Source organism: Silene latifolia, chromosome 8 (assembly GCF_048544455.1).
Source record: "Silene latifolia isolate original U9 population chromosome 8, ASM4854445v1, whole genome shotgun sequence".
Taxonomy (NCBI): Eukaryota; Viridiplantae; Streptophyta; class Magnoliopsida; order Caryophyllales; family Caryophyllaceae; genus Silene; species Silene latifolia.
This window is the reverse complement of record NC_133533.1, coordinates 56,578,903-56,650,991: the sequence shown is the minus strand read 5'-3', so window position 1 is coordinate 56,650,991 and position 72,089 is coordinate 56,578,903. Positions and strand designations below refer to the sequence as shown.

The 72,089-nt window shown below is 39.5% G+C and overlaps 2 protein-coding genes across 4 annotated transcripts; both read left to right on the top strand.

Moving 5' to 3' along the window:
- Positions 1-36,373: 36,373 nt before the first annotated feature.
- Positions 36,374-41,378, top strand: LOC141596875 (thiamine pyrophosphokinase 2-like). 3 transcript variants are annotated; one of them, XM_074417145.1, is made up of 6 exons: positions 36,374-36,632; positions 36,719-36,815; positions 37,822-37,894; positions 39,264-39,365; positions 39,703-39,952; positions 40,926-41,378. In XM_074417145.1, the coding sequence occupies exons 1-6, from the start codon at positions 36,503-36,505 to the stop codon at positions 41,048-41,050; spliced, it is 777 nt and encodes a 258-aa protein (XP_074273246.1). In that variant the 5' UTR covers positions 36,374-36,502; the 3' UTR covers positions 41,051-41,378. The 3 variants fall into 3 exon arrangements, with proteins under 3 accessions (XP_074273246.1, XP_074273245.1, XP_074273247.1); XM_074417144.1 differs by having other exon boundaries at positions 36,377-36,632; positions 37,822-37,906; XM_074417146.1 differs by having other exon boundaries at positions 36,377-36,632; positions 36,714-36,815.
- Positions 41,379-44,146: 2,768 nt separating this feature from the next.
- LOC141596874 (protein PLASTID TRANSCRIPTIONALLY ACTIVE 12, chloroplastic) lies at positions 44,147-57,285 on the top strand. Its single transcript, XM_074417143.1, has 10 exons — positions 44,147-44,306; positions 44,401-44,447; positions 50,904-51,566; positions 52,217-52,329; positions 52,798-53,057; positions 54,071-54,192; positions 54,838-54,906; positions 55,315-55,368; positions 55,683-55,784; positions 56,817-57,285. Exons 1-10 carry the CDS (start codon positions 44,273-44,275, stop codon positions 56,913-56,915), a joined length of 1,563 nt encoding a protein of 520 aa, XP_074273244.1. The 5' UTR covers positions 44,147-44,272; the 3' UTR covers positions 56,916-57,285.
- The last annotated feature ends 14,804 nt before the right edge of the window (positions 57,286-72,089 follow it).

The following is a 72,089-nucleotide window of genomic DNA, read 5'->3' as shown; positions in this document are numbered from 1 at the left end:
CTTATTTAGTCCTGACGCCTGATCTTCGCTCCATAGCTCCCATGTACCTCCGGAAGCGTTTCGAGAATGAAGTCTCAGGTATGGTCTCTTCTTATGGCTGGCGAGCCTCCTTACGTAGTCTAATGGAATTTAAACGACCCTCCCCGATAGTCGACAGACTCTAAAATGTTTCCGACGACAGGTCCTTGGTTCAGACCCCTTGAACCGCCTCGCGTCGCCATAGTCGTCAGGTTGTAATCTTCGATTGACCTGATGGCTATACTTTGACTTTCGCCTTGTCCAAGCCTGAGTCAAAGTGGGGGCTCTGTAGACACCTCGTTTCTGCACCTCTCGCAAACCACCCGGTGATGATTGGGCCGCATGTTTGGTACGCGGAACGATTTGTGACAATTCGTAAGATTATCGTCAAGTGATTGCTCCAATATTAATGTCTACCTCTTAGTTGTCATCTACGTGCCGATACGGTCGTTTGACAATTAGAGTACATTTGAAGTCCGCCTAAAACCGCCTCTCCATTTTCTCGATAACAGTTAAATCCCGAGTCAGAATGTTCTGGAATGTTCCGGATATCTCTATTCCATAATTCACAATCTTTATCTTTTGGTAAACAATTTCCCGTAATATTCACATAAGATATTAAGGAAAACCGAATTATTCCGTCCTACCATAACTTAAACACCGAAATCTTTCTTCCGCAGGAGGAAACCACTTGGGAATGTACGCAGCAGTCTTTGTGCCTCTTCCAAGAGACGCAGTGGCTGCCGCGCTCTTCCCAGTCCTTTCTCGCGTATTTTTCATATCTTTTTCATATCTTTCCGAGATTCACTTCCAAAGAGTCTCCGAAACCCTAATTCCTTCACGTGATTAGTATAAATAGGAGCCTTCGCTCCTCATATTTCTCACGCGATTGTCCGCCCTTCTCTTCTCCCTTTGCATTCTAGACCTTTGTTCTTACTTTTTGGCGTCTACGTGCTTGAACATTCGACCACGTAAGCTCGGATCCTTCTGAGTACCAGCCTCGTTTGCATGACCGACCAATTTGACCAACTCCACATCAATCAACTTAATTAATCTAATCGTTTTCCTCTTACGAGGGCACTTTCTTTGCATTCGCGTCGAGCATCACTAATCGATATCTTAGTCCATCTCGTTTCGTCAACATGTAAGTCTGAGGGTGTAAATCTCTCTTTTATTTATTGTATTTTAATTATTGTATCATTATTGTAAGGTTTATGTTGAAAATACCTCTCAAAACTGATTTCTAAAACCGTCTTTAAAACCACTTTTTACGGATTTCCAGTAGATAACCGTCGAGAAAGGACGCAGCAACTGTTGCGCCTCTTCGAAGGAGCACAGTGTCTGCTGCGCCTCTTCGTGAGTCTGTCGCAGTTCCTGCTTCCTTTCTTCTTCGCTCATCCTCTGTAATTCGTTCAATTGTTATTCGTTTTCGTTTGTTTGTTAATTCTTCGACACAATAGTTTAATAATTTCACATGTATATTAATCATCATCATTAACATGTTTAATTTGTCATTAAACCCGACTTAAATCCCTTATAACCAATATTTGCGGGTTTTCGTCATTAAACTCAATTCGGGTTTTAGAGGTTCGATTCAATCAATGTTGAGTCTCTGGAATTCGTCGTTGACATATTTGCACCTGTTATTCGTCGTTTGTTCATCACGTTCGTCATTAATTTGTCATTAATTCATCATGTTTAGTCTATTTCATTCACTCATGTCACTAATCAATCATTCTTTCGTATAAATTAATTAGTATATTCCGTCTCATCCATGTTCTATTGTTTTATGACCCATTAATCATATGTAAATAACCTATTAATCACTTTCATCCGAGTAAATAATTTAATCGATCATTAAATTTACCAATTGATATTAACCACACGCAATTCCGCTTCACAAATGCCGAATGTGTCAGAATGACGCACGGTCACGTCGCTGCGCTATTCCAAAGGACGCAACTCTGCTGCGCCTGTTCCGGGCTGAATACTGTCCCTGAACTCCGTAGTTGTTTGACCTAGTTTAATTAGCTTACGTTTAATTAACTATTATCCGTATTATCACCTTCTGTTTTATTCGTTAATTTACTCTTTTATTCGTTTTCTCAAATTATCCGTTTTAAAGGTATTTTCGACATAAATCGCCTATCTCAATGTAATTATTGTAATTTTAATTATTGTAATTTTCTACCATTGTATTATTTATCGCATTTGTATGGTTTATTTGTATGCCTTCACATGTAATTGAACATTAAATCCTACTTCGACCCAATTGTATGTTAATTAATTGTTCACCGACTTAGTTAATTCTTCATATGTTAGGATTAAAACTTGGATGTTGCATTCCATGCATATAACTGACGATATATCAAGTACGAATAACTTCCCTAATCATTAGTAGAGGCCGCTATCGAGGCGGGCGGGATTAGGTGTTCGATCAAAAGAGCTTCCTAATACGTACCCTCACCCCTTACTCCAGATCTCCGTGAGCACCCGTGTTCATTGGCATCCACGAGAGTCATTCTAGACATAGAATGCTAAGGGTAACGATTGCTTAGTGTTCATGTCTCTACTTTGTGTCTTGACATGACACGAGGTATTCGAACGGTTCCAATTTCCCATAAAAATTGGTGGCGACTCCATACAAAAATGCAAACGCTTGTTCCTCTTTCTCTCCCAAGCGCCCCCGTGGGCACCCCCGCTGTCCACAGATGCCTGAAACAAGCGACGTGAATTTCAATCAACTTCAAGATGGTAATGATCGAATCCTAACCGCGCTAGCTAAAATCCAAGTTACCCAAGACCAAGTGTATGATCGCCTTGACACCATCGAGGGCCGAATCTACGCCGTAGAGGCGAGGTTGCCTCCTCGAGAAAGTGAAGTCGTGGATGACTTCGTGAATGACTTCAGGGATGAAAACCCTCCCATGGGAATGACTGCAGCCGAGAAAAGACTCAAGTACTTAGAGGAGCAATTGATGTACCTCAAAGGGGATGATATTTATAGGGAGAACAACCGCATGTATGAGGCCGTAAATTCCAAATTGCCAACCAACTTCAACATGACGGATATCCCTAAATTCAAGGGGCACGAAAATCCTTTGAACCACATCCGTGCCTTTAAGGATTACATGTCTATCAAAGGCATCAAACCCGAGATGTTCGTAAGGATCTTTCCTTCATCTCTTGACACCATCCCAAAGCAATGGTTCTACTCTTTAGAACACAAGAAGATCGCCACTTGGGAAGATGTCGCAATCGAGTTTTCTAAGCAATATGCGGATAATGCTGAGATCCAAGTTAACATGCGCACTTTAGAGGTTCTTACCCAAAATGACAAAGAAGGATTCACCGACTTCCTAAGTAGGTGGAGGAAGACTAGTACCCAACTAGTTGAACGCCCGGATGAGGCTACCCTTGTGGAGAAGTTCGTGGACAATCTAAAACCCATCTATGCCAATCATTTGAGATACCAAAACATCAAAACTTTCAAGGACTTAACCGTACTAGGAACAAGGATTGAAGATGACATCCGTAAAGGGCTCTTGTCCAAAACGGTAGGTCGAGGATATCAAGGCTCAACAAGTCGTTATTACGGCTCCACTAGCAAGACCGATGAAGTTAACCTTCTCGAGCCATCCAAGAAGAGTACCCCACCAAGGAAATTCACAAATCTTGGGGACACTTACTCCAACGCTCTAAAGAGGTTAATGAAGCAAGGCAAACTCCAACCCATAGAACCTACTCCCGTACCCGAAAAGAAATCCAAATTCTGGGACGAGAACTCGTACTGTGAATACCATAGGGGTAAGGGGCATGACACAGAAAAATGCTACAAATTGAAAAATGTGCTTCAAGACATGATTGAGGATGGTCGACTACCAATACCACCGGGAGGCAAACCCAACAACACTCAGAACCCTCTTGGGATTCTAGTGATCACAAGTGAAGAATCTACCTTAGAATGTTCACGCCTCATTTCTCCAATTGAAGATGAGATCTACGCGATCGAGAATGAAGGGTTCTACTCTACCATTTCCCCTACCATCGCCGACTTCATCGCATGGGCAAGGAGTGTGGATAGGCAAGTTTGGGAATTGGAAAACGTGGTGACAACTTTACATAACCCCAATGCGACACCTAAAGAACATGCGCCACTAACTTTCTCTCAAAATGCCACTATGCAAGAAATAGTCGCCGTGGTCGATAAACTAGTCGACCAAATCACACAATTAGAGGACGAGATCATGAGAATGAGAGAACTAGCTACAATAAATGGAGTATGGGCCGATGATGATGAAGACGAGTATCTCATTGAACACTCCCTAGTCAAGGAAATAGTCCAAAATGGTGAAGACCAAGATGTGGACCACCTAACTCGTTCGGGGCGTCCATATCAAAGCACTATTCAAAACGGTCCAACCAACGTTGTCACACTAAATGATAACGAAGATGACTCCCCTGATCATTTGCTCAAGCAATTACAGAAGACAAAGGCTGATCTTTCAGTCTGGCAACTAGTAGCAAGCTCATTTCCACATCGCCAAGCTTTACTGCAAGCTTTGGCCAAACTAAATGTAGCACATAACTCCACGCCCGAAGATGTAGTCAACTTGGTCTTCCGAGAATCACCGAAGCTAAGAAATCCTATTACTTTCTCAGACGAAGATTTGCCACCCTTTGGCGCTAGTCACAACTTGGCTCTTTACATCACCGTCATTTGTCTAAAGAAGAATGTGCCAATGACCTTGGTTGATGATGGCTCCGCGGTCAACGTCATACCCCTCAAAACGGCATACAAATTAGGCATGAAAGAGTCGGATTGGACCCCTACCAATCAAGGTGTTCGCGCATATGATGGTACACGACGAAAGGTAGTAGGACTCGTTAACCTAACCATAGCCACAGGGCCAATTGAACGAAAGGTTAACTTCCAAATAGTGGATATTGAAGCTTCCTTCAACATACTTCTAGGAAGACCTTGGATTCACGCTTCCAAAGCGGTAACATCCACCCTTCATCAAAAGATCAAGATCCCACTAAATGGCAAAGTGGTGACGATAACTTCGTCACCCATCAAGGCAATAACCGAAAAGAAGTCGAATAATCAAGTCCTTGCAGATCCAGTATATGAACTTGGGGGCTTTCAAAGCATAAGTGTCATAGAAAGCGAATTGGCACCCTTATACTACGATCCCTACTCCAACTTGGTGGTCAACCACATAATCAAATCCCAGGGATACTTCCCTGGAAGGCCTTTGAACCCTATCCGAAGAAACACCTTCGCACCCTACAAGGAAGGCAACTCAAAAAGGATACCACTTGGACTAGGGTACAAACCCACTAAAGAGGAAGTTCTCGAGATGCTTGCTCAAGTTCAAAACCGTAAGTACGTAAGAGTCCAAATGCGACCCTATCTCCCTACCCTAAATGGATACTTTGTTAAGGAAGGAAGTCTAGAACTCTTTCACGGATTTCCCGAACCTTGGCACTATCTCGAAAGGAAGCTAGCCGGAATCGAGATCTTTCACGATTGCTACTTCATTCCTCCAGAAACGGTTCTTACCGTCAAAGCTCGTCAAGCACCTTGCTTAGAAGAGCAAGTTGTTAGTCTATTGTTTGGAGAAGATCGATTTGTTAGAGCCGCGCAGGATGATATCATTACCATGACACTTCAAGACGACCACTTCAACCCTACCGCGTTAATCACAGAAACAAACGCGAATCAGCAGAAAGGATGGAGAAAGTCAATCAAGTGGACCAACAATCAAGGAAGACTCTTCAAGCTCACCACTGGAGAAGGAGAGATGTTCAAAGGAGAACCAGAAGACGATGAATTCGAGTCGAGTCGAGTCGAGTCGGAGTCTAGAGAAGTCGCTAAGGAGTCTCCTCCCGTCGTCACCCCCATTCCCTTTGTTTCTCCTAGCTTAGCCTCAAATAGTAATGTAGTTCGGGAAATGTCCCAACAATCGTCCCTTTACCGCCACCGACCACGGATCGGATGGCTTCTTTGTTTCAACTTTTCTCAAACTTTAATATGAATAAATCGGGTTCGCTTACTCTTTGTGTTATCTTGAGTGCAATTACATTTTACGATGATACTGAGGATGACCCAGACCCAGACTCAATTGAGATACCTCCCTACGTAGCCAAAGAAATACTACAGGAAGAGGAAGGGGGACCAGTAATAGAGAACACCGAACCCATCAATGTAGGAACCGAACTAGAACCCCAAGAACTTAGAATAGGGACTACCTTGAGCTCTACCGAAAGAGCCGATTTCATAGACCTCCTACACGAGTTCAAAGACGTCTTCGCTTGGTCCTACAAAGACATGCCAGGGATCGACAGGGATATCGCCGAACATAGAATCCCAATTAAGCCAGGCTTCAAGCCTGTGAAACAGAAGCTTCGTCGAATGAGAACAGAATGGGCTCTCAAGATTAAGGAAGAAGTCGATAAGCAATTCAAAGCCGGGTTCATCAAAGTTTCCGAGTACTCTAACTGGGTAGCCAACATAGTACCTGTACCCAAAAAGGATAGGAGAATCCGTGTTTGTGTTGATTTTAGGGACTTAAACAAAGCAAGTCCTAAAGATGACTTTCCTCTACCACATATCGACATATTGGTGGACAATACCACAGACCACGCGTTACTATCCTTCATGTATGGGTATGCGGGTTATAACCAAATCAAGATGGCCATAGAAGACATGCATAAGACCGCCTTTGTCACTCAATGAGGAACCTATTGCTATACGGTCATGCCGTTTGGGTTAATCAACGCCGGAGCTATATATCAACGCACCGCAACTACACTCTTACACGACATGATGCACAAAGAAGTTGAGGTATACGTAGATGACATGATCGTCAAGTCCAAGGATAGAGAAGGGCACATTGCGAACCTTCGCAAATTCTTCTCAAGGCTACGAAAATACAACATGAGGCTCAATCCTCAGAAGTGCGCATTCGGAGTAACATCTGGCAAACTCCTAGGTTACGTCGTTAGCCAACGAGGTATAGAAATAGACCCTTCCAAAATCAAAGCTCTGATCGAAATGCCGCAACCTCAAACAGAAAAAGAAGTCAGAGGATTCCTGGATAAAGTACAATATATAAGTCGATTCATATCGAAACTCACCATGATTTGTGAACCTATCTTCAAGAAGCTCAAGAAAACGGATCACACCATGTGGGATGATGATTGTCAAAAGGCATTTGACCGAATCAAGGAGATATTGGCTAAACCACCAGTGCTCATGCCACCTTAACGAGATCAACCTCTTGGTTTATATCTCACAGTAACCGAAACAACCATGGGTGTCATGCTAGCTCAAACCGTAGGAAAGGAAGAAAGGGCTATCTACTACCTTAGTAAGAAGTTCTTGGAGTACGAGTGCAAATACTCACAACTCGAAAAGACATGCCTCGCTCTTGTGTGGGCGACGAAGAAGCTACGCCATTACATGCTTAGCTAATCCGTCAAAATATACTCCAAAATGGATCCAGTCAAATACCTCTTCGGAAAACCCGTCCTCAACGGACGCCTAGCAAGATGGACTTTGATGCTCTCAGAGTTCGACCTCAAATACGTGCCTCTGAAAGTTATAAAAGGGTGCGCCGTTGCCGAATTCTTTGCAGAAAATCCCATCAATGATGCACAAACAATAGATACTTGGTCATTTCCAAACGAGGATATACTCCAAACCGATGTAGACTCCTGGGACCTTTACTTTGATGGAGCATCAAACTTAAGAGCATTTGGAATAGGAGTGTTGCTCATTTCTCCTGAAGGTGAGCATACACCAATCTCTGTAAAACTCGACTTCGAGGTGACAAACAATGCTGCAGAATACGAAGCTTGTCTCATTGGACTACAAGCGGCAGTGAGCTTAGGCATTAAAAACCTCCGAGTACATGGGGATTCATCCTTGATCATCAATCAAGTTACGGGATCTTGGAAAATCCGAAGCGAAAGCCTAGCACCCTATTAAGCCAGAATAGACCAAGTTGCCCAATTCTTTGATCACGTGACCTATCTACACCTACCTCGGGAAGAAAATCAATTTGCGGATGCTCTTGCAAAACTCGCATCTTTGATTAATATGCCAGATGACATGGTGGAAATGCCTTTATGCATCGAACGACGGTCAGAGCCAGCCTATGTTCACCAAATCGCTGATGAAATCACACAGGAACCCTGGTTCCAAGCAATCCTAAATTTCAAGCTCAACGGTACCTATCCACCAGATATGGACAAAAGGGGACAACATGCTATACGCCTACTAGCTTCCCAATACGTTCTCATACAAGGAGAGTTATACAAAAGAACACCTCTTGGTGTAATCCTACGTTGCCTTGATCATTCACAGGTGCGGAAAGTGATGGAAGAAGTTCATGATGGAGAATGCGGTCCTCACATGAGTGGGCCCATGATGGCTAAGAAGATCACACGTTTGGGGTATTATTGGACAACGATGGAATCCGATTGCATCAAGTATGTAAGACATTGCCACAACTGCCAAATCTTCGAGAATGTACAACACGTCCCTCCTTCACTACTTTATACGATGACATCTCCTTGGCCATTTTCTGCCTGGGGAATTGATATAATCGGGAAGATAACCCCAGCCAGAACAGGAGGTCATTGTTTCATCTTAGTGGCAATCGACTATTTCACCAAATGGGTAGAAGCGGCTTCCTACACTAGTCTCACGGCTAGAAACGTGGCAAAGTTCATACAAAACAACATCATCTGTCGATACGGTTCCCCACATGAGATCATTAGTGATAATAGATCGCATTTCCAAGCTGAGACTGAGCAATTGCTAGTCAAGTACAAAATTAGGCATCACCACTCTTCGCCATATAGACCACAGACTAATGGCGCGGTAGAGGCAGCAAACAAGAACGTTGTCACAATTCTCAAGAAAATGATTGACAACTATCGAGATTGGCCAAGCAAGATACCCTTTGCTTTGTGGGGATATCGCACATCTGTTAGGACGCCCACTGAGGCCACCCCTTTCTATTTGACCTACGGCATGGAAGTTGTACAGCCAGTCGAGTTAGAAATACCATCATTGCGTATCTTACTCGAAAGTCAAATACCAGAAGCTGATTGGAAGAGGGATAGATATGAAGAACTCATCCTCCTGGATGAACGTAGGCTACGCGCCTTGCATAACGTCCAAACATATCAAGCACGTATCAAACGAGCTTTCAACAAAAGGGTTAAGCCAAGAAACATCAAGGAAGGAGACTTAGTACTCAAGTCGGTTAGAGCTCTTTTACCTGTCGATCCAGAGGAAAATTCAAACCTAATTGGGCCGGACCATTTCTAGTCAAGTCCATACTTCCAGGGGGTGCAGTTAGAATCACAGACCTAGATGGGAATGAATTTTCTAACCCGACAAACCTCGACCAACTAAAACGGTATTATGCCTAGAATAGGAACAAAAACGTGCCTCGCGTAACCTCACGTGTCGCTCTTGTGGCACTAAATAAACGGCCCCTGGCCAAGCTGAAATAAGCTAATGTCACTCTGCTCTTGCATTTTGACAAATTTGTCATCCTCATATCATCAAATAAACTAAACTGCACCTTCAGAGTAAGTAAAAAGCTCATGCTTATTTTCTAAAGTTCATTACAAGCTCTTGCTTAGAACAATTATTCTTTTACATTTACTCGAACTGCGCGCAAGGGTTTGATTTCATTTTCTTAATGAATACGTAGGCAATCCTTCACAGGATACAACCCACTAATTTCAAAATGTAAATAGAAGGACATTTGCATTGCATTTGGAATTTGACAAGAATAATAAATGGAAAATCACAACGGTTTCATAACCAATTAACCTTTTTTTAATTCATTCATTTTCTAATAATAATAATAATACATTACATAATAATAATGCCAAGTAAAAATAAAAATAGGCTAGGATTCTAAAAACCCCACCTTCTTATTACAATAATAATAATAATAATAATAAATAATAAAGACTTGGGCTATTCCTCTATCTTCCCTTTGCCCTTGTCATTCTTGTCATATTTCTCGTTACGACCTCGAGCCGGACGCTCTTGCGCCACTTCAGACCTAATCACCAACGGTCTTTCTCGAGGCCTAGCCTTCCCATTCTTGTCAATCACTTTGTCCACGACATGAGAGGTCTTCGGTTTCTTCGAAGGATGAACAACTCGAAACCCGGCTTCTTCCTCTCCCTCAGTCAGATGCTTCTCCTTCTCCTTTTCCACCTCGCGCACCTTGTAGTCAACAGGTTCGCGCTTCCTCAATCTCTCGCGCTCCTCCGAAGTAGTAGCCTTCCTCCATCGCAGATAGGAATCCGACACCCATAAGGCACTAACAGAAGAGTTCAAGAACCATACATTTCTTTGAGCCCATTTAATGGCCCACTCCCTACGACTCTCAGTAGTAAGCGCCACGGCAGTCTGTGGGACGGTGTCAAGCTTCGGGATTGTCTGCTTTAGTCCAACCTGTCTCATCAACCTTTCCGGGAAGATGCATACCATGAATTCCAAGCCAGGAATGCGCACAGATCGAGTAGGATCCAAGGAAGACACTCCAGGGACGGATTTGAGGTGCCACCATGGGGCCATCATCACTCTTCAATTTGTTCTCCCAATAATTGCAAACTCGAGTGAAGTACACCATGTAAAGTCTGGTCCTCATTGCGATCGAACGAGCATGATAAGAAGGAACATGAACTGGGGGCTCGATCAATCGAAGACGCTCCATAAGCCAAACCTACCAATAGCGGGTATTAGAAAAAAAATAATAAAAAAATAATAAAAAAAACGAAAAAAAAGAAAAAAAAACGAACGAAAAAAAAAAGAAGAAGAAGAAAAATAAGCGTTCTTTTACCTGCAAGATAACGGGACTTCCCAAGTACGGTAGGTCGCGATTGGCTTTCCTATTATCCAAACCCAGTAGGATCTCTCCTAAGCATAAACATGGTGGGCTCCTGCGCAGCTCCATTTGCTCAACTAGGCCCAGGAGACGGGGATCACCTCTCAAGTCTTCATCAACATGCCCTTGAAGGACATATACATGCAACAAACAAAATCCGAATGCCCTTCGCCTAGCAACATAAGAAACGGTGGGGTCGGCCCTGTTAATGAATCTGTCAATGAAGTCCAACATTCGCACTCCTTTCGAGGTCACTAAACGGTCCACCTCAATCCTAGTCAATTCAATCAAGTCTCTAAATTTGCTCTTATACCCTTGTGAAGTAGAAGGAATGGCAGGCAAGTGTTCTGGGTTCCACCCACCGATCGCAGCAATTTCTTCAGAAAATGGACAAATGTCGCCTCCGGGGAACGCAAAAACACGATAGTTCGGGTCCCAGTAATCAAGACATGCATCTAGGAATGGTTTGACAACCTTGATAAGCTTCAAACTCAACAAAGATCCAAGATTATAAGCGCCCATGTCGTGCTTCTCCATGTTGGAAAACTCATTGGTCCACTCTTTTAGGCGAATCTCCAAAGTATTCATGATGAGTGATTATATTGAGAGTTTTATGTAATAAGACAAAGAAGAGACGGAAGAATTGTGTGAATAAAACCTCTATCGACGTCTCTATTTATACTAAACTCTGTTTCCTAAAATCTGACATAACAGACACGCCTGGGAACAGGCGCAGCACCTGCTGCGCCTCTTCCTCAGCAAGGTTTCTGTGATTTTCCGCGTTGGATCTTTCCTAAATTCCTTGGCGAATAATTTCCTATTCCTACGGGTTATTATTTTGGTAAATACGTGAAAATTGCCATATTTCGTGTTTCCTAAATCCGCGGGCACGCATTTCGAGGCAATATCAGCATTTTCGTCATTTTAACACACTTGTATATTTTCATTTTAGGGAATAATTTTCATTTTAATGTAATTTATTTCAAAATTTATATATACTTCTTTTATTTTTATCTCTATTGTAATCATTTCATTTCTAACTTATAAGTTTATATTTTTTCATTTTTTAAGGGGTAACCCTCCCTACCGTCCGGTCATTTTCGGCAAATTTTTTGCATTTTGACACTTTCTTTTGCATTTTTTTGCACTTTTGAGTCATTCGTTTTGCGCTAATTTAGGCCATATATATATACAAATATATGATCTGTGTAATTTCTATGCAAATTTCGGCAGCATGACGGCATAAACCGTCATCTACCAAACCTGTCCAAAGCTAACCTGCAGATACAAGCAACGCAACCCAACAGCAAAGGCACTCAAGCCATCATATATACAGCCAAAAAAGGGAAATGTACAACAAGCTGGGGGCTCGAGCCCCAAGCAAAGTCCAAAATGTCCAAAATGTAGGTCCTAGTATGTACAAATGTGCAAAACAAACAACAACAAAACAAAACTACTGTCGGTCGCCCTCTAGCTCCGCAACTCTTGCCGCGAGAGCAGCAACCTCAGCGTCGCGAACCTCAAGCTCCCTCAACAAGCGAGATGTATCCTCCCGAGACTGGGCCAACTCTCGCTCCAGCTCGCGATCCCCCTGCAAACAACAAAATTGGCTCATGTCAATCATTTCAAGCAATTACAAGAAAGGTCGGAAAACCAAAATTCAAAAATGAAATAGACACAAGGTTCATACCTGACGACCTCGACCGCCGACAAGTGCCTCGACGGCAGTAGCTCGTAGCCGGTTGGCCACCCTCCATAACGCCACAAACCGAGACGGCGCAACCTGCATTTTCAAAAAGAAGTTCTCAATAATTGAATAAATTCAATCAAATGTGTTCTTACACAAAACATCATGTAAACTAGAGGCTCACCCTCCGAATCAGATGCTGCCAATCGTCCAGGCCAGCATCCGTCACAGCCACGTCAAAGTCACGCAGCTCGGAGATCGTCGTCCTCCCTGTAGACACCTCGTTTCTGCACCCCTCGCAAACCACCCGGTGATGATTGGGCCGCATGTTTGATACGCGGAACGATTTGTGACAGTTTGTAAGATTATCGTCAAGTGATTGCTCAAATATTAATGTCTACCTCTTAGTTGTCATCTACGTGCCGATACGGTCGTTTTGGCAGTAATTAGAGTACATTTGGAGTCCGGGTCAAAAACCGTCTTCATTTCCTAAAACCGTCAAATCCCGAGTCGAAGCAATGTGCTTGTCTACCTAAGGTTAGGATGTCATAAAATGTTGAGATTATATCTCATTTTGAGTCCCATGTCACTTCTTTAGGCTAAACTAAAAGTTTACATTACAAAATGTGCATTTCATTTAGTTAAATTGACAACCCGAACTTTAGGCCCATTTTACGAGGTTATAACGACTTTTTTGGGTCAGGCCTATTTCACAGAAAGTTCTAGATCTTTCTTTTAGCTTTCCAACGCCACCGAAATCACCTTAATCCGAGTCTTGTAGAGAAAGTTATGCCTAAAATACGACAGGCTGTCAAACGCGTTTTCTACGCGCAGAGGATCCTACCCGGAAAGGACGCGACAAGTCTTTGCGCCTCTTCCAAGGGACGCAGCACCTACCGCGCCTTTTCCCAGGTTTTCTTTTTGTCCAAGTTTCCGTGTTTAACCTAAGTCGGTTATTTCCAGATCTTTCCTTCCGTGTCCAACTCTTACCATAATTCCGTCGCGTGATTAGTATAAATAGGAGCCTTCGCTCCTCATATTTCTCACGCGAGTGTCCGCCCTTCTCTTCTCCCTTTGCATTCTAGACTTCGTTCTTACTAATTGGCGCCTACGTGCTTGGACTTCCGACCACGTAAGCTCGGATCTTTCCGGGTACCAGCCTCTCCGTTGCATGACCGACCAATTTGACCACTACACTCAATCAATCTAATTAATCAATCTGTTTTAATCGTTTTCCTCTTACGAGGGCACTCTTTCCTTGCATTCGCGTCGAGCATTCACTAATCGATCTTCTTAGTTCTTCTCGTTAAAATCAACATGTAAGTCTGAGGGTGTATAATTCCTTTTATTTATTGTATTTTATTATTGTATAACAATTGTAAGGTTTATGTCGAGAACACCATTAAAATCGATTTCTAAAACCGTCTTTAAAACCTGTTTTTGCGGATTTCCAGTGGACAGACATCGAGAAAAGACGCAGCAACTGCTGCGCCTCTTCTAAGGAGCGCAGCGCCTGCTGCGCCTCTTCGTGAGGCTGCCGCAGTTCCTGCTTCTTTTCTTCTTCCTCCGTCCTCTGTAATTCGTATCAAATTTATTTCTTTTGTTTGTTCGTCTGTTAATTCTTCATCATGATAGTTTGATAATTCACATGTATGTCAACCATCACCATTAGCACGTTTAATTTGTCATTAAATCCCGACTTAAATCCCAAGTAACTCATATTTGCGGGTTTTCGTCATTAAAATCAAATTCGGGTTTTAGAGGTTCGATTTACCCATATTGAATCTCTGGAATTCGTCGTTGATATATTTGTATCTGTTTATCCATCATATATTCGTCATTAGTAACCTGTTTAGCTTAATTAGTTTAATTCGTCAATTTGTAATTAATATCATTAATCATGTAATTAATTCGCTTACATCGTCTCATCCATGTTTTATTGCTTTTATGACCTTAATCATATGTAAATAACCTGCTAATCACTTCCATCCGAGTCAAATAATCTAATCAATCCTTAAAATTAACAATTAACATTAACGATTTGCAGTTCCGGCTTCACAGCCAGAACTCACCCTTGGAATGTAGACGCAAGAATCGCCGCGCCTCTTCCAAAGGGCGCAGATCTCACTGCTTGCGCTGTTCCAGTGATTTACGTCCCCGAACTCCTGTTCGCCTTGACCTAGTTTAACTAGCTACTTATTAATCAACTAATATCCGTATTATCACTTTACGATTTGTTCGTATTTCTTTTAATTTTCTATTTTTTTTTATTCTTTTATTCCTTTTTCTCAAATCATCCGTTTTAAAGGTATTTTCGACATAAATCAACCTAATCAAATGTAATTATCGTATTTCTTTTATTGCTTGTATGCTCTCACATGCAATTAATCTTAACTCCCAATTCGACCCAATTGTTTGTTAAATTGCTTGTTCACCGACTTAGTCTAATTCTCACATGCTAGGATTAAAACTTGGATGTTGCATTGCATGCATATAGCCGACGATATATCAAGTATAAATGATATCCCTAATCATTAGTAGAGGCCGCTATCGAGGCGGGCGGGATTAGGTGTTCGATCAAAAGAGCTTCCTAATACGTACCCTCACCCCTTACTCCAGATCTCCGTGAGCACCCGTGTTCATTGGCATCCACGAGAGTCATTCTAGACATAGAATGCTAAGGGTAACGATTGCTTAGTGTTCATGTCACTACTTTATGTCTTGACATGACATGAGGTATTCGAACGGTTCCAATTTCCCATAAAAATTGGTGGCGACTCCATACAAAATGCAAACGCTTGTTTCTCGCCCCTCACCAAGCGCCCCCGTGGGCGGCCATTGTCACGCTTTGGCGACTCCGGCTGGGGATATACACTTACGTGTAGCTAGGGTGAAACTTGAACAAGGTTAGGGAATAGTTTGTACAAGACAATTGTCGGTTTTCATAACTCGGTCTTCCTAGATCGTTTATTCGGCCTTCCTAGGCCCAACCCAACCCATTCGACCAATCGTCCCGTCTAAACGGTCCTAATTCTTATTTGGGCCTAAAGATGGATAGCGATTGACGTCATCCATACCATGATGCTTACTCATGTTTGTATCAAGGGCCTTCACTACTTGAGGAAATGGACTAGGAATCGGCCTTACTCTTGTTTGGCACGAGCCTCTCCACAGACTTCGGGTTTGATGGTTCGGTATGGCAACCCACCCTTTAAACCAAAACCCTTTTAAATGCACTCAGCATCCCATTATAATGCTTGTATAAATGTGTATACCTTACGGGATCACCATTTCTAAACGAAACCATGACGATTTTTCAAAAAAAAAAAAACCTTTTCTTAATCAAAAATTTCGAAATAGGCTTTTAATTAGCGCAAAATCCGGTCAAAACTCTGTCCAAACGTTGAGTCAAACTTCGGGCCTAAAACCCATTTCAAATCTAAATAAAAAAAAACAACAAAAAAAAAACGAAAAAAAAAAAAATCCAAAAAAAAAACCGAAAAAAAAAAGTCCAAAGAACAATCAAAGACATTTTAAACCAAAATATTTTCAAACCATGTAAATATGTAAATTCAATTGGGCTAGGTTAGAGTCGGAGTTCAAACTGACTATGTCCTAGTCGGAACTCTCTCGAGTCATAAACCCGTCTTCCTTTATATTTTGGGTCTTTTCAAAATTCAAGTCGAGTCCTAAGGCGTCACGCCGTCATTTTGTACCCCCTACCCCAATTCAGTTAGGATCTAAACACTCGAGTCACACGTTCCGAGGCTCAACACACGAGTCTCAATGGGCCTCATATTTGAGTCTAAACTACAACAGTCTTCTTAACGCCTATAAGCAAACCTCGAGTCAAATCTGTCTTAAACACACAAATTAGAATCAACACGTGTCATCAATCCTGTCAATAAGGTCAATCATATAAGGGTCACTCCGTCAAAGTCAACACTCGAGTCTAAATTAAAGTCAAGCACCGTGAATCCAAACACGAGAAGTCGCTCACGACATTTCACGAGTTCACAAGTCAAGTCTAGATGTGTCATCTTATCCCTTCCTTTGTTGGTTGCCTTAGTATGCGTGATCCCGCGTCGAATCGAGTTGTAATGCGCGTCATTTCTGTCGAGTAGGAATCCAGCAAGTTCCGTCAATCAGCAAGGTCACGAAGAAGTTCAAGCCACAATCACTGTGTCTCTCCAAGATGTTTATGCCATGGTCCTACGAGTGCAAGATACAGTGGAAAATTTGAGCATTCGCGTCTTCACCCTCGAGAATGGAATGGTGGAAAAGAACACACCAACTAGAGAAACCTCTAGTCTAGGTCGTCCAAAGCTTACCTCTTGCAATAACCATCGTCTTAGAAAGCCAAAAATAGCTGAAAGAAAACCTGGGAGGCATCAAAGGGTGCTTACTGATTTAGGCATGTCTTATGCCGATGCTTTGAAGAGACTCTCTACCCAAGGCAAGCTGCATCCAATAGGTCCGACTCCGGATCCACCTTTAGAGAAGCAAGTAAACCTCTGGAAGGGCAACAAATACTGCTTATATCACCAAGGTAGAGGCCATGATATTGAAGAGTGTTTTCTCTTGAAACACACCATTCAAGATATGATCGAAGAGGGCAAGCTTCCTAAGCCACCTTCTGTCGGAAAATCCAAGAAAATCGATCCTCTTGGGTCTAATATCATTAAGCATGATGAAGAACCATCTCTAGATTTTTATCATCTTCTCAATCATCATGATGATAAAGAGATCAATGTCCTCGAAGACGATGACATCCAAAATGGAATGCTCATGCTTTCCATTGCCTTCAACAACAAATTTTCCAAGATAGAAGGAGCTATTGATAGTCTAAACTCTCGGCTTTCCAACATAGAGAACCAGTTTGCTGAAATGGGTAAGAAGCTTGATGCCCAACCTCTTAAGATGAAAAGTGTCCCGACGAACCCTCAACTTGACAGTTTTAAGGAGAAGATAGCTAGTGAACGATCTATTCTTAACAACCCTGTGAGGTCACCCACAAAGGCTTCCGAAAGTAAGGGCACACCTCCTAGGAATTTTACCAACATTGGTATTACATACACCGATGCCCTTCAGAAACTCATGGAACAACGAATGTTGAAGCCCATTGGACCTACTCTTGAACCCGAAAGGAAATCCAAGTTTTGGGATGAGAATGTATACTGCAAATACCATAGAGGCAAAGGGCATGATACAGAGAAATGTTACAAATTAAAACATGTCATTCAGGATATGATTGAAAGCGGGAGGTTGTCCCTCTCAACTTTTAACCCACAGGGTAGCTTAGGCAATCCTCATGGATATACCACTTATCAAGAAACTCTTCTTGACTATTGTCCTTCCAATGTTCCCAATGATGAGGACGGGGTGCTCAAATGGGTGAATGCTCAAAGTCAGATGCCGAAGCCAGTTGCTGGAAGAGAAAATGTTCAAGCGTGGGCCGATGATTACGAGTCTAGTTCTAGGATTGAGTCAAAGTCCGAGTCCGAGTTCGAGTTTTAGACTTTATATCTCATATTTGTTCTAGTAACTTTCTTCGTGTCCATTTTCATTCCTAGTGACAACCTGGGGGCTGTCCCACGAGTCACGTGTCTTCTCAAGTCTATGCTAAATACATTTATCATTCATTTCAATAAAAGTACAATTTTCCATCCACATATTCTATCCTATCTCCTCCTTTACCATTTCCTGTGACAACAAGAATTGATTTGAGACATTTTAAAATGAACAACAACGCATGACAGTCGATGTGAGTGCACTTAAATAATGTTCCGTTCTATGTTGTAGAGGACCTGAAACTCCGTGTTCTTTCTTTACCTATTCCATGTTTGGCAATAGAAACCACAATATAACCCTAGTTTAGGACGAGCATATCTCAGGAGATTCTAGGACGAATCCAGACCATCTCCCTTGTTAACGATCCATGACGGAAGGCAAGCCCATTCCCCACAATAAACAACCCAGTTTACTAAAAGACCAACCCGTTTCACACCAAAGGTGCTAGTCTGACCCAAATACATGGTAGCAATCAAATCCAAGACGATACGAGCCATGATCAAAGCAAAGGCTCAATCAAGAGAAATGACCAAGATCAATATCCAAGACAAAAGAGTCAAAATAAGAACAAGGCTCAATCAAATCAGCCTATGTCAATACCCAAGGTCAAAATCATCCTAAAAAAAAAAAACCTGAATCAAAAATCTGAGCAAAAGCCGAAATATATCCTAGACCGAGAATCTGAGTTTGAATCAAGACCGAATATGAAATCAAATATAGAATACTGCCGAAGTCAGTATAGAATCAAGACATCAACGAAGATGGTTAGCTAGCACCCTCACTTAGCCTTTCACACATCACACACCCTAAGTCCTTCTCAAGACCGTTACAGGGAGATAGTTAGGAATTTTGAGAATCCTCCAAAGCTTGTCAAATATACCCAACCTTTAGGGCCAAGACATGGAAACTTGAACCCACGTCATTTTAACCTACCCTTTGTGTGCTCAGGCTACATCAAGCCAAGAGACTCCATTTCCAAGCCACATTACAAGCCATAATCCCATCAAGCCTTAACTCCACAAAATCAAGCTCCAGAGATTTGTTTCATCAAAGCCTCTTATTACCGAGCTCCACATTTCAAATATCCAATCCAGTTTCACCTTGACCCAGACACGGAGTCTTCAAATACTTTGCTACCCAGGACGGGACAAACCCATATCATCCTTAGGGTCCACTTTTAGGTGTGCTCACATGACAAGGAAATTTTTTACAAACTTAATTATACCTCTTTGATCTATGATCAGAGGGGGTTATCTCAAATCAGTTCTCCGAGTCACCAAAGGAATACACCCTTGTGACCCATACACTTTAAGGTCCTAACAACATAGCTTAGGCACACACATGAACTACGAGCATGGTTTGATTTCACCTCTTCAGGTGGATACGTAGGCAATCCTTTCTTTACACAAGAAGGATACAACCACAACACCCAAACATAATTAACCAAACCTCAGAACTACGACCTGGTTTGATTTCACTTCATGTGAATACGTATGCAGTCCCCAAGGACACAACCATCTCAACCATCAACTTTCAACCTCTATTTCAACCTTCCAGCTTCAATTAACATCCCTTCCACAACCAACACCTCTATACTGGGGGCTCCTTATTGTCGCCCAGCCTCTTTTTTTATCAAAGTCCAGAGTCATCTTCTCATCCTGGGGGCTTCTCTTCCAAGATGCCACCCTTCTTTTATTCCTTCTAAGTCTAGCTAGTACTCGGTCCGGACAATGACAAGGTCTTAGATCGATTCTCCAAGTTATCGTTCCTCAAGAGGAGTCTCTTTTTTAGCAAACGGTGGTGAAAGAAGTCCTAGTAGACAGATGATCCATGGCTCATGCCTTGCCTTTAATATGCCTTCATCTTTCTTGCGATTCTTCTACCTTTGGAACTGATACGCATTGTCACCCACACTTGGCTAGGGGTTGCGCATGCTTAAGCAAAGTCTGTCAAAGTCATCCCTGTGTTGCGTCAAATCTAAGTTAGTATCGCGTCAGTCAAACCTAAGTCTACATTTCGCGTCACGTCCATATAAGGTCTACGTCATGTCAGTCCTATGTCTAAAGCCCATTTGAATATGCATAACGCATTACAGACGACAAGCTTCTTTGAACAAGTTTTAAACAACTTTTATAAAGAAACAACTTTTGCTAAACCTATGTGTTTCCTCATTCGAGGTCCATGTGATAATTGCTTACGTGCATATATTAGATTGCATTCTTGTGTGGCTACTAACCATGCAGGTGAGCTCCCAACGCAGCAGTATTTTGCAGTATTGCTCGAATCCTTATATCCAGCGCAGCAGTATTTTGCAGTATTGCTCGAATCCTTATATCCAGCGCAGCAGTATTTTGCAGTATTGCTCAAATCCTTACATCCAGCGCAGTAGTATTTTGCAGTATTGCTCACTCAAGATTTCTCCCATGATGACCAAGATGTTCCTAGTCGTCAATATAATCACCCAACGAGAGTTTGCTTGAGGACAGAGACAGGCAGATTCCCCAAAGTCATCGCTTTATTCCCCAGCGAGAGTTTGTTTGAGACCGACGCAAGCAGATTCAACCTCAAGTTTCGCCAGAGTTTGTTTGAGACCGACGCAAGCAGATTCAACCTCAAGTTTTTGCCAGAGTTCGCTTGAGACCGACGCAAGCGGATTCCCCAGCAGTTTCTACCGACGTCCTGCTGCTTTCAATATTTCTTGTTTCCCCGCGGAGTGCGACAAAGATGTCGTTCTCCAGAAGTTCCCAAGCCTTCATTCCTTAGGTTCGTAAACCCAAAGTTAGGATTCTTACCCCTAGATTCTTAGATCCCAAAATGGCTTCCTTTAGGTTCATAAGCCTTTAAGCTCCCACACCAATATCCTTAGGTTCATAAACCCATAAATCCTTTAGGAGTTCTCATACCTCACACGTTTAAAACAAGAATTAGTAACCCAGTAGTTCCTAAACTTAACCCTAGGATCCCAAATTCTCTTAGGTTCACAAGCCTTTAAGTTCCCATACCGACCGTCCTTTTAGTTTCATATACCCAGGTTCACACATCTAGCTCTTTAGGTTCCCAAACTCCCTAGAGTTCATACACTTTTCCCTTTAGGATCATAATCCTTTAGGATCACCTTATACCCTTTAGGATCACATTCCTTTAGGATCACCTTTTTAGGATCACCCTTCCTTAGAGTTCCTACACCCAAACCTTGGTTACCCCTTAAATTGAACTTATAATTGGCCTCCTTCCCGCCGATGCTTTCCTTTAGGGTCCCCACGCCCTAGCACAAATCCTTACTTAACTTTTAGGTCTTACCCTTAGCTCCTACGCTTAACCTTAGCTCCTATGCACCTCCAGAAGCATCTCGAGAAAGAAGTCTCAGGTATGGTTTCTTCTTATGGTCAAGAGCTTCCTTACGTAGTCTAATGGACTTTAAACGACCCTCCCCGATAGTCGACGGACTCTAAAATGTTCCCGACGACACAGTCCTTGGTTCGGACCCCTTGAGTCGCCTCGCGTCGCCATAGTCGTCAAGTTGTAATCTTCGATTGACCTGATGACTATACTTTGACTTTCGCCTTGTCCAAGCCTCGGTCAAAGTGGGGGCTCAGAGACACCTCGTTTCGCACCCCTCGCAAACCACCCTAAGTGATGATTGGGCCGCATGTTTGATACGCGGAACGATTTGTGACAGTTTGTAAGATTATCGTCAAGTGATTGCTCAAATATTAATGTCTACCTCTTAGTTGTCATCTACGTGCCGATACGGTCGTTTTGGCAGTAATTAGAGTACATTTGGAGTCCGGGTCAAAAACCGTCTTCATTTCCTAAAACCGTCAAATCCCGAGTCGAAGCAATGTGCTTGTCTACCTAAGGTTAGGATGTCATAAAATGTTGAGATTATATCTCATTTTGAGTCCCATGTCACTTCTTTAGGCTAAACTAAAAGTTTACATTACAAAATGTGCATTTCATTTAGTTAAATTGACAACCCGAACTTTAGGCCCATTTTACGAGGTTATAACGACTTTTTTGGGTCAGGCCTATTTCACAGAAAGTTCTAGATCTTTCTTTTAGCTTTCCAACGCCACCGAAATCACCTTAATCCGAGTCTTGTAGAGAAAGTTATGCCTAAAATACGACAGGCTGTCAAACGCGTTTTCTACGCGCAGAGGATCCTACCCGGGAAAGGACGCAGCAAGTGCTGCGCCTCTTCCAAGGGACGCAGCACCTGCTGCGCCTTTTCCCAGGGTTTTCTTTTTGTCCAAGTTTCCGTGTTTAACCTAAGTCGGTTATTTCCAGATCTTTCCTTCCGTGTCCAACTCTTACCATAATTCCGTCGCGTGATTAGTATAAATAGGAGCCTTCGCTCCTCATATTTCTCACGCGAGTGTCCGCCCTTCTCTTCTCCCTTTGCATTCTAGACTTCGTTCTTACTAATTGGCGCCTACGTGCTTGGACTTCCGACCACGTAAGCTCGGATCTTTCCGGTACCTACCGGCCTCTCCGTTGCATGACCGACCAATTTGACCACTACACTCAATCAATCTAATTAATCAATCTGTTTTAATCGTTTTCCTCTTACGAGGGCACTCTTTCCTTGCATTCGCGTCGAGCATTCACTAATCGATCTTCTTAGTTCTTCTCGTTCCGTCAACATGTAAGTCTGAGGGTGTATAATTCCTTTTATTTATTGTATTTTATTATTGTATAACAATTGTAAGGTTTATGTCGAGAACACCATTAAAATCGATTTCTAAAACCGTCTTTAAAACCTGTTTTTGCGGATTTCCAGTGGACAGACATCGAGAAAAGACGCAGCAACTGCTGCGCCTCTTCTAAGGAGCGCAGCGCTCTTCGCCTCTCTTCGTGAGGCCGCCAGCAGTTCTCGCTTCTTTTCTTCTTCCTCCGTCCTCTGTAATTCGTATCAAATTTATTTCTTTTGTTTGTTCGTCTGTTAATTCTTCATCATGATAGTTTGATAATTCACATGTATGTCAACCATCACCATTAGCACGTTTAATTTGTCATTAAATCCCGACTTAAATCCCAAGTAACTCATATTTGCGGGTTTTCGTCATTAAAATCAAATTCGGGTTTTAGAGGTTCGATTTACCCATATTGAATCTCTGAATTAAATCGTTGATATATTTGTATCTGTTTATCCATCATATATTCGTCATTAGTAACCTGTTTAGCTTAATTAGTTTAATTCGTCAATTTGTAATTAATATCATTAATCATGTAATTAATTCGCTTACATCGTCTCATCCATGTTTTATTGCTTTTATGACCTTAATCATATGTAAATAACCTGCTAATCACTTCCATCCGAGTCAAATAATCTAATCAATCCTTAAAATTAACAATTAACATTAACGATTTGCGATTCGGCTTCAACCCTGAGAACTCACCCTTGGAACAGACGCAGCAACTGCTGCGCCTCTTCCAAAGGGCGCAGTGCCTGCTGCGCCTGTTCCAGAGTGATTTCTGTCCCTGAACTCCTGTTCTGCCTTGACCTAGTTTAACTAGCTACTTATTAATCAACTAATATCTGTATTATCACTTTCTGATTTGTTCGTATTTCTTTTAATTTTCTATTTTTTTTTATTCTTTTATTCCTTTTTCTCAAATCATCCGTTTTAAAGGTATTTTCGACATAAATCAACCTAATCAAATGTAATTATCGTATTTCTTTTATTGCTTGTATGCTCTCACATGCAATTAATCTTAACTCCCAATTCGACCCAATTGTTTGTTAAATTGCTTGTTCACCGACTTAGTCTAATTCTCACATGCTAGGATTAAAACTTGGATGTTGCATTGCATGCATATAGCCGACGATATATCAAGTATAAATGATATCCCTAATCATTAGTAGAGGCCGCTATCGAGGCGGGCGGGATTAGGTGTTCGATCAAAAGAGCTTCCTAATACGTACCCTCACCCCTTACTCCAGATCTCCGTGAGCACCCGTGTTCATTGGCATCCACGAGAGTCATTCTAGACATAGAATGCTAAGGGTAACGATTGCTTAGTGTTCATGTCACTACTTTATGTCTTGACATGACATGAGGTATTCGAACGGTTCCAATTTCCCATAAAAATTGGTGGCGACTCCATACAAAATGCAAACGCTTGTTTCTCGCCCCTCACCAAGCGCCCCCGTGGGCGGCCCGCTGTCCACACTCCCGGTCGCGTCAGTGTACTCGAGGGTCTCGGGGTACTCTGGGGGCTCGATGCCCGCCGCCTCAACCTCCTGCAAAGTCAAATGTTTCTCATTAATCGATGATCTTTCATCGTATTCTCAAAATCAAGAATAAAGGAGAGTAAGATGCTTACCACAACCGGCCAGTACACCAACCTCCCGTAGAGGAACGCTGAGTAGTCCTCACCAGGAAGAAGGAGGGCGTCGCCACCAACGCCAGCCAAGTCACCCTCCCTCTCAGCCTCAGAAGGCTCCCTGAACATCGTCCTAGGAGGATCGATGGGAACCGTCAATACATCCCGAGAGCACTGACGAGCCAAGCGCTCGCCCAAGTACTACACAGGACCCATCGACGTCCTCAACAACAGCCGGCTCGAGCTCCTAGGTCGGAGGACCTCAGCCACAAAAGGAGGCACTCCAGCGTACTCCGCCCAAGGCCTGGGCACCCACTGGGGACAAGACAAACAAGGAATCATTCTTATGATCGGTTAAAAAGTAATAAAGAAGCAAAACAAATATAAGTGAGATGCTCACGCTGTCCAGCTGAAGAGCATTCACGTCCCGCCGGTAGACATCGTGAGAGGAGCGCTTGCTCCTCGTGCGACACATCACCCAATCCCTTACAACGGGATAGGCCTTCTCCAGCGGCTCCGTCCTCTTGGGCGAGAGGCTCGGAAAGTAGGAGTACACCCACGCCTGTAAAAGCAAGATAGTCAATAACGATCTTTCGTAATTTGACAAGGAAAAGAATTTATTTTAGTCTAAATGAAGGTTCATACCTCCAACAGTAGTCCAGGTCCGACAGCACCAGGAGAAGTCCCCTTCTCCATCAACTCCGGACGAACCATGGCCCTCATGAAGCGGATGAGGACCGCAAAACCAGCAGTGACCCAGTCCCAATGCCCTAGGGAGCTCAGGTCAGAAAGGAAGGGAAGAAGCTTCGTCGACAGCCTCTCTCCCTTGTCTCCAAGGTAGATTGAAGACAGAAACCACCAAAGCCACAAACGGGCCCTCTGCTCAGCTGTACAGGGAGGAGGAGCCGTCTCTCTCCCGTCGATCACCACCAGCGCCGGGGTCTTCCCCGCATAGTCTCGGACATAGGAACTGGGCACCAAACCAGGCACTGTAACAGCCTTCGGCGACAAGTTCCAGCCGATCAACCTCCTAGCCTCGGCCGAGTCCACCCTCATGGCAGTCTCCGGCCACTCCACCACCTCAGTCCCACACGGCAGACCAGAGATCATGCCGTAATCCTCCAACGTGACTCCCACCTCACCAAAAGGCATGTGAAAAGTGGAAGTCGCGTCCCAGAATCGGTCCAAGAAAGCGCGGACCAGGCTAAGGTTAGCCCGCAGCTTCCTCTTCGCGATATCCCTCCAAGCCTGCACCAAGGAGCCAAACGCTCCCCGCTCAATCATGGCGCGCTCCTCCGCCGACAGCCTCTCATAGCACTCCATCGCCGTCGTGTAACCCGAGAACGACCTGATGTTACCGGCCTCCTATTGTGATTTGAAACAAAAGCTATCTTTAGTTTTGAATGAAAATTGGAAAAGATATGAGCAAGTGAAATAAAAGAAGATGAGTGATGAGTAATGAATTCAAGATTACCAAGCTCTTCACCGTCCTGTAGGACAGGTGACCCTCCGCAGCCTAAAGCAAGTGCCTGCTGTCCCAGGTCTCAGCCCACGCGGGTTCTCCCCTCAGCTGACGACCGCCTCGCCCAACGTTGGCCCGCCTCGGGGCCTCCTCCTCCTCAACAGCCTCCTCCTCGTGGACCTCGTCCCCAGCAGCCATCACCGCGGCGGTGAAAGCCTCCTCCAAAGCCTCCTCGATAGCACGAGAAGGGTCAACAGCAGTGTCTATCTCCATGGGAGCTCTCCCAGAAGTAGAAACCTCGTCACCTGCAACGTTAAAGTAATTTTAGGCCGCGTCACGTGACGACAAGCCTGGATTAGGGGATTTTCGAGCTTTCGGAAGCCCTGAAATTGCTCTTTTCTCGCCATCTTTGGCCATATTCCCACAAACCCGATCGCTCATGTGGTAATTAGGGTCAAGTCAAGTCTAAGTTGAAGCCTAGTCATGGGTTCGAGTCGAAATTTCGACAGCATTTCATTATAACGGCGATTATGCCCTAGAAAAGTGTCCTGAAAAAGCCGTCACAAACCAAAATTCTGAGATGGTAGGAAGTTTACCCATCATCCAAGGATCCCAAATATCAAGTTTCATCGCAAATGGGCAATCCTAACGCCATTTTTGAAGCAATTTATGGTTTAGCTGTGAAACCGTCTCAATTTCACTCAAATGCTCAAAACTCAACGAAAATTCGAAACAAATACATGGTTATGATCCTTATACTACCAATTAGCCATTTACACAATCAATTTTGCAAGGCAAAATCATTTGGAGGAAAAGCCCCAAATTTTCGACATTTTAGGGTTGAAAACCCTAAATTTTGTCGATCAAATTCATCCATTATTGAAGATTAATGCAAGAATGATATACATACCTCGATTAGTCATGATAAATGCAAGCTTTTGGATCAAATTTTGGCGGAAATGGTTGAGATTTGAGAGAGAAATTGATGATTTGTGTTTCGAGTAAATGAATTAAGTCCCTCTGTTTATCGCGTTTTTACGTAGAAAAGACACCTCCAGGAATAGACGCAGCAGGTGCTGCGCCTCTTCCAAGAAACGCAGCTCTTGCTGCGCGTCTTCCTGATGTTCCCTTCATACGAGTTTTCAAAAATTCGTTATAAGTTCGTTATTTGTGGGGCCATCTTTGGTGCGCCTCTTCCTTGGTGCTATTATATCTTTTTGGTCCGTTTGACGATTATTCTTCATTCAGATCCGCATTTCTAAGCCAACTGCAGACTATTATACGTTATTTATCGCTTCCAAGACCTTGCTTGTCACAACGAGCAAGTATTCCTTCGCAGGTGTTTCGACAAGCTTTCATTATATAATCCCCAGCGAGAGTAAGTGGGTCGACAATCCCTCTCGAGACATGGAGATGCATTCCTGATAAGGTTTCCCAACCCAAGAGTTCACGACATACAATCGTCCCTCTCAAGTTCTTCCGAAGTTTGTTTGAAGACGACCCAAGCAGATTTCTCCCAGCAGTTCCCGGGAGTGCGATAAAGGTGTCGTTCTCCATAAGTTCCCAAACCAGTAGAGTTCCTACACTCGAGCCTTGGTTACCCCTTAGTTTGAACTTATACTCGGGCCTCCTTCCCATTGATGCTTTCCTCTAGGGCCCCACACCCTAGCACCAATCCTTACTTATCTTTTAGGTCTTACCCTTAGCTCCCACGCTTACCCTTAGCTCCTATGCACCTCCGGAAGCATCTCGAGAAGAAGTCTCAGGTATGATCTCTTCTTATGGCTGGCAAGCTTCTTTACGTAGTCTAATGGACTTTAAACGACCCTCCCCGATAGTCGACAGACTCTAAAATGTTCCCGACGACAAGTCCTTGGTTCACACCCCTTGAACCGCCTCGCGTCGCCATAGTCATCAGGTTGTAATCTTCGATTGACCTGATGGCTATACTTTGACTTTCGCCTTGTCCAAGCCTCAGTCAAAGTGGGAGCTCTGTAGATACCTCATTTCTACACCTCTCGCAAACCACCCGGTGATGATTGGGCCGCATGTTTGGTACGCGAAACGATTTGTGACAGTTCGTAAGTTTATCGTCAAGTGATTGCTCAAACACTGATGTCTACCTCTTAGTTGTCATCTACGCGCCGATACGGTCGTTTTGACAGTAATTAGAGTACATTTGGAGTCCGGGCCTAAAACCGTCTTCATTTTCTGATAACCGTTGAATCCCGAGTCAGAATGTTCTGGAATGTTCCGGATATTTCTATTCCATATTTTATAAATATTTCACAATCTTTTAATCTTTGGTAAACAATTTCCCGTAATATTCATACAAAATATTAAGGAAAATAAGATTATCCCGTTATTCCATAATTTAAACACGGAAATCTTTCTTCCGCAGGAGGAAACCACCTGGGAACAGACGCAGCAGGTGCTGCGCCTCTTCCAAGAGACGCAGTGACTGCTGCGCCTTTTCCCAGGCCCTTTTCTGCGTATTTTTTCGTATCTTTTTCATATCTTTTCGAGATTCACTTTGTGGACAAGGCCCTCGGGAACTGCGTCCGCGGGATCCACACCAGGCATAATCGACTCGAGGTTCTTTCGAATCGAATTAAGACAAATTAGAGTCGCCACCAAGTTTTTTGGGAACTTGGAACCGTTCAAGTCAACTTTACACCTTTCATCGAAAAGCATAAAGCCAATCGACTACGAGTGATTAAAGATAAAGACTTGTACCCTATATCACTCGATTTGAATGACTCTCGTAATCCAATGGTATTTAGACGGATCCACAAACCATAGATCTTGAGTAAGGGGTGAGGGTACGTGTTAGGAAGCCCATAAGGACACCTAACCCCGCCCGTCAATAACGGCCTCTACTAAGTCAAGTGTCAGATTTCAAACAAGGTCATAGCTACTACGATATATGATATGCAAACATCGTTTTAAAACCCTAACATGTGACAATAATTTCTATGTCGTTTAATGCATGAATACTAACTTTGTCAAAATTGTTTTAGCATGTTGGTTGATTTGAAATAAAAGATGCGCAAACACGGCTTAGGAGGAATGGGGGAGCCATTAGGATCTATCCTATTACAACCCAGGCATTTCATGCCGACACAACAATAAATTAAAGATACAACTCGATCTAAATACAATCGCTACATACAACACTATACACGACAACACACATGGCCAATCGGCCTAGAAAAGCGTGCACAAGAGGGGTGGCCCACGGCTCACATGACTCACGGCCTTGGGTCACTCCTCGTGATGTGTGCTTTCGCTCAATCTCATCGAGTTAGACATAAGGCCGCACACCAAAGCATGCATTAGCATAAATCGGGCCATGTTGCTTTAAACAACATGCGATTTACTACGCTCTTACAAGCATTGGGGCACAACCATCTAACCAAACAAGACTAAGGTTTTTTGAAAGAGGTTTTGACTCGACAAAAGAAAACTAATCTTGAAAATTACAACCAAACTAACAAACACGACTCGATAACAAAGTAATTACAAGATACGAAATAACGAGATAAAGATGAGAAAAAAACGAGAAAAGGGACTACAAGGACACGGCCAAACACGGCCCACACGATCTAGCATACCCTAATTCTTAGGTTAGATTCATTAGGTTAGATCGATGATTGCGAAACGGGTTAGGAACGAATTAGAAAACAAGTTAGAAACGACGTTGATCGATTGAAAAGAGGTCTTGCAATTGTGTATTCTACACGGCTCAAAAGGGGTCAAATTAGGTCAAGTTCGCTAATTAATTTAACTCATCGAGTGTTAATAAGAAGGTGCTAATCACGCACTCTTATACTAGCGAGAAATTAGGTGAAAGAGAGAGATGCGTTCATTAAGTTACAGAATTGTTAGTTGATTTTTAAAGCTATGTCGATGTACCCTAAAGTGTCTAATTAGGTTATTAAATTGATCTAATGTCCTCTAAATAAGTCATATGTTAACAATCAGAGGTCATACTAACATGCAACGGGTCCTAAGGTGGGTCGAATTGCACGAGAGAAGAGGAGATGTCAAAAGCGAAGAACGAAGTTAAAATCGTTTTATTAATGCCCTACCTTGAACACGAGGATATGTAAATGAGACGGGGGTGTACGACCGATTGATGTAGCGGTTTCTTTTCCCATCTCAAGTCAACGTGGGTGTTCATGGTGGTACTTTAACTCATACTCGGACTAGACTAGTTTCATAGTTAATTAAACAATCGATAAACAAAAACGATAAACGAATAAAACAAACTATAAAAGAACAAGCATAAAAAAACGAAATAAAAAAGGAGAAAGAGGAGGATTTGATGCACCCTCAACCTACATGTATCGTTGACACCGTCTTGGGTCGTAATCGATGGTAGATTTTATCTCGAGAGGCCGTCGTCGACGAAGAAACAAAGCAAACACGCGTTTTTTGACAAATCTGGACAGCAACTTTCAAACGATGATTTCTCCCTCGTTTCACGACGAAAATTCGATTTAAAAGATGTTTTGAAAACTAGAAAGAGAGGAGAACAGAGATCTTAAAGCAACCCCTGCTCGTTTTGAGTTATTGGGCACGAAAAATGAGCACAAACAGAACTGGACAGACAAGAACAAACCGCGAAAACAGAGTGTATAACACTCTGTTTTTCGAGGGATTTCGTGTACTCTCAAGGGCAATTTGGCTCGTAAATATTTGTCTAATGTGTAGATGGATGTTATGTGGTTAATTAGGAACAAGAAAATCGAGTTTTGATGGAGGTTTGAGGGAGGAACGAATTGTTTTTCGAGGAAGACACACAAACAGTTTCAGTTTGTATGTCGGTTTTGTGGAGGGTTTTTGAGAGGCAATTAGGGTTTGTTTCTGAGGTTTAAAGCTTGTGAGTGAAGGTATGATGTGGGGAGAACTTAGAGGAATGAATGTATGGTGAAGGGGTGGTATTTATAAGGAGTTAAAGTAGGGTAAAAGAGAGGGAGAAGCAGTCGGGCCTGCTCACGCATAGCTGCTGTCCAGCAGCTTTTGTGAGGGTTTGAGAGGGGTTTTCTTGGTGATTAAGCTAGGATAATATGGGTAGGATACTAGGGTATGGGTTAGGGTTAATGGGTACGGGTCTTGGTAGTGTTTGGAGCGGGTTTTGGGCTTGGGAATTGGCACGCAAAACAGGGGGGGGGGGGGGCTGTTTGTTGCGGGCTGTTTGTGAGGGATTTGGGACGAGAATTTGGGCCATGGATAGGGGGTTCGAACAAGGGTGGATGGGTATTGGTCTAGGTTGGTTAGTGTACTCGAGATTCGTGCCAATTCGTAAAGAAAACGGGCTCAAAAACCGAGCTAAAATCGAGCTCAAAAACATGCTTTTAAAACGAGTTTTCTTCGCTTTTTAAAATCGATTTTTCAAATCAATTAATAAATTAAAATAAATGATTTTTCAAATCAAATATATTCATAAAATGATTTTCCCAATCAAATATTTATTTTATTTTCAATAAAATAAACTCAAGAAAATAAATTCAAAATAAAATAAAATAAATTGAATTCACTTAAAAAACTTTAATTTAAATATCATTTAAATTAAAATACTCCGTCGACAATGCTCATTCTGCATCGTAAAACGAACCCAAATAAATGACAGTGACAACTAAATAAATACATGTGTCCTATCATCATCGGGTGTTTGTCGGGTTCTCTATAAATTCCAATATCGACGGATACGGGTATCTACACACTTCTAAAGTCTCTCCGAAAACCCTAATTCCCTCCGCGTGATTAGTATAAATAGGAGCCTTCGCTCCTCATATTTCTCACGCGAGTGTCCGCCCTTCTCTGCTCCCTTTGCATTCTAGACCACGTTCTTACTTTTTGGCGTCTACGTGCTTGAACATTCGACCACGTAAGCTCGGATCCTTCTAAGTACCAGCCTCGTTTGCATGACCGACCAATTTGACCAACTCCACAACTAATCGACTTAATTAATCTAATCGTTTTCCTCTTACGAGGGCACTTTCGTTACATTCGAGTCGAGCATCACTAATCGTTAACTTAGTTCATCTCGTTTCGTCAAACATGTAAGTTTGAGGGTGTAAATCCTTCTTTATTTATTGTTCTTTACCTTTTGTATCACTAATGTAAGGTTTATGTCGAAAATACTTATTAAAACCGATTTATAAAACTACGTTTTAAACCCTTTTTTACGGATTACCAGAAGATAACCGTCGAGAAAGGACGCAAAGAATCGCCGCGCCTCTTGAAGGAGCGCGATGCTGCTGCGCCTCTTCGTGAGGCTGCCGCAGTTCCTGCTTCCTTTCTTCTTCCTTCGTCCTCTGTAATTCGTCTTCTTTATTTGTTTTTTTTCATTTGTTTTCTTTAATTCTTTGGCATAATAGCATAATAATTTCACATGAGCATTATTTATCATTCATTAGTATATAATTAATCATTAAATCCGACTTGGATCCCTTATAATCTCATATTTGCGGGTTTTCGTCATTAAAATCAATCCGGGTTGTAGAAATTCGATTCGTTCATATCGAGTTTCTGGAATTCGATCTTTGATATATTTCCATCTGTCTATCGTCATATTCGTCATTAATTCTTCATTAATTCGTCATGTCTAACCTATTTAGTTCACCTATGTCACTAATCAATCTTTCATTCATGTAAATAATTCATCTTAATTCGTTTCATTCACGTTTTATTGCTTTTATGACTCATTCATATGTAATTAATGAATTAAATCACTTCTATCTGAGTAAATATATTAATCGATCATTAAAATCACCAACTAATATTAACGATTTGCAGTTCCGGCTTCACAGCCAGAACTCACCCTTGGAACAGACGCAGCGTCTGCTGCGCCTCTTCCAAAGGGCGCAGTCCTGCTGCGCCTGTTCCAGGTTGATTTCTGCCTCTGAACTTCCGTTCTGCCTTGGCCTAGTTTATTAGGTTGCGTATGATTAACTATTAACCGTATTATCGCCTAATAATCTATTCGTTAATTCATTTCTTTATTCTTCCTTTTCTTAAATTATCCGTTTTAGAGGTATTTTCGACATAAATCGCTCAACCCAATGTAATTATTGTAATTTCCTTTTGTAACACCCCCTCATACCAAGGTACCTTACCAAGGACTACCCTAGCATGAAAGACTGTTACCATCTCAGTTTCCCGAGGTTAGTATATCAAAGTTACCAATTCCAAACAACCTTTATTAAAGTATAAAGAGTTAGTGATTACATGATTCCAAAACCAAACCAAGGTATAACTGTGAAAGGTCTAATAACTACAAAGAATGCAAGCTAAGTCTCTTGACGGCGGAAGCTAGACTCGAGTGATGACTCCCCATGACTGTCCCATAGCTAAACATCTGCATTACCTGTCATAATCTGCTCACCATCCCCGAATGGATCACCGCAGGTTTTACAAAACAACAACACGGGGTCAGTTACTGCATAATCAAAGTAAGACAAGTACAATATGCAACCAACTGATCATCCTCCATCTCCGGCCTCCCAATCTCACACAGTAACCGACTACACACCGAAGTGTGTAGCCCTGCTAGATTACCCATCGCAACAGGTAATCCTCGCGCCGATGGATGACAAAGAAGACATCCCCACCTAGTCCAACTCATCAACGAGCGACTAACAATCCCTGTCCCTTAATGTGCACATCCCCTCCCGTGGCGGGTTCCACGGAGGGCGAACTAGGTGTGAAGCCACTCCCGCAAGTGACTCCACCACAATCACACACACAAGATCACAAATTGTCACAACACCACAACCGTCACAACACAACCACACCAACATCGTCACCACAACACCCAACCTCCGATGATCAGCAGATAACAACAATTATAAAACATATGCAATCTCAATCAATTAACAGTACTGAGTAGGAGAAACCCTACCTTTTTGTAATCCAAGCACACTCAAGCAATCAATTATGATCCTTCACATATCCATCACCTACATAACATAATTATGTATAGTTACCACCTACTAAATCAATTAATCATGCACATAACCTAGACTCATCATAACTTAATAGGAATATCAACTTAAAAAACAAACACGACTTTCCTGATTTTCCAGCACATGACAGACTCGGAATAAAATACATAACTAATTCCAGAAAAATCAAATTGATACAAGGCTAATTGGATTGGAACCCCATGAGTCTTAGCTACAAATTATATCTAACGAAGTTTTCTCAAACTCCAAATTTATTAAGGGTTTTCAGACTCATTTCCAAAAGCTGACAGAATCCGTCGCATAAAAAGTATTGATTCATAAAACGAGTTTAACACATTATTTTTCAGAAATTCCAAATTCTATTGTCATATAGACTCTATAAAGATGATGTATGAAAAAGCCCCAAAACTGAATCGAAATACAAATTAGGGTTTCAAATCATTTTCCACAACCAAATCAGATTCGCGGACTTTTCAGCGACATGTTCATAAATAAATCACCTAGGACAAACCATAAGGAATTTGACCACAGATTTGATATGCATAAACTAGACTTCAAATAAACAGGACTCTCTTTTCAAACTTTTCGAATAAAACGAATTTAAAATAGTGTAAACAATTGAATGAAATCGACTTACCAACAGGGAAATCGAATTAGGTTGAAAAAGATGAGAAATCTTCAATCCAATGAAAGGCTCGACACTCTTCTTCCTCTCCCTCTCTCTAGGTTTAGAAAATGGTTTATAGAGATGTTAAAATGAACTAGAAATGATATAAGCATTATAATGATATCCTTGGGCAAAACATAAAAGAAACCGTCAACTTGCTGAACCGCTTTACTCGGTCAAGTGCACTCGGCCGAGTAACACACATTCGACCGAGTACCAACCAAGTACTCGACCGAGTACTCCAACTAAAATACGGAGTATTACAGTCTTCCCTCCTTAAAAATAACTTCGTCCTCGATGTTCCAACCCAACCTATAAAACATGGACACCTAACACTAACTCCACCAACCACGCTTACTTCCACACTATGGCTCACAATATCGTCTCAACTACAGCATAAAATTTCAATGCTAACTCCACAGTACTATCGGATACCCACAACATAAGTGTTGCTAACTCTGTCTTACTTCCATAACGCTCACTAGCACCCTCAATACCAAGACAATCCACCAAACAAGATCAACCGTCAAAACGGAATGTTACACCTTTATTGTATTTTATCATATTTCTTTGTATCATTTGTATGTCTTCACATGTAATTGAACCTTAAATTCCTACTTCGACCCAATTGTTTCTTAAATTAATTGTTCACCGACTTAGTCTAATCTTCACATGCTAGGATTAAAACTTGGATGTTGCATTGCATGCATATAATCGACGATATATCGAGTATAGATAATTTCCCTAATCATTAGTAAAGGCCGCTATCGAGGCGGGCGGGATTAGATGTTCGATCAAAAGAGCTTCCTAATACGTACCCTCACCCCTTACTACAGATCTCTGTGAACATCCGTGTTCATTGGCATCCACGAGAGTCATTCTAGACATAGAATGCTAAGGGTAACGAGTTCTTGGTGTTCATGTCACTACTTTGAGTCTTGACATGACACGAGGTATTCGAACGGTTCCAATTTCCCATAAAAATTGGTGGCGACTCCACAAATGCAAACGCTTGTTTCCCAAGCGCCCCCGTGGCCCCATGTCCACAAAATGTTACAATTTACATAAAATATTGCAATGTACATACATTTAACGGGTCTAAAATGTCAAATACCTTTAATATAATTCTAATAAAATACGGTTCTATATTATTTGATATTCAAATCTAATATTTATCAAATATTCGAATCTCCAAATATGACTATTTATATTGTCACGATATTGAACCGTTTATCACGCTCAATTATGCTCATGTATCTAATAATAGCGTCTGCTATTACGATCCGCATATTTTTTGTACGGGTATAAAACTAGTTTTAATATTCAAAACAAAACCTAAATTGGAGAGCTTTTAATGAGCAGTTAGTCTTGGTGAAGACGGGTCGGAGCAAGTGACGGGTAATGCCACTCACAAAACGGATAGAGGGGACAAGGTGGGGCACCCCCATATGCTTCCCTCTCTCCTCTATTTGGATCATTTGTGAGAGGAAATGATATCTGTCACTCCAAAGTGACGGATACGTGCCGTCTTCAATGAGATTTTGTGTTTAATGAATTAGCCTACCCCCATACTTGAGATAACAAAATTACAAAATCATTAACATCCTCTCACCAAACCCATAACAAATAATTCAATTTAAGAAATAAATACACAAATCGTACCATACCAAACCCGGTCATTGGACCGGTTGACGAACCTACTATTTCCGGCAATAAAGACCCACATGGCCACAAGTCCACAACGTATACGACTTATAATTCAATTCAATCATCCTTGTTCCTCTAAAATTTCAGCGCATAATTTTCTTCTGAACAAGAGACAGGCAGCTCAAGTTATCATCATACAAATAAAATATTAATTTAAAAAAAATGGAATTAGCTATAATGCACCACACCGCAGGTTTCCTTCTACCTACACTCCCCTCCGATTCGCTAAATTACGCCTTGATTATCCTTAACCAACGCCTTCCGCGTTTCGCTCCTCTTCTCTGGAACCACGGTACTTTCTTTCTTCTGTTTTCCCCCAATTTCTAGGGTTTTATTGATTTGTATTGTTAATTGATTGAAGTTTTGTTTGTAGAGCAGCTAAGATACGATTGTGTGCTGATGGAGGAGCTAATCGTTTGTTTGATGAGATGCCTCTGTTTTTCCCTGACCTAAGTCCGCTGGATGTTCGTCAAAGGTTGTTCTTGCTTCATTTTTAGTTGTTTAATCGTAATTTTGTCGATTGCGTTACGGTCGAGAATTTGATATGTTTCGTAATGTTGTCGTTGATTGATTTGTTTTTGTTTTTATCGTAATGTTTCAAAAATTTATGATTTTTTTGTTATGTTTGGTAGTTTTGCAACAAATTATGTTTATGTTGATTTTTTTTTTTGGTTTATCGTATTTTTTTCTTGATGTAGTTGAGCTACAGAATCATGAATTTATGATTGATTTGTTATATTTCCTTGTTTGATTAACGAATTATGTTGTGTTAGCTGTTGTGAGTACAGTTTCATTATTGATGTGATTATTCTCGATTTGTTCATCTAAACAAACATGATTGATTTTAAGATTGTTTTGTTATGTATCGTAGTTTGATTATACGTATTATGGTATTTTTTTTGTTGCGTTACTGTTATGATCGGGCGTTCATGGATATTACTATATTAGTGATTGTAAATTGAGCTCAGAATGTTTGATTTCAGTGAAGAATTTGTTGAGGTCTTTTATTGGTAATTTGCAGAACTGTGATAATCTTGAGGTGATTTAGTTTGTTCAAACAAATGAGTCCTGAAGATGAGTGTGAGTGGATTTGAGGTTTAAAAATTAGGGTTGGCTTTCTAGAATCTTGGTCTCATTTCGCGGTTGGAACATATATTCGCTTATTGTTTGTCAAAAGTAATTTCAGTTGAATTTAGAGAATGTTGGTACTTGGAAGGAACAAGATTTCCTTCGATATTAAAGCAAGAATATAAAGTCAATGGTCATTCTAATTGCATTATTTGTAGAATCCTTTAAAGCCTAAATCCACTTTGATGAAATCTACTACTCTGACGGAACACTTTCGTTTTTGTTTGTGTATGCGTGGTCGCGAGTTACAAACTTATTGTTACCAATTACCTGGAATCTTCAGCTTGTCTTCTTTATTATCTTAATCTGTTCGGTCCATACTAATGATGATCTAACATCTGGATATTTTCCAGGTATAAGCCTGATGTAATTAAAGGTGACATGGACTCCATCAGAGAAGATGTGCTGGATTATTATACAAAGCAGGTAACTAGTTGTGTAAGTCAAACAATCGAAATCGTGTTTGTTTTTCTTTTATCACTAATTTACTCAAGTTTGGATTTCAATGCGGTGTATTATCTTGCTCCGTAAGATTTTTAGTTTTATGTATGGAATGTTTTCAATCAAAAATTTGTAAGCTCTTTGGGATGACGGAGCACTTATATTGTAATTAGGTACATTCATCCTGGCCTAAGATTTGAGACAATTTTGACGTTGATTTACCTGTGCTTGTGTTGCCTTTTATGCATTTTGCAGAGCTTGTGACGGTAAGAAGGGTGATAACTTGAGATTTTATCACGTGAGCTGTCTGATGTATAATTCAAAGAAAAAAACTTTGTTTTCCATTTTTTCCCCCAATAAAGCCAAATCTGAAGGTCTCATTGCAATTGATCCCTGCTTGCTAAATTCCCGTCTTTAGGCAAATGCAAAATCTCCTCTTCTATTTAATGGGAAAAAGGATCTCTTGTGCTATTGAGAAAGCAAAAGGTCCTATGTGGCATTTTTTCTCTTGAGATACAGAGATTGTGTTGCGTTGTTTATTTGTAAAAATTATAATTTTACAAGAAACCCATTTACATACGTTGAGGACCGCGATTACCTTAGTTGCTTTAGCCAAACATAATTGATCCGGCATGCAATACAAACACCAAAAAGATATGGTATGTCTGGCTTAAATAACGTGATAATGATAGCAATGTGCTATCTTCATAGCCATAATCAATGCATATATGGGGTATAGCAGTATAGGTTATAGCCTCATAGGTTAATCGTGGTATTTCAGTTTATTAATTGGATAAATCCTTTATAGTGCTGAGGTGTTACTGATTGATTTTTTCTTAATTTTTTTCCCCATATCACCACCTTCTCCTCTCTCCCCGCCCTCTAATTTCCATATACGAAAAATAGTCTTGTTGTTAGCCTCTCCTCTGTTTGGTATAGTCCATAAAATAGTACCAGTAAAAAGATTATAATTTCTTTTACATAGGGCATAAGTCTTTGAAGGGATGGGGTAATGTTGTAGAACTACATATCTCTACTTCTGTGATGCAGCTTGTGCTCGAATTTAAATGTTCAATATTAAAGTTGAAAGGTATTGGTAAGCCGAGGGCTACTTGTTGGCAACTACAAATGTGACAAGTGTTAAATCTGGTGGATGTCGAATTTCCATGTAGCCTGTTTGACAGGGTATCCACAATAGTGACTTCCTGTTATTAGAATGAGTTCCTTCAATTTTTGGTGTTTATGTGGACCCTCATGTTGTCCACTTATTCATCATCTGAATAATAGCTGTCCAGAGAGCTGAAAGACCGACTATTCTCTTGTTTTATTTTGATTGGTGATTGTTTGATGGCAGGGATGTGATACAATAGATGAATCTCATGATCAAGATACCACAGACCTGCACAAGTGTATTGCACACATCACTAACTCAACGCCAGACTCCGAAAAATCCAATGTGAGTTACTTCATTTGCACTTTCACTGTTTCAGTATCTCACTTTTTTGCCGTTCTTGGAATAGTGATGGCCACGGCCACCATGATGAGCTTAACTGTAATCCATAAGTTTAGTGAGTCAGGGACGCCTGAAAAATGGTCTCATGAAATACTGTCTCGTGCTAATATAATGTGAGACCACCCATTTCATTATTAACTTTACCCATCTACCCACTAACTTAAAAGAATAACTAACCCAATCATTTCTCACGTGTTTAGTCTCATAATAATAATTACAAGATTGTCTCATATGAATTTTTGTGTTTCATGCATTTTATTATTTAATATGTACCATGCAGCTATGCATACTTGTTACTGGAGCACTTGGTGGACGCTTTGATCATGAAGCTGGGAACATCAATGTTCTTTACCGGTTCTCTGGCATGCGGATAATCCTTCTTTCAGATGATTGCCTGATTCAAGTTCTCCCGAAAACTCATCATCATAAAATTCATATTCAGTCTTCTGCTGTTGGTCCTCATTGTGGACTAATACCAATTGGAATGCCCTCCACTTGCACCACAACCTCTGGGCTGAAATGGAACCTCAGTAAGCAAACTTTTCGTGCTTTATCACTTCAGACATCGATCAAAGTAAATAAATTGCTGGTTTTTTTTTTTGTTTCATAATTTACATTGATTGTCAACTTAATCATACTGTCACGTGACGGCCAATATTGTGCACAAAAGGGCGTAGCAACAGTATTGATGGATGGCTCAATCACGTCTTAGAAGTTTATATGTGACAAAAGCTACGATTATATGCATATTCCAATTGTTCCTAAAATCTAAAATTGTAATATCTTTGTTTTGAGATGTTCATTGTTCAAACTTCAGAGACTTGAGAGCCATGTTACACTGACTAAGTTGCAAGTGTTGGATGAGACATGGTGTCCGATTGTCAGAGACATCCACTTTGTGGAAAGCGTTTTACGTTTTTGGCCTAAATTGAAATATCAAAATGTTATGTCAAATGTTGAAGGACGCCCAACATGCAACAAGTTTCAGAGTAACATAGCATTCTAGTCTGTGGCCTATTTCTGTCAATAACAAATTAGGAAACAAGTGACAGTGATTGTTGAAGTCAGGCTTCCATTGTAATGTCATGTTGGACTTGCATTGACTTCCTTTGATGACGCGGTATCTCTGTGTGATTATGCCTCTAAATAACCCGTTCAACCTTAGCTTTATGAGTGGAAGCAAATTATATTGGATTTTGTAACGTAGGTTTGCATTCAAATTGCCTGCTGCTGTTTTCCGCCACAACCGTATTTTTTTTTTTTTTTGCATTGATCCATTTTTTCTTCTTTGTTAACATGCCTTAATATAACAAGCTATGGGCCCTTTATAACCATTGCAAACTTTCAATTAGTTTTTCACTTGTGCGGAGTGACCGCCAACCGCTAATTACTCTGCGTATTGATTTTACATTTTGACATTTGACAATTAGCGACATTTTTTATGTGCATTTCTTGTTCATCTTAAGTTTGTCAATTAACATTCAACATGATGTAATTTTCCAGGTGGCACGGAGATGAAGTTTGGGGGCTTGGTGAGCACATCAAACCTAGTGACTGGAGAGATGGTAACTGTGAACTCGGACACAGATCTTCTTTGGACAATATCCATTAAAAATGCTTTCAGTTAACTCTTCTCAAATCGAAGTTCTGGTTCAAACCTTTTGCCAACCCTGGTAGGAAGACCTTGTCGCTTCTCGGTCACACGTATTTCAGATGTCTTCACTTATCTGCTGGTGTAGTTGAACAATTATTAGTATTACACATTTTTTGTGCCCTGTTGAGGGGTGTCATTCATATTTATAAGTTCACATCTTTTGTACAACCTAAATTGTAACACTATTATTGGTATTGGGCCATTCATGACAACTTAAAAGAGTTAAAGGTGAATTGTTGGCCATTTATACGAGTGTGTGTTCAACAGTTCACACCATTAAACATGCAGTCAATTTAGTGTTTTACTGACCGATATTCTTAAACCTTTGAGGAATATTGTACGGTTGATAATTTAAACATTCGAGCCCCAACTTTTATAAGGTGAATTGATAATCATTAATCTCCACTCGATTTTTAGGAATTGCTCCATTTAGTTTTGCATGATTCGATTTTTAGGAATTGCTTGATTTACTTTTGCACGAGGATTATTAAGAAATATAAATGGGTGGTGCCTCACCAAGTCACCATTATAACATAGACTACTAGCCATACGAAACATGCGTAAATAGAAATGGAGCAATTCTTAAGAATTGGAGGGAGTAATGTTTAGTAATTCCATAAATCTCTTGAGAGACGGTTTTATGGCAAGATATTCTAAAAAGGTATTGTTCTTTTACATATGCATTTTACTCTTTTGACCCTCTCATTTTCACAAGACAACTTTCCATTTCCCCTTTTCCTTACAATACACGAACAAAAAAAAAAAACTTGTCACCAATAACCCCACCACGACTTACCACCAATTCCAGTCTTCCACCCTCCCAAAACGCCCTTACCCACTATCGGTCGTAGGTGCGTTTACCGGTTGCCATCTTCGACCGTCAATCGTCAAAAAGCCTATGCATATGAACATAGCACACTACTCCCTTCGCGCACAATCCTCACTACCTGTGCACAACAATTAAAGCTCAGCCACCTCCGTCTCGTCGGCGAACAACCCCACTCTCCGTCTAAGGTCTTGTATGTCGTCACCTAACAAATTAACCATCCTTTACCCATAATAAACTTGAAAATCTCAGATTATTAAATCAAAATTACAATAAAAAAGATAGAAAATTTATTCAAAATTATTAATGATGATTATATAAACATGTTTTACTCCTATTATCTAATTCTAATTGGCAATGAAATATTTTGTTCGATTGAAGTGCTTTATTGATAGTGATTGAGAGGCAGTGTATGCATTGTTTTTATTTTTAAAGCCTAGGGTTTGCAAATTAAACCATGGAAAAAAAGTGTTTTATTGACTAAATAAATATAAAAGGATAAGCTATATACGATAATGGTGAATTTGGTGATCTATAATTGCAGATTTTACAAGTAATTTGATTATATTTTGAGGAAGGAGAAGAGACGTAATTTGGGGGTTTTTTTTAAGGGAAGGGGTAGACTATGGAAAATTTATGAAAAAAGGTATATGAAAGAGTAAAATGCGAATGTGAAAAAACAATACTCATTCTAAAACCATGATATTATTTAAAGTAAAAATGGTATGGAGTACAAATAAAAACGATCACGAGTTAGCAATAAAACGAGGACGGTTATTTCAAAATCATGTACTACAATTTGTACCAAATATAAGTGTCATTGCAACTTTGCAAGCCACAACTAACAATAAAAAGTTTACAAAAACAAAATGAACAGACACGAAAATATGATCTTTCAATTATTTAGCGAGAGCTACGATATTTTCAACAATTAGTCTTGCTGAAGACGGGTCAGAGCAAGTGACGGATAATGTCACTCACAAAACGGAAGGGGGGGGACAAGGTGGGGCACCTCCATGTGCTTCCCTCTCTCCTCTAATTGGGTCATTTGTGAGGGAAAATGGTATCCGTCACTCCAAAGTGACGAATACGTGCCGTACAAATGAGATTTTGTGTATTTTTAACTACAATTGGTCTCTCTTGTGACGGGTTACCATTTGTGACGGATATTTTGTGAGATAAAATGGTAATAAAATGGGTTAGTGGAGAAAGGGGACCACATGAATAGTGTTGCAGAGAGAGAAAAAGTGGGTACATTGTGAGGTAAAATGGTATCCGTCTTCAGCTTGTGACGGATATGTCATGTCTTCAATGAGAATTTGTGTTTTAACTATAAGATGGTTTTATGATATGACCACTTACAAAATGACCATTAGTTCTTAGAAGTGATAGTTGTTTATTATAAAGTGATCATTTTTTATTTGTTGTACCATGCGACATTGCACCTAAACCTGGTAAATGTGACCCGACCCAAACTCAACATCCAATTTAGGAATGTCATTGGGGCGGGCAGTGGTGGATTTAGGCTCCCCCGTACCCACCAAGAAAAACTCGTACCCATCCCCGCCCCACCACCCGTGGCGGGTAAAGGTTTCCAAAACCATCCCCGCCCCAATGGGTGGAAATATAAAACCTTACCCGTCCCGCTTACCCATTAACCCGCTGCACGATCATTTTATTCGATAAATTTTTTCGTAAAAGTTGGTTTAATCATTATTAATTTCCATTTTTTGGAATTTATCTTTATAATTTTATTTTTTCACCAAATAAGTTAGTAAAAAACTTTATAAAATAGTTATTATTAACATTATATCTTAATTATAACTAAATAGGATTTATATAATTATCATAATCCTACTAGTTTTTTTAATGATTTGCGGGTAGGTGGGTAAGATGCAAAATCCATCCCCATCCCATGACCTACGGCGGATACAATTTTTGTAACCGCACCCGCCTCACCACCTGCCAAAACTCTACCCATCCCCGCCTCAACTGGGGCGGGTGCGGGGCTGTACCCACCCCGCTGACATCCCTAATCCAATCTCGAATTGATCCAACCCGAATGTTTTATGTTGCAAACTAATTACTTTATTATCGGCAAATAATTTGATAATAGCTTCCCTGAAAAGGACCCGACCCGACCCAAAGCCTGCAAACACAAAATTCTTACCGGAAGATGACCCAATTGACCCGTTTGCCAACTCGCACCCAGACCCCAGTTAGTAAATAGTAGAAGTCCAAGTACACTATACTGCTGTTGAGGCTGCCACTTTATCCACAACAATGGCGTATGCTCATGAGAGCTAAACCTCCCAAATAAAAACTATCTTGTGAACTAACTGTTTCTTGAGTACAATCCACATCACATACATGGCATCTTTGTCAACTAACTCGCTTATTCAACGTTATTTTCTCTCAGTTCCTTCCATCTTATTTACATTTCCCACCATTAATTTTCCTTTGCATTTTATAATTTTGATTTTCTTATATTGCTGCAGATACAGGATTCAGGGGTATGCTTCCTGCTGATGTCTCCTTTTCCAAGGTTCTTACTTAATTTACAATAATTCTTGTGTTATACCGTCTTATATACTGTGAGACGCTCCTTTTATATACGGTATAAAAGGACCCGTCTCATAGGTAAGACGGTCTTATTTTATAATTTGTGCTTAGCTTAATTAATTAGTGTGGTGTTTTTCTTCCTTATCCTCTCTTCTTTCAGCATAATTTTGATTTGCAAATTGATAATTTAGAAATATTTTTTGTGTGATGTGCCCATTATGTAGAAAGATTGTTTGGGTGCTAGTGGAATGGTCTAATCAGTAACGGAGCTAAGATTCGAAGTTAGGGGTTTGAATTAGTAATAGAATAAAGACCATACAGTAATTTAGAAACAAAATCGAAAATATAATTTCCATTGCTTAGGGAATATGTAAATGGGATACCATAACAGCAACAATATTAATGAGTACCTCAAGGGTTCTTGCAAATGGTGCATTGGAATAAGATGTTATTTATCCAAATTAGATTAAATTGATGAAGCTTGCAGTCGCCATTGATGAATATTATGAAGCTTTGAATATGAAAATATCTAAGAGAATTTAGTGAGAGAATTATGAGAGAGAAAGCTAAATTAAAATTGTGATTGATTGTATTAACTTAATCAAATTCGGTTACAGGATTCATTTATATACAAACTAATGCCAACAGAATTGCAACAAACTTGTAACAAACTCGGTCAAAGTTAGTTACACCTAGTCAACTAAGCCAGCTGTACAATGGCCATCTAGAACCTACTATTATCTGCAGTCAGGTGCAGTGAGTCAGGGTCTGAGCTTGTGAGAGCTCCATCATCAGGTCTGTCTTCCTCTTCAGTATGGCAGCACCTGGTTTCATAGCCCCCCCTCAAGTTGGATGCGCATGAAAGGGAGTGAAATGCAATCCCAACTTGGAGGATAAAAATTGGTGCTGTTGAGTCCCCAAGGGCTTTGTCATAAGATCAGCTAGCTGAAGACTAGATTTGACATGATTTGTACAAATTAAACCCTCCTGAATTCGTTCTCGTATATAATGGCAATCTATATTGATGTGCTTGGTACGCTCATGGAACACTGGATTTGCTGCAATGTGCTGGGCCGCTTTATTGTCACAATTAAGCTGAATGGGAAGAGGAACAGTGACACCAAAATCCTGCAGCAGACCTTGTACCCATACAATCTCAGAAGCTGTGTAAGACATAGCTCTATACTCTGACTCTGCAGAACTTTTTGAAACGGTTTTTTGTTTTTTTGTTTTCCATGAAATAAGTGAATCACCTAGGAACACACAATGACCAGTCAAGGACCTACAACTGAACTTGCAAGTTCCCCAATCAGCATCACAAAAAGCCTTTAAGTTAAGGGTGTTGTTTGCAGGATAAAAGAGTGTGGCCTCAACAGTACCTTTAAGGTATCGTACTACATGAAGAGCTGCCTGAAAATGAGGTTCTCTAGGTACACTCAAAAATTGGCTAAGGTGTTGTATAGCATATGACAAGTCAGGCCTAGTGAGGTTAAGATACAACAACCTGCCAACCAGTCTTCTGTATGTTTCTGGATCAGGAAGAGGAACACCTTCATCAGTGGTTAAATGCAGTCCCCTTGGTAAAGGAAAGTCAGCAGATTTAGCCTCTTGCAGTCCTGTATCTTTGAGGATGTCCATAACATATTTTCTCTGGTTTAACAAGATGCCCTCTGCAGTCTGCAGTACTTCTAATCCCAGAAAGTATCTGATGAATCCAAGATCCTTAATAGTGAAGGCCTGATCCAGGGATTTCTTGAGAATGGCTATGAAACTGAGGTGATTACCAGTAATGAGAAGATCATCTACATATACAAGTACTATAGTCACAAGATCATTCTCTTTTCTCATGAACAAGGAGTAATCACTTTTAGATTGAACAAACTGATGGGATAGAAGGAGTTTTGTGAGCTCAATGTTCCATTGCCTTGATGCTTGTTTGAGACCATACAAGGATCTCTTCAGTTTGCATACCTGTCCTGGCAATGCTTTATTATATCCTTCTGGTGGCAGCATGTATACTTCTTCATCTAAGAAGCCATGAAGAAATGCATTGTTAATATCTAGCTGATGGATTCTCCACTGTTTAGTTGCTGCCACTGCCAAGAAAATTCTTACTGTCACAAATTTGGCAACAGGGGAGAAGGTGTGTTTGTAATCTTTACCTTCTACTTGACTGTATCCTTTAGCCACAAGCCTGGCTTTATGTCTTTCTATACTCCCATCAGGTCTAAATTTGACCTTGTACACCCATTTGGATCCTATAGCTTTGAAACCAGCAGGCAAAGCTACAAGCTCCCAAGTGCCATTATCTTCCAATGCTTGAAGCTCCTTGGACATGGCTAACACCCAGTTAGGATCTCCCTTTGCTTGACCATAAGAAGAAGGCTCAAAAGTTTGGATGACAGCATTCAAGGAAGCTGCCTGAACAGACTGATTATTGCTGGCATCAACAGAATCCTTCTGTAGAATGCCTTGGATTTTTGGTGGGACAACAAACCCCTGTAACCTGGAAGAAAGAGTCTTAGGCCTGGCAGACTGTCTGGTTACAGGTGGTGCAGCAGATGTATGATTGGAAACAAGTGAATTGGTAGTAAGATTTCTATGGTGTGTATTATTAGTAGAAATGGGAGAATTAGTATTAGGAGTAGGTGAGATACTTGCTGTATTATTTGGTAATATTTCTGTATGAGAATTCGAATGAGGAGAGAAAATAGAATTTGGCTCATCATCATCAATAGGATGAGCAGGAAAAATGTAAGGATCTGTGCTTTCCTTTTCAGTATGATTATGAAAAGGAAATTTGTCTTCTAGAAAAACAACATCTCTACTTACAAAAATTTTATGATTATCAAGATCAAATAACTTGTATGCTTTTTGCCCAAAAGGATACCCAATGAACATACACCTCCTTCCTTTGGAAGCAAACTTATCCTTAGTCAAGGAATTAATGGGAGCATAACATAAACATCCAAAAGTTCTGAGCTCCTCATAAGTAGGTATTTTGCCAAATAAAACCTCATAAGGAGTCTTCCATCCTAGAACTGGTGAAGGAAGTTTATTGATGATGTAGGTAGCAGTCAAAACACTTTCTCCCCAAAATCTTTTAGGCAGTTTAGCATGTAACATCATAGCTCTAGCAGTCTCAATCAAGTGCCTATGCTTCCTTTCAACCCTACCATTTTGCTGAGGTACCCCTGGTACACTCTTTTGATGAAGTATACCTCTTTTAGCTAAGAGTCCTAAGCAAGTATCTTGAATAATTTCAGTACCATTATCACTTCTTATCACTTTGACAGAAGAATTATAAAGATTCTCTACCTGAGCTAAGAAATTATCCAAAATAGATGCTACTTGAGTCTTGAATTTCAGTAAAAAAGTCCAAGTCACTCTAGTATAATCATCTACAATAGTAAAAAAATAGTGTGCACCAGTAACAGAAGCTATTTTATAAGGACCCCAAAGGTCAACATGAACAAGTGCAAACTTACAATCTGCCCTATGAATACTTCTGGCAAATGGTAACCTATGAATCTTAGCTTGTAAACAAGTCTCACAATCATAGTGCTTCATGCCTTTACAAGGAACAACATCAATATGTTGCATTTTAGACAATGAAGTGTGCCCTAGTCTGGCATGTAAAAGAACTACATTATTATGTTTACTACAATTATCAAAACTAGAACAAGAACAACTAGCAGCAGTAGCTATTACATTATTATCAACTGAGAACCTTGCAACTCTATGCTTGAGCTTGTACAGGCCTCTTTCTTGTAAACCAACACCAACAGGAATGCTAGAAGCAGGGTCCTGGATCACACATTTATTCACAAAGAACTGAATTAGCAATGGAGTGGTAGATAATAGTTTGCCTACTGACAGCAAATTATGCTTGAATGCAGGGACATATAAGACATTATGCAATTTAATGCCTGATTCTAGTGTAATATGACCTCCATATGTGACTAACTGAGAAGAACCATCAGGTAAGCCTATTAAGACTGGCTTTCTAAGTAATTGCAAACAATCAAAATAGTGCTTATGACCAGTCATGTGGTCAGTTGCACCAGAATCTATAATCCAAGCATCTTTACAAATATCACAAGCCTTTTGATTAGCAAGAGTGATACCTGCAAAGTTCACAGAAGCATCAGAATAATCAACAGGAGAATCATTCTTGGCCTGTTGTATTTGCATCATGTGATTGTAAAGAGCAGTCAGCATGGCAGGATCAAACTGTACTGGTGTAACCTGCGGAAGAGCATGCTGCTGTTGATAACCAGATGGAGAACCCTGTTGAAACTGTGCAGTAGCCACAAAACCTTGCTGATTTTGACTCTGACTGTGCTGTGGAGCATACTGAGCACCATATTGTGAAGTAGAAGGAGCAGCAGAAGACTGAAAATCTTGAGTAGGCTGGCTAAACATAGGTCCACCAGCAGCATTAGCAGAAAACCTGGCTAAGTACTTAGCCTTTAACTCAGGGAACTTAATAAAGCAAGACTCAGGAAGATGACCTTTCTTGTTACAATGATAGCACCATCTATCATCAACCTTAGTCTTCTTTTCCTCCTTTTTATCATCTCTTTTCCATACATTCCAAGGACCCTTACTTTGACCAGTAGCTCTAGACGCATTTAATGCACTGACATCTTGAGAAGGACTGACTATGTGAGAAATCAACTTTTGACTCTCTATTTGTTGTATGATGGAATAGACCTTGTTAAGAGGTGGTAAAGGATCCATAGCAAGGATATTAGACCTAGGATGTTCATAAGCATCACTTAATCCCATGAGAAAGTTGAGGACCTTCTCTCTCACAGACAAATCAAGCATTTTCTTATACAGATTACAAGAACACTTCTCCATAGCACCACAGTTACATTCAGGTATTGCTTCTAACTCATCAATGTCATCCCAATGACGTTTCAATTTAGTAAAATATTCAACAACTGAATCATTACCTTGTGAAATATTTCTCAATTCTTTCTTTAATTGGAAAAGTAAAGGAGCATTTGACTGTCCATACCTCTCACAAAGATCAGTCCACAGACTTTTAGCCGACTTACAAGAGATGAAATTCTCCTTGAGATCTTGATCAATGGAGTTCAATAACCAGCAGCGGACCATATAATCACATCTGATCCACTGAGAATACTTTGGAGAGGTCAATGCTGGCATAGTCACAGCTCCAGTTAAGAAACCTTGTTTATTTTTGGTTCCTAACGCCATAACCACACACCTGCTCCAGGACATGAAATTTTTACCAGAAAACTTCGTGTTGCCTAACTCCATTCCAGGCGAGTCAGAGTTTGATAAGAACATAGGATCATCATGAGGATTGCTATATGAAGCATCAGAAGTTACAGTCTCATTCGTCATACCTTGATTAATAGAGTAGAATGACGCGAATTTGATGAACAAAGAAGAAATGAAACGCAATTGATTTGATCAAAGTTTCGAAAAGAAAAACAACAAAAGAATGTAAAATCAGAGTTATTATGCGGAAGTAAAAGAAAAATAAGCAGAGGCAGGCTATTCCTGCTCTGATACCATGTGAAAATGGACAGAGTAAGCTAATAGACCGCCATTGATGAAGCTTGCAGTCGCCATTGATGAATATTATGAAGCTTTGAATATGAAAATATCTAAGAGAATTTAGTGAGAGAATTATGAGAGAGAAAGCTAAATTAAAATTGTGATTGATTGTATTAACTTAATCAAATTCGGTTACAGGATTCATTTATATACAAACTAATGCCAACAGAATTGCAACAAACTTGTAACAAACTCGGTCAAAGTTAGTTACACCTAGTCAACTAAGCCAGCTGTACAATGGCCATCTAGAACCTACTATTGTCTACAGTCAGGTGCAGTGAGTCAGGGTCTGAGCTTGTGAGAGCTTCATCATCAGGTCTGTCTTCTTCTTCAGTATGGCAGCACCTGGTTTCATACAACATTTGTCGAATGTACAATTGTACACAGCCTTATTCTCGTTGTGATAGAGCCTGTTTCTAGATTAGCCGTGATTGAAATTGGCTCAGAAGTTGCATCAAATGACTTAATTTCACAATATAAAGAAATGAAATTAGTCGGTTGCTTTGCTTTATCTCCGGCAATGCACGTCTTTCAAAAATATGTATGGTTCTTCTATTTAACTAAATCACGTGAACGACTGTGGCTTTCTGACATACCCTGAACATTAGCAAAACTTAGTTTGTGCTAACGCTTGAAGATTACTGTTGTTCCTTCCTGTTGGTGGAATAATATTTGTGTTGAAAATGACTAGTTTTACCTGTTGTATGTCTTTCCCTCATTCTCGTGGATTACTGTAGCAGTGTTTCATTATCTTTCAGATTTGAGTGAATAGCCGTGCACAAAAAGAATTACCTCAATTAGTTTGACTGTCTTGGTGAATTAATGTAATTTTTGATGGATGTAGGCATCGTTTGCTGCCTCATTTCCCAATATATTGTTACCTGATAAACGAGGACGATATCATCGTTTAGAGAGGAGTACGTCATTATGTATAAAATGTGAAAAGGAGGAGGAATCTTTTGAGGAGGTAACTGTTGAGCGTGCACCTTATTACAGCTATTTGGACTCAACATCTGGGAAGATTGAACCCGCTTCTGGTGCACGTGCTAGTATTCCAGGACAAGAATACTGGCCTGAAGGCACAGCTGATCGAGTAAGGGCTGCCAACGCCCCGGAACCAAAAGGGCAATCATCAAGTACTCCATCTTTTGGTAAAAAGCCGGGGAGCAGACGAAAAAAGTATAGAGGATCAGTAGCCGTTGCTGGATCGTCAGAACCAAGCCCAGTTACGATAGATCCAATGCTAGTAGAAACTCCAGATGACACTATTGATGATCCCAAAGAGTTTTCTTCAGAGTATGTTGTCTACCAGACAGAGCCTGAGAAGGAAGAGCTGAGTGAATATGAACTAGACAAAAAATTTGGACGTCCTCATGCATTTGTTGATCCAAAAGTGAAGAAGACGATGGATGAGCCGCTTACAAGTGATGAACTTTGGTGGAATTGGAGAAAGCCAGATAAAGAACAATGGTCTAGATGGCAAAGGAGGCGACCTGATGTTGAAACGGTTAGTGGAAACTGAAAAGTAAGCTTGTTCATGATTCTAAAAATGTTTTGATGTATATATAACTGTTGTTTCTGTATGTAAATTGTGATTCCTTTGCTTCACTTCGTTCTTCCTATTTACGTTGTATTTAAGACGACAGTTTGACAACTTTTTACATTTGCATATTACTCCATGTCTTCACCTATAAACGTACTACTTTCCTTTGTAAGCCATGTATCTTTGAACATCTCACTTTAGAATCTTTCCTCTATTGTGTATTATACATGACGATTATGATTTTGGACCCGACGTTAATTTTCAACTTTTGTTTTCCATCACACATTATTGAACTAATTAATTCTTGTGCCGAATGAGGTAGGAATTAGGAAATATAAAATAGAGAGTGAGTTGAAGATATAATTTTGTGAAAGACTTTCTGGTAACAATTATAAATATCTTAGTATCATGTTTACGATTTTTTTCAACATATTTGTGGTCAAAATTTTGAAACTTTGACCTCAAAAAGTTAAATGAGAACCTTGTGAAAGTTCGTTTTATTTTGGAACTCATCTTCGAAGATGTCCTAATTTTAAATGAGGTTTGTGGAACTGAAATACTATGGACAGTGCCACAGTTCTCTAGTCTGAGTCTCTGTCTCTAATGGTTTTCAGGTATTTCTTAAAGCTATGGCTGAGACCGGGCAGATTAAGCTTTATGGCGAGCATCCAACTCTAACAGAGATTTCACTTTACAGGGCTAGACGCCACCTCTTTAAAGAAGAAAGGTAACATGAGTACATCAATTTGCGATTTCTGTCCTTACTCCTTATGTTCCATATAACAACAGTGTGTTCAATTGTTCATCATGAGATGGAAAGTTCAGTATAACCTCGTAGTGTTTAATATGTGGCTAATAAAGTAACGATAGAGGTTTCTTTCTTCTCAAATTAGTGATGCCTCTTTTTCTGTATCTCACATTATCTCCCCAACTAGGTTCATAGAAATTACGAGGGGGAACTGTGGAGTATGTTGTGTGACTGTTAACTAAAAGAATGTAAGATACCCGAACTTGATTTGTAAATGTGAAAACTAGCCTCCAGGTTATGATTGGCCTCATAGAAATTGGTATCTATGTAATCCATTGACTTATTTTTAGTGATTCCTTACTAACATGAATAACATCAGTTTCTTTTTTTTTTACCCAATGCTTAACTCACTGGCCCAATCTCGGGTTGCATTGTATGCTTCTATAGGCTACAAGCTGAACATGAAAGACTACAGGAGGTAGGCCCCATGGCATATTACTCAGAATGGGTTAAAGCATGGAAGAGAGATACTTCCCGTGAAGCTATTCAGAAACATTATGAAGAAACTGGCGAAGATGAAAATACACAACTCTATGAAATGTTCTCTCATCAGACAGCCAGTGAATATCGCATAATGATGGGGGCGGACATCCGGATTCGTAGAGATCCTCTTGCTATGCGTATGCGTGAGGACCAAATAAAGCAAAGTATATTCTTCTGGACTCTATCTCTTTTATGATTGTTTGCTACTCAAGGGTTGCTATGATAATAGGATTTTGTGTTCTTCACTGTGTCTTCTGCTCTTGGCTTACTTTGTGTTTTACATAATCTCTTATTACAGTACAATGGTAATATCTGAAAGATCAGCCATGTGATATACAAATTTTATGGCCCGCATAGCCCCAAAAACTCACTTTATCCCATTTGGGCGAGGCTTAGGCTAATGACACGAGCCCACATGTTTCAGTATGCTTTTAGTGTCTTGGTGCGTCCCAAATCCGGCCTAACCCATGTTCACCTCTGAAATATACCCTTTAAGTGTCCTTGTTACACCTAATCTGCAGTGCTGGAAGTTGGAACTACTTAACCTCTTGTTTTAATTGTCTGATTGTGGTTTGCCTGTTTTCTCTTTCTTTCCATCTCAGCTGTTGTATGTTTCATGATGGGTGTCTGGTATACAACTCCCAAGAACATTTTCGTAAAATTTGCTAACAGCGTCTCTGGTCTACTGCTAAGCTATATTACAAAAGTGGCCTTTGTGCGGTCAGAATTGGCCCTACTTTAATTAGAATATTATATTGATTTATTGTTAAACCCGCTTGTTACGTAACTCATTGACTGAAGTATCTGACTTATACTAGACTATCAATAGATATTAGCACTGAAACTATGTGTATTCCATGGACTTCTCTGTGTGCCTTATTGCTGCTGTTATTGTAGCTGTGTGGAACAATGCTATGATAAGTGATTTTCTCGTGTTCCATTCTCCTCCTTTGTTTTCTTGTATTCTTACTAGAGGTACCACCATAGCTTTGTGTGGTGGTTGCTATTACCTAGGTTCAAACCCCGTAAGCATCATAACTGCCCTTGTGGCTCCTTGTACACAAAAAGGAAGTCATTACTGGTGTGGCTTTTGACATTCTCTCCTGACATAATTATCTTGCAACCGTACCCTTTTCTTCTTTTACCCTCCGTTCCTGATAATTAATTTTGTCTGCAGTATGGGGTGGAGATCCGGTTTACCCTACTATAAATTACATTCAAGCTCCTGATGCCGTGATTGATTACAGAGGTCCAGATTTTCATGAGCCTACACCAAACATGCTATCATATTTAAAAGAGGTCAGTTGCGTACTTGCGTTATGTTGCAAGTTAATTCCTGTCAATGTTCAACTTGCAAAGTGCTTAGTTAAGAGTTAAGACAGCATGATACTCCATATAGAACAATGAATTATTTATGGCTATAGTCCGTAATGGTGGAGTTAACCTTGCTTAGTAAAAGACTAAAAGGAACACACATAAAAGTTCAAGTTTTATGTTTACTGAACTGATGAACATATCAATACAAGCTAAGTTTCATTAAAAAAATATTTTGAAGTACTCGGCTTTGAGGATGTTTAGGCTGTTTAAGATCATGTCGTTATTGATACAGAAAACCTTTCACTAAAGGACTTCTTCCCTCTGTCCTATCCTGGGATCGGTCGTTGTGGCTTGATCTTGGCCACTGCACCATAAAATGCGACCAATACTGCCCTAAAATGCGATTGCAGTAACCTTCGAAGCCTTGATAACTCTCGCGAATCGGTGTTGCACTGGATTTAATTCCATAGTGTCAGATGATTTATTCTTCCAGATTAATGCTTTCATATCAACCGATCATCTTTTTATCCTTCTTTGCTGACGTGAAATTCTGGTGTATATCACTATATCCTGAGTTCCTGACGGGAGTTTCTCTAACACTTACCTTGAGCAAACTTAAATGAACAGCATGGGAAAATCATTTCAAGGGAGGAGCTTGAAGCTATTTTGGCCAAAGAGAAGACAGAAGAGCTTGAGGTAATTAACTTCTCGTATTTTGGCTGTGAAAGAAACAGCCTAAGTGTCTAATCAAATAATTGCTACAATTTTCTTGGAGGTAATTAACTTGTCATAATCACTTTAGATCATGTCTTATGTCTTACTTAATTTAACTTGTCGTCTTTTAATTGTGAAAATAATACTCCCTCCGTATCATTTGTTCACCTTGTTTATTTCTTGTGAGCGATATTTTAATTAAAGGTAAACAAATGACTGAGACGGAGGGAGTAATTGCCACCATTTTTCTTGTTAGTTTCAGTTTCTTTCAGATGGCAGTATCACTTGAATGTATAATTAACTTGTCGTATTTTCGTTGTGAGACAGTAATTATCTAATCATACTAACTGTAAAAAATTGTGCTCTACCTTTGGTCATTTCAATAAGCAGATGCCAGATATAGATGAAGCTATGGCCCGTGCAGTTGACATTGGAGAAAATGATGTGAGTTTCCTCTTTCCTCTGATAATGTAATGGATTGATAATTGATTATAAATTTCTTTCAAGCGGGACTTGCACAAGTCCACCCTTGCTTATTGTTAGATCATATTACCTGCTTGAATGGAGGAATCTCGAGGGAAAAGAAGTAGGGTTTGATTGAGGCATCTATTTTCTCCCATACGCCGAATTCTAATCCTTCCAACACAGGAAATATTTTTTTTGGAAAAAAAAAAATCATAGCAGCATCCCCCCTCCCCTCCCGTAGTGTATCCAAACAAAACCGTAAACTATATTTGTTCTTTTATTTCTTGGCGCAGGATGAAGAGGACAGTGATGTTGAGGCAGTTGATGATGAGAATGAGAAGATTAATCGAAACTGGAGTGTTCTCAAAACCACTCCTCAGGCTCGCAAGTCTAAGGTGATTTACTCTTATTCAAAATGTGACTAAAACGAATGCTATTAATGTCTTGAATGTCATAAGTCATAACAAATATGCTCTATCTATAACAATCTACAATTCACAGGAGTGATTTCGGTCTTTTTCTTCTAATCAATGAAGTTCTATAATGCCACTAAGAGTGCATCTATTTTTTTTTGGTTCAAATGAGCGCACTTGGTCGCGGGTGAGAATCGAATCTCCAACTTCGTGGTTGGGGTAAGAGAGCTCTTACCACTTGAGCTAACTCTTGTTCTCACTAAGAGTGCATCTATGTACCTCGGGAAAAAGAGCTTTATTCAAAAGTCTCTTTTGTTCATGGTTTTACCTGCTAGTAATTGAGTGGTAAAAGACGTTTTTTTTTTGTCTGCATGCTTTCATTTGTGTACTGTTTTTGTTGGTAAATGCGACTGTGTAGTGGCTAGTTGTAACACGCCGGCCCAAACCTAGGGTCGGGAGCGGTCACTCACAGTAGCTTGATGTGTACATGGCCCACAGATCAACACGGGTCCTTTCTAGCGCATTTTGTCCTCACTCATGCGCATCACGGGAACCTTCCCAGGAGGTCACCCATCCTAAGACTACTCTCAGCCAAGCCAAGCACGCTTAACTGTGGAGTTCCTTCGCATGGATAACCACAAAAGAAAGTGCACTTTGTTGATGAGTAGTACTTCCAATCCCTAGTGGTGTGATGCTCGGTGTTGAGGCCAATTAAACAACTTTCCTGCTGACTGGAAAAACATTACTGTATTGGGGACGGAGGGTCCTCTTCTGGGTCCGCCACTGCAGCTTTCGCTTGGTGCCATTTTTCTGAAGCTAAAATCAATAGAACACAAAATGGATTCTAAATTCTAACAATCACGAATTGATACAGTATGAATCTAACCTCGATCACCTAATCCTGCAACTTTGGCTTCTGTTGATTATAGTGCAATACAATACTAGCATTATAGGGAACATAAGATTCTCATGTTTATTCATGATAACAATGCTCCCTCCCCTTGATGTTTTTAGGACAAACCTAAGAAGAAAGATCCTTTGTCTTTGGAGGAGGCGGTAGATGATTCTGAGAATTTAACTGATTTTCTGTTGGACTTTGAAGAGGATGAGTAAGCACACCTCCTACATCTTCCTGGCTGTAATGCTACGGTCTTACGAAGAATTGCCACTGAAGTATCTATGATGAGCTGGGAGTGTAGATGTTATTGTCTAAGAGTATTAGATCTTCGTATGTTCTAGTGTGTACTATAGATGTATGTTTGTACAACAAAATTTTGAAGTATTGAAAGCGAAAGTTCTTTTAGAGGGCTTCTATGAAGTATGAACTGTGGGTCTTGATTCTTTACCGCTTCAGTTTACTGTCGCATGGTTTGCTCGTCACTTAATTGGATTGTTTGATCCCGATAAAACAAGAGCATTTCTCTATTTGTCATTGTCATTTGTCAAGGGGTTTAATTGGATGGTTCGCTTGTCATTTTAGAGTTCCTTTTGTTGGTTTATTCTGCTGTTTGTTGTGTCATTTGATAACCTTCTAAGGGTGTTTATGCTTTCTGGGATCTTTGTTCTCAAAAGGGTTCCATCAACGATGTTGTTGCTACGTAAAGCTTGGATATCTTCGTCTGTGCCTTGTTTTACAACATGATATGCTGAATTTCTACAGTAATTGTTAATTTCTTGAAATCCTGACAAGCACGGCACATTGTGTCTATTGTTATTAGGGTTAATTGATAAAAATAATCCAAACTATAACCGACCTGCTCAAATTAACCCAAACTAATCATAATTCCAAAATAAACTAACGTATTTATTCATTTAACTTTTACTGCATTAAGTGAAGGGCAACCTGTTCAACGGGTCGCCCTTCAACTTAAAGTCATTTGAAATAATCAGTTTACCTCTTACCTTCCCCCTTTTACATTTACCCTATCTTATTTTTATTTTTTCATCTTCCTTTACATGTCATTCACTCTTCTTCAATCATCCTTCACTCTTCTTCATCATCTTTCACTGGTCTTCATCATCTTCACATATTCACTTTTCTTCATCGTCTTTCACAGTATCTTCATCGCCATCGTTGCAGAGTCAATGGATAAGCTAATTTCAATTTTCTGGATTTTTTTTCTCAATTGATATATAGTAGTATATTTTCTATTCTTAATTTCTTAAATTAGTTTTGATTTGGATTCAAAATTGATTTAATTGATTCAATTTATTTACTGTATTCGATTTTTTTGTTAGTTTTACCCTAATTTCCAAGTTGTTGTCTTTTACCCTAATTTCGATCATCTTATTTGTTTAGGGAAATATTTGGAAAGTGTCACTCTGAAAATATGGTATGGAGGGTCATTTACGAAGAATGAATTAGGGTTTGTTTATACGGTTGGATTATTTAGGACTACTGCTATTGAGTGTGATGAATTTTGTTGATTTATTTTATTGAAGGAGTGTGAGAAATGTGGAACATTCAAGAGGAATGTAGATGCCATCTTCTTCACGAATCCTGATGTGGGATTGGAAAGGGTGGTTGATGATAGTGGTACTCAGGTAATGTGTAATCTGGCTGTGAAAGAGAGAATAGTAGAGTGCTATATTGTGTTTGCTGTTGATATGGCACATTTATTGCATTTGATTAACTTTGGTGAGGGTGAAGGAACAACAATTGTTCAATGTTCTAGGAAGTTGACTCCTTATAAGCAGGGGCGAAACCAGGATTTTAAATATGGGGTAGCGAAACTATTAAGAGTGTAATTATTCATGAAAACGGGACCTCACGAAAAAATGTCAATCAAACGAACGCTCGATAGTAACTTAAAATTCTCATTTATTATTCACAACTTATCTTTATTTTAATTTTCAACTATAATTTTAATTATATATAATTTCGTGATACAAAATACGCTTAACCATAGCTAGGTTATGGTTTAAAATTTTCACATTATAATTCGACAACTTATCTTCATTTTATTTTTCAATACAATTTTGATACTTTACAATTTAGAAAAGTTTAACCATTATAATAAACATAATCATTAAATAAAACAGAAAATAAAGTCCCTAGTTTACAAATATGATGGAATCAATAATCCGAAAAATTGCAATAAATAACAAATAAATCAAATGGCGAGAAGCTAATTATTTTTTGATACAATTTTGATACTTTACGATTTAGAAAAATTTAACCATTATAATAAACATTATCATTAGATAAAATAGAAAATAAAGTCCCTACTTTACAAATATGACAGAATCAATAATCCGAAAAATTGCAATAAATAACAAATAAATCAAATGGCGAGAAGCTAATTATGAATTGTTACCGTAAACTCGTAAAGTTGGGAGGTTGACGAAATTTATTTGAGATTTTTCACTCATATAAAAAATCATTTAATGAGGACATTAAAAACAAAGGGGAAAATTTAAAAAGAAAGCCATGCATCTATGAAGGTTTGAACCCTTGACTACACAATAGGAGCACCAACTACACAATAGGAGCACCAGCTACTTTACCGCTGAACCACATCAGGTGTATGCTTTCTCTCTATGTGTTTGTTTTACTTATTAATACACTGAGATTGGGGTAGCAGAACATGAAAATCGAAACTGAGTTTTTTTTCTTTGGGGTTGCGGCTGCTATCCCTTGCTACCAATTGGGTTCGCCCCTGCCTATAAGAAAATGAGACACTAAAAAGTCACCAAAAAGAATCCTCTCCCAAAAAGGGACCACAACTAATCAATGAACCAATTGAATATTAAAGAAAGACCACAAAAGGAAACAAAAATATCTCTCACACCATTATCAATCACACCACTATCAAACAAACCCTAAAAGCATCCTCTTTCAAAGCCACTGAATAGAAGAGCCAAGTTAGCACACTTGACCAAGTAACCTCAAAACCTCTGTTCAAAGAACCTCACCAAATAACCTCAATCACACCACTGTTGAACCATCTTATGATTTTAACGATATAAGAGTCGCGGACCTATTTGAGGAATATAAGGAAGAGGCAGGTTTGTCAAGCTTGAATACTAATGATGCAAATTGGGAGGATTTAAGTGATGGAGAAGATTCAGAGGACCCTGGTTATAATCTTGATGAGGAATATGTAACTGATAATGAAGATAATGAGGTAGAGTTAGTGGATGAGGCTGAAATTCAAACCGAGGATCTGGATGAAGAGAACTTTATTGAAGAACAATATGAGTTATATAGCTTGTCAGGGGATGAGGAGACTAAAGAAGGAGGGCAGAAAGTAAGGGAATGGAATGCAAAAGCCATTGAAATTTCAAAACAAATGCAATTACAAGCCTCTTCAACATAATTGTTTGGATAGGAAACTAAGGTTATATTTGAAACAAAAGCTTATAAGGATGGAAATGTAATTGGTTATGACAAGAGTGGAGATGAAATACATACACCTGGTGAGAGTGATGATGACCCTATACCTGGTAAGAGGAGGAGATCTTCAGTCCCAGAAGTGAATGAAAAAACATATTTTTCAGAGTTTAAATGGTCTGTTTGAATAAGATTCCCTACAAGAGATTTTGTTAGGGATTGTGTGGCAAGATATGCCATAACACAGGGTAGAAATATAACATTTGTGGTTAGTGATAAGAATAGAGGTAGAAGACTTGGTGTGAGGTGTAAACAAGGCCGCCCTTTCAAATTATATGGTAATTGGGACAACAAATTGGCTTGTTTTGTAGTCAAGACTGTCAAACGTGCTCATAATTGTCGAAGGACCATGGAGAGCAATACACAATTGAAATAAACCTTGGTTGCCAAGCAATTACTTGATGTTTTCAAAGCAAGACCTCACTGGCCTGCTTCTGATATAATAGACACAGTGATGAGGGCATATAAGGTGATCATTAAGAAAGATTTTGCCAACAAGGTTAAGTACACTACTCATAAGCTTTTGCATGGGTCAATGAGAGACCACTACAACAAACTTGAAAGTTATTTGAAATCTCTTGAGCAAGAGTATCCTAGGAGTGTGTTCACCTTGACAACAACCCCCCCCCCAATGTAATAAGTTCAGTGCCAATTTTTCATAGACTATTTGTTTGTTTTGCGGTACTGAAACAAGGTTGGCTAGAAGGCTGTAGGAAGATTTTATGTGTAGATGCTTGTTTCTTAAAGACATTCCTTGGTGGGAAACTGATAAGTGCAGCGGGAAGAGATGGTAATGATCAGATGTTCCCATTGTCATGAGGAGTTGTGGAAGGAGAGAACAATGAGAGTTATGAGTGGTTCTTCAAAGAGTTAAAGAAGGCACTAAGAGAGGTATATGGTGATGGTTGGACCATCATTTCGGATGAACATCGGATACTCTATAGTTATATCATTTGAATTCGCATTTTTGTCATAATATAAGTTGTTCTTGAATAGTTAATAATCTTTTTTTTTTCCATTTTTTGCCCAGAGCATCATAACCATGGTGGCAAAATAATTTCCTAGGACGGAACACAGAATATGTGTCAGGCATATCTTAGCTAATTGGCACAAATCGTATAAGGGAGAGGAGATAAAGCTGCTATTTTGGAACTGTGCAAAAGCATATAACCAGGTTGACTTTGATGAAGCTATAGCAGCAATGAGAGAGGTGGATCCAAGAGCAGCAGATGCGTTCCTAGCATCTAATCCTGCCCTGTTTTGCAGAGCTTTCATTAGCACAAGGACAACAAATGATGTGATTGTCAACACCATGGCTGAGATCTTCAATGCATTTATCATTAATGCTAGGTCAAATCATTTGATATACATGCTTGAGGATATCAGGACTATGTTGATGCAAAGATTGGTGAAAAAAAGGATGAAAATGGAGACAACAACAACAATAGTATGCCCTAATATTCAAGAAAGGCTAGAGAAGGAGAAAGAAAAGGCTGCATATTGCACCCCTTTGCTATCTGATGTAAATCAGTTCCAGGTAAAGGATGGATTATATGAAATAAAAGTACACCTCAATGGACATAGCTTATACATGCAGGAAATGAGATGCTACTGGAATCCCTTGCTCCCATGTTGTGGCTGCCATATTTGAAATCCATGCATTGGCCAAGGATTATGTACACCCCTTGGACAAGAGGGAGCTTACCTTAGTGCATACAATTACTCCATGTCATGGAGAAAGACACTGGCCAAAATTAGAGCAGCCTATAATCCCTCCACCTATCAAGATTGGACTTGGTAGGCCTAGGAAGAAGAGATCCCTATAAGGATACCAAAAAGAGTGGAAGATTGACCAAACATGGACTAGCGATAACATGCTCTATATGTAAATCAAAAACTCAAACAAGAGAAAGTGTCCTAAAAAAGATAGAGTTGTTCCACCACCACCAAAAAGAGGAAGAGGCAGACCTAGGCTTGTTAATGTGGAAACTAGAGAAGAACATGCCTCAACCTCCTAACTTCATCATGAAGCAACTGTCCAACCCAGCGAAACAGAAAGGGGTGGAAGGGTAATAAGAGGAGGTAGGGGTGGTGCAAGAGGGGCTAGCAGAGGAGGTGCAAGAGGAGGTAAAAGAAGCAGATGGGGTGGAAGAGTAAGATTATTTCATGTCTCAAGGCCTTGGTGTCCACTTCATATGCCACAATTATGGTTTATAGCAATATTGATGCTACTTTTTTTACTTGCAGGCACCTCAAAGGTCTTTGTGTCCTTATTGATGATCAAGGATATTCATTCACAAATGTCTCAGGCAGTCAGAGGGGACCAAGAAGCATTTTGTCAGGTCCTGGAGCTAGCAGTCAAGAGAACACTAAAGTTTCAACAACCCTACAGCCAAGATAGGAGTCATTGTAGCTGTAGATGTTTTATTTATTTTGAACTAAGAGCCATTTTAAATTCCAGCCAACATTGTAGCCATTTTGAATTGTAGGCACCTCAGAGGCCTTAGTGTCTTTGAATGTTTGTTTTGAAGAACTTAGCTAGCTATATCTTTCAATGTTGTTAAACTGATAATGTAATGTAATGCAATAGCAAATTTGGAAAAACCAAGAAGTATTTGAAATGGTACATAATGGCAAATTTGGAACAACTGATCATTGTATTTCAATTTTTCATATAAATCAAGCATTTGCTACATTGCATTCAATTAGTTGATAACATAAACTTTACATCAATGGGATTATTACATCTTTTTCACTGTCCACACAAAGCAAAAAAAAAAAAAAAACCAGGAACATATTAAACACCTCATAGCTATCTTCTCTCCTCTACAATGTGTCTTTACTTCACGCCTTAATTCCACCAAATCTTCATTCAATTTTTAATTCTTCATCTTCAATTTACTGATCTTCTCTTCAAAACACTTCTTTTTCCATGAATCCCATCCTCTTGCAACATAAAAAAACCCACACCCTTTCTGGTACAACAAAAAAGTATGTAGTTATTGAACTATAATAACCAAATCAGAAAAATAAACATCAAAATGAATGTACTTACTGGACATAACGAACAACCATAAAACGATTTTCCCGAATTAACACCATTTTTCACCAACTTCAAAACAGCGGGTATTTGGTGTTTGCATAATACCTCTTTTCCGACATTTGTGCTCCTTGAGTATGAAGAAGATGAAGATGACATTATATAAGGAAATTTGGAGAGAGAAAAAAGTTAACAAATCTAGGGAGCAATTTGGGGAAGATAAAGATGAAGAGTAAAAAAAAAGGTAGAAGATGAAGATTATATAGAGTGAAAGAGTGAAAGGAAGGTTACCTACAATTAATTTGAGACACCGGTGCCAACAGGTAAATAAAAGAGGGAGATAATTTTAAGTTAAATAAATGAATACGTTAGTTTATTATGGGTTTATGATTAGTTTGGGTTAATTTGAGTAGGTCAGTCATATGTTGGATTATTTTTATCAATTAACCCAATGTTATTATACATCACATTCTACCTATGAGTAAAAATTCTAAAAATTTACTTAGTAATTATTTGTCGCTAAGAATTTAATGATATTGGTTATATTTTTTCTCTATATTTTTTTCCAATTGTAAATCAAACTACTATTTTGAGTTTTCGACATAGACGTAAGGCTGTGTAGATTTATACTCCATTACAGCGCTTGTGAGGCCCCTGGGTTACTCGATGTTGTAGAAGACACAACTACTCCTGTGAAATTTTAGTAGGTTACCTATTTTATTATTTATAGTCAATTTGCAAATCTCAAATCTCTCTAATGTGACTAATATTAGTAGACTGCATAGTCTGACATGGAAGGTGACTTTATTGTGTTGATCCAGGCAAATTTACACGTTATAACTTTGTTTTATCAGTTTTTTTAACGTGTGTCCTAAAGGCAAGCATTAATAGGCTTAATATGGAAAGATTTGCAAGATATTCTATCACAAATGCAAGTATAAACTCAAATTTACCATAATTAAGGAGATTACCATATAAATCTTTCCCTATCAGACTTATTAACGTGTGTCGGTTGTGCCCTAAGGGCACAAGTTAGAAAAACCGTTGTTTTATATGTCAAAATATTCAATCATGATATTTTTTATTACTTGGATTGTAACTTTTAGGTTTTATAAGTTAATTTGGGATTAACCGATTTCAAATTTATAGGAAGGTTCGAGTGTGTAATAGTAGCTTGGTTTTTCTATCTAATAATGTTCATTATTCTTGTCATTTTGGGTTATTTGAAATGGATGTTTTCCATGTCTTTTATGATGATTTAAGTTTAAAATATTTCAACTTCTATGTTCAAGTTTAATTACGAAATCACTTGTGTCAATTTGGGTTATATATTCGGGTTTTTAGTTAATAATAGGGTGTAATCAAACTGATAACAAGGTGGTGTCCCTCAATATATTTACGACCTATCAAATTATCAGTTAAATATTTGTATACTTACATTTCTGGTGGATGGTTATTGAGTTCCACGACACTGCTTATATATCAATTATTTTAATACTCTAGCTTTTGCAACACACGAGCAATCGACTATATAAGACGATATAATGAACTGAATGACTTAATTATTATTAATGAATCAGTCACATTATATAGTAAACTGTCTTGCAGAATAATCCAAGAATATTCTAGATAATAATATTATCATACTAATAATATTATCTTTACTAATATCTACCTAATATATTATTCTAGCTCATATCTTTAATACACCTCCTCAGTCAAAACAGTAGTTCACGGACGCTTTGACTGGAGCAAATTTAGGTGATGATGTCGTTGCAGATGAGCAAGCTTGATATTTGTATACGCTTTCACCGGATGGGTACCTTGAGCTTGTCGTAATCTTGTCTTTGAAAAAGCCATACGTAATAAAGCAACTCGTGAGACACAACACGAAAACGAAGGTGCACGAGGGTCGTAGCAGCTCCTGAAACACCGACTATAAAAAAACTAAACATAATAAATCATAGTGCACGAGGGCCGTAACAACTCTTGAAACATCGGAATGGTGGGGGCCGAAGCAAATTCAACAGACAAATAAAATAAAAACAATTTTACTAAACCGAATACAAAGCACCCGTCTAGGCATTTCGATCCCGAGACAGTCATGGTTGGCGGTACAAGACGTGGTCGGCGGAGTCATACCACCCAGCCCATGAAGTGGGGTTGGTTGATGAGGTGAAGCTGAGGCGGGCATGGAGAAGGTCATGGCGAGACGCGTCAAGGTTTAGGACGGTGAGAGTTGCCAAAGCAACATGGCAAAGAGGGCTGTTTTAACAACTATCGATAGCGGCAAGTGTGAAGACGGTGGCGGCGTGATGTGACGGTTTTATATCGTCTTTACCAACCCAGTTCTTAGTTACTTTTGGCCCGATATTTTATTTATAGTTATTTTAGTTCACTTACTCATTTTGGTAGTAGTTGCATTGTTTGGATGTGTTTTTACGCAATTTTGGTTTAATGTGTAGGTGTCGTGATCGATAATCGCGTTTCGAGTTTAGGAAGTGACTTGAACATTTATACATAAATGTCTTAGACTAAACACATGCCAATTAATAGCCTAAGAAAAGTTAAATGCTTGTGGATTGAAGCCAAGTCAAGGCCCAAGCAAGTAAAGAAGAGAAAGCAACACGGGAAAAAGCCGCTTGGAGCGGCAAAACAAAACCTCCTGATTTTCTAGCCGCTTGGAGCGGCTCTGCATTAGATTCCGACAACTCTTATGCTTCTCCTTTATTTCAGATACTCATACTTTATAAGGTTTCATGGAGATGTTCTTTGAAGATTTTTATAAAGAGATATTGTCGATCAATTTCCATATACTTCTTCTACTTTTAAATCATTAGAAACACAAATTAATTTTCAATTTCTAGTTTATTTTAGTGACTACTTTTGTATGGAAGACTAAGTTCCTCATCTTGCGTCAATCAATTGAAGTAAATGAATTAGTATTTTGTAAGATTTTTTTACTCTATATTATTATCTCTTGAATATTGATTTCTATTCTCAAATCATTATTATGATTAGTGATAGTTCTTACTAGTTTGATCACCTAGTTTGTCTTATCACTAATCTATTGCTAGTTTTGGAATTTGAATATTTTGTTCACTTGCCTAGACTTTAATAGCAACTATTGTTCTCAAATGTGTGTTTTTCATCATTGTTGAATTGTAGGAGAATATTAATCATATGAGTTAAAGTGTAAAATCGCTCATGTATGCATTTGTTCATCTTTGTTGGCTTCTCTAGTTATAATCTATGGCATGATTGAATTTGGATACGCTTGGACTAAATTGTCATCACCAAAAGGGTTTTTTATGTGCGTTTTTCGCAGTGAATAACTAAAAAAAAAAAAGAGAAGTAGAAAATTATGTTTTCACAACAAAGTATTCAAGAGTAAATAGAGTCTAAAAGTGTCAATGATCAAACTTATATCATTTGTGGAAAATTGTAAGACCCTTGACCTTTTTTATAATTTGATTTATTTCAATCTTTTAATTTTTTATTTTGTTAGATTTATAGTAAACCACAAACACCCCTCATATTGGTTACCTTAGAACTATTTACATAAACACACACTAAACATTAACCTTTCTTGTGGGATCGACCCCCTACTTATCCTTGTTATTGTTATAGTTAGTAGTGGATTTTAAATTGTGAATTATGAGGTTCACGACAAGTCTAGCCACGGCTTGAACACAAATTTAGCGGCATCGGTGGAGGCACACTAAATTGAAGAATGGAGGACGATAGAGAATTTTATTTTCATAATATTATAATCTAGGCATAGATATGAGGGTAAGGTCAGTGTGACACCTCCATACTCCAAATGCCTTACCAGGACCACTCAGGTATAGGAACGTCACCATCTCGGTTACCCGAGGCAATGATAATCAAAAGACAATAAAGAAACGTGCTTTAAAAGTAAATATAGTTTAAGTGATTACATGTCTCAAACCAAAATTGTTAAATGAAATACAATCCCAAAACCAAAACTGTCTACTAGCAAAACTAAACAACTACAGACATCGTCTGACACAGCGGGAGACTCTTCTAATGCCAAGTGACGACTCATCCCAGCTAGCCCAAATGCATCATATCAAACCTGCTCAACACCTGCCCACCATCTCCGAATGGATCACCACAGTTTTACAAAACAAACAACGAGGTCAGTACTAATTACACAATACAAATCACAATAAAACAAATGCCAAACAGCTCGATCGTCACATCAAACCCCAGTCTCCAAAATTAATCTCCACACAACTGACTACACACTAAAGTGTGTAGCTCTGCCAGAGTACCCATCACAACAGATACTCCACACCGCCAGTGGGGGACCGCAGTCGTTCCCACCTAAGCCCCGCTCATCTTCATCGAGCGATACACCCATGTTCATTAATGTGCACATCCCTTCTGTGGCGGGTTCCACAGAAGGCGAATCAAGGGCGTGAAGCCACTCCCGCAAGTGACTCCACTCAGCCAGGGACGCACCCCGAAGACCACAGACAGATACAACAACAATCAACGATATTAATCAACAATACAACCAACAATATAACCAACAACCGTCACAACCACCAACAATATACTTAAACAATAATCACAATGAAACCACCAAACACATCATGTAATTAATACTGAGTAGGGAAACCCTACCTGGAATGCAATCACAGAATCAGACAATCTAGCAGCTGTCTCAAAACCTCTCTTCTATGAACCCTCCTCCTATACATACATTCATACAATTACCACCTTAACCATACAATCATAACAACCCCCAAATCCCCAAATTAGGGTTTAACCAACATTAACCAAACGCTATAAAAATGATATGTAGAACTTACCCTTTACGCAAGGATCACGGTGGTATAAAGAACAAAGGAAACTGACACCTCTAGCTCCGGGATTTGCCAATAATGCGAATGAATAGAACAACGTAACTTGCAATCTCTCCTTTTTGTGTTTTTAGGTTTGTAAAAGTGTTTAGGAAAAAGATGACGGAGTATTATATATTAATCCGCATTATTAACAAACCCGTCGCAAATCACTCGATAACCGACATACTCGATCGAGTAAGTCTCGTACTCGATCGAGTGCCACTTACTCGATCGAGTGCCAAGGCTACTCGATCGAGTACCCTATAGGCAGACTACTGTTTCGTATACCAAACATACTTACTCGACAGAGTAAGCCCCACTCGATCGAGTACCCAAAGACTCATAAAACCATAGTATTACAGTCAGGGTGGTCGTAGGTTGGTCGAAGATTGGTGACAGTGAAGGTGTGGGGTATGGGTGTAAGAGGCGCTTGTTCGGAGGTTATGCAACGGGTAACGTGGTCGGATTTGGGTTGTTGATGAAGGCAGATGGAGGCAGGGATATGTTGAAGGGGTTGGTTGAGGGTGATGATGGGTGTTTGTGGTCGGAGATCCGACGGTGGTTGGTTGATCCGACAATGGAGGGCAGTCGTACGGTGGGGCAGAGAACTTTATTTCTAATATGAAAATAATATGAGTAATTTAACAATTACTCCCTTTTACATACCAATTTTCTAAAATAACTATCTTTTATAAAAAAAAAAAAAATTACTCCCTTAGGATGCATTTTTGTCAAAAAATGCTTCAAACTCCAACTTAAGTTACTTATTCCGTCTGTTTATGAACTTATTGCGTTTGTGCCTTGCAAATTATACTTTGAAAGGTATAACAATGTATAATAAGTTGAAAAATAGACGGAATAAGACAACCAATTTAGAGTTTTGAATCAATTTATGATAAAAGTGCATCTCAACTTCATAAGCAGTTCTAGACGATAATATTATGATACCCATAATATTATCTTTACTGTTATCTTCCTAATATCTTATTATATCCTATATATCTAATATGTAAGATAGCTTAACCAGTTGATTACAGCCCCTCTTAATTATGACGGTCACAAGCTTGTGACCTCTCACAACCTTCTCACACTTGCCTTCCCATTTACCGCTCCCGCTTGCCTCATTGTCTCACGTTACAATCTTGGGACGGATTTTGTCCATCACAAATGAGAATTTGTGTTATTATTGATAGAGACGATACAATATATAGGAGACTATCTCGGAGAACAATCCAAGAATATGCCTAAAGATAATATTTCCTAACTAATAAATATCTCCTAATACGATAATATATTTTCTAAAACACCCTCTCAGACAAAATGGGAGGTAACGGATGCTTTTGACCGGAGTAGAAGTCGCAGAAGATGAGTTGTTGCAACGTCCATGTCTTGCCATTGCAAATGCCTTGCCGTTTTCGACCCTTGTATAGTAGAAGATATTTCCCTTGGTGGCCATCTACATAAAAAATAGGTTGGTATAGAAAATTTAGGATTACGGAGAGTGAATAAGATGAGAATTGAGAGAATTTTGTTTTTTTTTTTACAGTAAGAAGGCTTTTTGATTGGAGAAGCATGAAGAGGAATTGAGGCCAAAATAAAGTAGAAGTGGGTCATACAAAGGAAATAGAGGAGAGGAAAATCTCACAAAAGTAGAGTAAATTTAAACCCATTAAAACCAAGACTTCAACAGCTATATAATGCACCTATGTCAGGCATCATCGACAAGCAAGTAATCGAATGAAAGGCTGTGCAGTGTAACAAACAAGCCAAAATAGTGATAGGAAAGAGGTCATGAAAAGGTGTTAAGAAGATATTAGTAAAGATAATATTATCTTACTAATTAATCATGTTGACGGTATTGTAGAGGGGATCCCCATGATGCATGATAGATCAAAAGCGGCGAGAAGGCACGACACTTCGGTCCTGTGGCGGTGGTTGGCTTTTATACCATGTAATATAGCTTAATCAGTTGATTATTATTATTGAACGGGTTACATTATAGAGTGAATTGTCTTGGGGAATAATCCAAGAATATTCTAAACGATAATATTATGATACCCATGATATTATCTTACTAATATCTTCCTAATTTCTTATTCTATCCCATATCTCTAATAGACTAGTACTGCAAAAAATACTCAGCAAATTCTATGTTAGTTATACCTCGTAGAAAAGTTTCATCTCAAGTCGTATATTATTGATTTCATAAATATAAGCACTAAAACTTTTTATGTTAATCAAATTCGACGGTAGTTACACCTCATAGAAATGATCCATCTCAAGCCGTATATTGTTAGTTTCATCGATATGATGAACAGGTATTATAGCTTTCTATACTCATGAAATTCGATGTTTGTTACACACTTAAACCTCGTAGAGACGATCCATCACAAGTCGTTTATTGTTTGTTTCATATAGGGATGACAATTGTGGCCCAAATCGAACCGAACCCGAATCGAACAGAACGAGAAAATTCGATCCAAACCACTACGCCAAATAATAGGTGAAACAACGGTTAGATAAGGTGATATACCGTTGTAATACAAAATATGGAACCGTTATTACATCGACCGTTGTTATTTTGTGACCACGGTTGTTAAAAAGACGGAGCCGTTATGAAATGTAAATAACGGGTTCATATAACCGTAATACAATATTAAGAACGGTTCAAAAACCGTTGTCTATAATATTGAAACCGTGGTAGTATTAGTCTGAATGCTCTACGGAAACCTATGACAGCGGTTTTACTGAAACACAACCGTTGTAAAATAGTAAATATGACAATTGTTTATGCTTATTAAACCGTTTTAGATGTCGACAACGGTTTATGCTTATTAAACCGTTATATTATGGATGAATATGTTAACGGGTTTCTATTTAAATGCGACCGTTTTCAATAGATTTATTGACAACGGTTTTATTTTTATCCGTAATCGAATTTATAAATATTTTTTTAAAAAAAAATCGTTTTAGCAGGTTCCAAAGAAATCTTTGAAATGCTAATTTTTGCGATGCGAGTTCCGCTAAAATGCTACTTTGCGCAAAATAGCATTTCAAAGAAATGTGATTGCAAAATTTCAATCCTGCAACATCAGAATATTACACAGATTGATCTATTCAACCCAGTATCAAAATATTATAAACAAGGTAACCAAAACTAATTACACATGGCTCTATATACACACATACATAATGAGCAGACTATTGACCATCCGCTAATGAAAGAAAATAATTGGCCCACTTATTTCTCATGTCGGCGATGTCTTCCTTCGAATAGGTTGAGTCTTTGTTGTTTATTGAAGGTGGGAACTACAAATCAAAATATACTTAATCAAAATAGACAGAATAAGTGAAACATTACACAGAATTAAACCCAAGTTACGTTTGAAATAGTTATTAAAACACACTAACCGGTGACTCTATGTTGATATACTTTCGGGTGATAATCTCCCACATGGGCCGACATCAGAAAAAGGCGCATTGTTTGCTGTCTGGTTGTAGAGGAGACTATTATATAAATCACATACAAATAAGCTAAATTAGATCAACCTTTTGCATAAACATAAATTAAATGATAGGAGTAATTTGTAACACCCCCGCACACCAGGACGCCTTACCAAGGACCATCCCAGTGTATGAAGGTGTTACCATCTCGGTCACCCGAGGTAGTAGATCAAATAGACAATAAAAAAACATTTATAATTAATTACTTAACACTTTACAACCATGGTACAAAACTGAATACAAGTGATAGCTATGACTGCTAAAGAACTCATGCGTCTGAACACCTATACCGGTAGCGTGGAGACTCGATTCCCTCCATGCCTAACAGCAACAACCAACTGTACCTGCTAAGCCAACTGATCACCATTCCCGAATGGATCACCACAATTTTGAAAACATAACACGGGGTCAGTTACTGAACAATCAAAATAAGACAAATATGATAAGTAACCCGCTGATCATCCACCATCTCCGGT

Coding starts and splice junctions, on each gene's coding strand:
- LOC141596874 (XM_074417143.1), top strand. CDS start 44,273: ATGGCATCTTTGTCAACTAACTCGCTTATTCAAC. Junction 44,448..50,903: donor CTGATGTCTCCTTTTCCAAG/GTTCTTACTTAA, acceptor TGATGGATGTAG/GCATCGTTTGCTGCCTCATT. Junction 55,785..56,816: donor CTCAGGCTCGCAAGTCTAAG/GTGATTTACTCT, acceptor TGATGTTTTTAG/GACAAACCTAAGAAGAAAGA.
- LOC141596875 (XM_074417144.1), top strand. CDS start 36,503: ATGGAATTAGCTATAATGCACCACACCGCAGGTTTCCTTCTACCTACA. Junction 36,633..36,718: donor TCCTCTTCTCTGGAACCACG/GTACTTTCTTTC, acceptor TTTGTAGAGCAG/CTAAGATACGATTGTGTGCT. Junction 39,366..39,702: donor CAGACTCCGAAAAATCCAAT/GTGAGTTACTTC, acceptor TGTACCATGCAG/CTATGCATACTTGTTACTGG.